The following is a 64,380-nucleotide window of genomic DNA, read 5'->3' as shown; positions in this document are numbered from 1 at the left end:
AGATGGGACTCGAACCCACAATCCCTGGCTTAGGAGGCCAATGCCTTATCCATTAGGCCACTGGGGCTGCCGCGAAAAGCTGTCTTCTGGGTAGGCACTTCTCTTCTGTCCCCGCCCCTCTGCCTTTTATGGAAAGGGTGGAACGCTTCTGACTGGGCAGCGCCCTCCCGCGCGTGGCTCGCGGGCCGGAAGCCGTGTGGCCCGCTGGGGGCACGGGGCGGGGTTACGCGTGGTTTCCCTGAGCCCCGGCGCTGGCTGTGCCTTGGGGGCACCCGCCACCGAGGGGAGTGTTTCCTTACTACTCGTGTGGTAGCTTTCAGCCGGTGCCTTTGTGGCTGCCCAAACTGAATAAAGCTGGCACCTACCCCCGAAGAAAACCCAGCACTGAAAAACCCAACACAAAAGCCCCGAGGACAACCCTCCAAGTGAAACCTTTTTATGTCACTTTTGTTATCAGAAATCAGAGAGACAGGGCTAATATGTACATTCCTCTTTATTTAATACAGCACAGACACATGACATTTAAAAAAGGAAAATAAAAAGTACACTCATGAAAAAAGCCTGTCGCAGTCAGGGACAGGGAACAGCAACGCCGAATTGGGTAAGGCTCCTCCTGCAGAACAGGCGTCTGCCGGCAAGGTTGGATCCCAGAGCTAAGTCTGCTGCCGAAAAATAAAAATACTAATAAATCCTAATAAATCTTTGCACTCCCTTCAGGAAAGCACAAAATACACGGGCAAGTCCCTTTTAGAACAGGTGGAGGCGGCATCGCAGATACAAACCCTATTTCTGTGTCTGGACCAAAGCATTGGTAAAATGAGAAATGCTCTCCAGCTATTCTTGCAGAGGTCCTATAGTCCTGACCTCCGAAAACGCCAGACTTCTCAGGGATAGCAGACCTGAGTATCTGGAAGGAGTGAAAACATGAAGTAGTCACACAGAAGAGAGTTAAAATTAAGTCTCTCTGATAGGGCTCCACTAGCCACGACTGGGAACGTGCAGGGGAACAAACCAGCTTCCCAAGTAACAAAAGACTTAACAGCCATTAAACTGACCAGAACAATATACACATTTGGAACTGATGCGGGCTTTTCTGTGGCAGCAGCTTCTTCCTTTTCCTGCTTCAGTTCAGGATGGAAATTAAGCAGGCACCAGTTCCTCTGGCAAAGAGCCTTACACACTTTTAAAAAATCAAAATACAAAAAAGGGAGACAGGTGTATTTACAAAATCCATGGCTGGTACAGTACATCATTTTTAAGACACACTAAATGCTACAATCTTTCAGGTCCTGAGATTATTACAAAAAAAAAAAAAAAAAAAAAAAAAAACACAAACCAAAAAAACCCAAACAAAACAAAAAAAAAACCCCAAAACAAAACCAACAACTCAAAACTTGTGTCCAGGTCCAGTTTTATGAGGAGAGGAAAGAAATCACACATTTCAAACACAGTATCGCATGAAGTTACTGGAACACACCTCCCTAAAAATCCAAATGAAGTGGATTTCAACCCAAATGTAGCTGCATTTGGTTGCTCAGGCTTGTTGTCACAAGAGGGGAGCATTTCACAGGAGAGTTGCCCTGGAGAGCTCATCAGGTAAGCAGCACACGGCTGTTTGGATTCTTTAAGCCCCATGATCCAAAATACGTGAACACTAAGAGGAGGAAGGTGACCTTGTACAAATCTATGCTGGACTGAATAAAGCATCACAGGAATCACCAACTCAAACAGGTTTGCCATCTCGTAGTAACTGTGCACTCCTTTGTTTGAAGCTGAGGAATGCAAAGAATTCTAGCTGTGATTTAACATTAGTTTAGAACAAAACACTTGGCCAGCTGCGCTCCCCAGTGAAAGACAGGGCAACACTTTGTCCATCTGTTTCCCAGCCTTTCATTGTCTTGGGGACCACAGCAAGTCAGGTAGTGAAGCTAGCAGTGACCAAACTTGCTAAAACATATACATATATATACACACACTAAAATGACACCAAACAAAGGATATTGAGGCCAAACCTCTGTTGAGAAGATGATCCCCACTACCATTAGTTGTGTAGGCAGGTATTTGGACACACTGTTCTTCACAGGGCCTCTATCAGGCAGAACTAGAGGGACTTGCACCCACACCTGGGTTGGTTTTTTTCCCAATGAAATATTCTGAACACAGTGCTTTTGTATCATCAGAAGTTATCATCACGGATGCCCTTTTATTATAAGCACCTGACTTCAAGCTAGAGAACGCCAACATTTTAAGGATTACTCATGAAATGCTTCTAACTCTCAGTAAAAGAAGACTACAAGAGACAAATCACATAACAAGGGTACTAGTTTAACTGCTAAAATATAATGCTGCTCAGTAGACTCTTCAGGGTAAAAAGTAGTAATTTTGCAATTTATTTTTTTTTTAACAGTAGTCCAAAAATAAGATTTCTCCATCTATTTCCAGTATGGATCTTGAGAACTATGCAAGAACATGGAACTAATTGCTACATGATGGGATCACCAGCAATAAAACACACACTACAGTTCTCACCTCTGAGCTAAATTGTTATTTGTAACTACATACAAGACTAAAAGATCAGTGAGAAATACCCGGGGATCGCAATTTAGCTTGTCTTTACAGATCCAGCTACTGCGTAGCCAGTAACTCCCCTTGTTTAGAAGCAACTTCATTTAAGTGAGAAATTAATTTAATTCACTTCTGATACTGGAAGGAAACCTGGGATGTCACATTAGTTTCTCCCCAAATCCAATCTGTACATTTAACAGTGCTGTAGCTTCTTAAACCAATTTTGAGAGCTGAATATCCTAAAAAACTCTCAGACTAAAACCTGTCACAAGAGGCGATTTTAGCTTCCCTCTTAAAGCAACTTCATGACACATGACACTAGGTGCTGCACCAGTGAAAGGGTTTCTTTTTTAAAATACAAATTTCTTTCTTCACGTTAGCAAAAAAAGACTTCTGCAGTACAGACATTCAAAAAAATACTCAATTTTCTTTGGGTAAAACTTCAACATGTGTTAAGAGGGGTAGCTGGGGGAAGGAATGCATGTAACACTGAAACACGTAAATACTTATCTGCATAGTTGATATTAGTGACTACTAATCAAACTAAGGCCTTATCTGGAAAAAGCTGAGAACACAAAGTTTCTTCCCCCACTTCTCTGGTGAAATCTGTTAAGTCTCAAGCTCTGGCTGCCTCAGCAGCTACTTGTTTCGGCCTGCAATGGTGGTATCTCTTGACTGGTTTTGGTTGATTCTCCGTCCCTTCTTCTCTTGGTACTAGACAGTAATAAACGTAACTATCTATTGATAAAATACATCTGCACACACTGCTGGGCAAAAAGAAAAAACCGCAACCAAACCAAAACCCCTTAGTATTGCGCATGACAGGAGTCAAAGTGTATACCGCTTGCTTTGGGTTACTTCACCATAAAGGAAAAACTTACTAGTTAATGGTTATTACTTAAGGAGGAGATGACAGCAAGGGAAGAGACTGAAATTCACTTCTAGATACAAAACATGGGTTTGTTTTTTCTAGAGTTGCTCTGTAGAATTACAGCTGTCAAAATTGCTACAAAATACAGACCTATACCATTGACTAGTGACAAGATTAGCAGTTTTATTTATGAGGAGTGTGCAAAAACAGCTGTAGGGAATCTCTGTACTTCCCCAGTTTTGGGCCAGTTCCAGGCCTTGCTGATCTCTCAGCATAACTCATAGCAGCAGCAGGGCTTTCTATGGCCCCAAAAGGCTATTACAGCAGCAAGGGATCACCGGGTCATAGAAAAAGGATGATGAAGCCGCACCAGAAGTTTCCACAAACAAAGCATTCCCCTACGCAACAGTTATCTTTCCAGTGGCCCAGTAAAGCATACTTCTGGCTGCTTATTTTGGCAGTGATTTCTTAAGCAGTAGACACAGATTTTTCACAGCAGCTGCATTTGTTAAAAAAGACTGTAACAGTCAAGCATCACCAGCTGTAGATTCCCCATCTCACAGATCAGCCTAGGATAAAGAGCACATGTGCCCAAAGCAAATTAAACAGCAACACAAGAGCCAGGTTAGCTCAGTTTACTGCCACGGGTGGATGTGGCAAACTCCACTGAAGTAACTCCACTGATGCACTAAGGCAGACTAAGAAGCACTCTCACTATCACTGCAACTAGCTGACCTATCAGCAACAGGCCTATCTTTGACTGACACCATCAGATTGGTAGAAGTAATCTGCCTATGGCCTAGTTTACATAAACAGGCTCACTCAAACACGTGAAGACAAGCTAAGAACTGAAACAGCAGATAGGCTATTCTCTGCCACAGGATATTCAGTATCTTATTTTCTGCTCTCTAGGTAGATTCTCCACTTACAAAGGACTCTTCGTTCCATTCCCATTCTGGAAAGCAAATGCTTCCTTTTCATATTGCAACTCAAAAGCAGATCTTATCAGGAAAACACATCACAGAAATAGCACAGTCTAGTGATGTGTACATATGCTACCTTAAGTTTAGCACTTGGTCAACAAGTGAACTGATAATTTCGGGTACACATTTATAATAATTATAAATTAAGATAGATTCTTGGCACAGAATTGTTAATAAATCACTAGATGATCTATTGCAGATTTGCTAATTTTGTCAGAGAACAAGGAAACAAGCACAGACACTATTATGAGGGTTCACTTGCAGCTAACAACACAGAAACTTACTGTTCATTATATTAAGAGAACAAACCATTGATGAAATCTCAAACAGAGAAAAAGTACAACATGAAACATACTTCGTGGTGAATATTTTAGGCAGCACGAGAAGCACAGCCAGCTCTAACTTCAATTAGCAGCTGCACTCTTGCAGGTTTTACCAAATTCCTTCTTACATATGATGTGCAGTAGAAAGCGTCAACTTTGATAAATGTGTGAATCCCTGCAGTAACTAGTGTCAAACAGATGCGACACACAAGATTCTTTGCGGTTCATCTCAACTCAAACTTGTTGCAAGCTTCTATTTTAACCTTCTTTCTTTCCCCCCTCCTTGGGCTTGCTAGCCACACGTCTTTGCCTCAGCAATTGTGTGAAGTGGTCCGGTATTTAATAATGTTGCCAGACAGGGCCCATAATGTTTTACTTGTGACCTAATTAAGATCCTTAAAAAAAAAAACCTTCAGAAAACAATGCAAGAAGTTTCATTCCCATTAGCCACTTCTTTTCTCTCATGCACATATATGCACTCACACACACTCTTTTATTGTACTGCCATCTTTGCACAAACGTTCACCTTTCAAGTGTTTAATAGAGCCAGCAGGATGCAGAAGGATGAACAGGTTTCTCAGGAATATTGCTGTATATATGTGCGTGTGTGCATACGTGTGAGTGCGAGAGAGAAAGAATGCACAAGCACATAGAACCAACGCCATGGTACAGCAGCTATGAAGTTACACACGTTACACACGTTTTTTGTTTTCTTTACAAAAGGGAAAAATAGTTTAACAGCATAAAGCCATTTTGGCAAGCTTAAGATTTTCCTCCAAAATGCCTTCCAGCACTTCAGGATCTCTGAGAACAGTTTAAAGAGGGCAGGGAAATAAAATTAAAAAATAATATAAAAAAAAAAAAAAAAAAAGGCACTTAAACAAAGGACAAAGGCCTGAATCAAGTCAGTCATGGAGGGTAACAGCCATTACACCAGAGCGAGGATCAGTCAAAATCTACCAACCTTTTTTAATGTCTATAAAATTAAAATTGCATAAAGTGTTAATTAATAACTCATTTACCTACTGCTTTCACCTTCCGGTTCATTTTATGGTAAAAAAATAAAAAAATTACAAACCCAAATGAAAACCAAGTGTCCCTTTAATGATTCCCCCTCCCTGATTCAGCAAAAGATGAAAGTTAGGTGTGGGAGGAAGCCTTCCACAGCTTGGCTACAGATTTTCCCTGCAACACCATCTTCAAACACATCCAAAACACAAGCAGAAGAGGGACCACTGCGCCTTCACCAAGTCACTCCAAAAAAACAACCCCCAAAAAAACAATAATAAAAAAACCAAAACAAAAACCAAACCCCAAACCAAAACCAACCCAAACACCCCAACACTTCTAATCCACCTGTGGGCAAAAACTACTCAAAACAAAAAACTGTAAACTAGATTAAAATTTGCTAATAAATACACCCAAAAGTTCATTTTACGAATGTAGCAGCAAATGTGATAAAGTTAGTTGGAGTCTAAGATGACTCCCAGAGGGTTAATGGTTCACACAACTGATGACAGCTTGGGAGAGTTGCAGGATTTCTCTGTTTTCATGTCCTCAGGGGTCTTGCACCAAGTGGAGAAGGAGTGTGGAGGAAGGGTCAGGTGATGGGACTGCAGGAAGGAAACAGGCTCTTGGCACCTGTCCAACCCCCAAATCTGTGCATCAGACAACTTTGATCGGATTCAAACAAGAAGCAGAACCCAGGTAATTAAAAGTTACTTCTGATTAGCAGAAAACAGATGTGAAACCCACAGCATCCACACTTGTGACTTAGTTGATCAGTATTAGTCATGTTTCTCATATCAACAGAGAAGGCCAGACAAAGTGATTTAGGCCATTTGCATCTTGGAGTGGGAGAACACTGCAGTTACAGTCCAAGGTATTAGGAAGCTTTGCAGCCTGTTTTTCATCTAGCCTGCCTTCTTTCTCTGCAAGTGTCTTGAAAGGATTTAAAATAGGTACTATGACTTTTGGGACTTTGGATCATGTAGCAGAAAGTATTACCCAGACGGTTTTAACATCTAAAACCTGTGTTTGAAATTATTGCTTGCATTTGTTTGGAGCTTTCAGTGAGCTTAGTGTGTTAGCTCATACACAGTCCCCAAACCAAGTTCAGCCCTGCTGCCTGGAAAAGGCAGCTCTACGTGGCTTTCTTATTGCTTGTGAATACTGAGGGTTATTTAGTATGTACAACTACAGTTTATTTATTAACAAAGGCCCTTAAAAAGTAGTAAAAACTTTGGGGAAAATGTCTTTAGAAGAGCTGCTGTGCAGAAAATAGTAAAACATTAACCTAATTTTGCATTTGGATGTTGCAGAGATCTTTCACTTCCCCACCCTGTTTATGCTACCCACAAAGGTCTCTAGGAGCCACTCTGTTATTTCCTTTAACTTGGCCTTGCTAGGTTTAACCAGGGAAAACAGGGAACAGGGGATATAGACCCTTTCAGTGCTATGTTGCCGATTCCAAAGCAGCTCAGGAGCATAATGACTGAACACAGTTACCCCCTGGGGGGCTGTTTGAACTAGCTTCATGAAGAACATGTGGTCATCCTTATTCTCATCATCCTACTGCTTATTTCCACAGTAAGCATTAGTTTACTTGTTTCCAAAGACTGAGCAGCTCAATAGGCCGCACAGACATGACTACTGTTACCCTTCTTAAAATTTAGAGAGAATACTCCCTAACTGAAGATGAGGCATACTTCCAGGAAGGGACGGATGCTAAAAGGAAATCTGCGCTGTATAAAGGGCTCCAAGTCTCCCAGTCTAAAATTTCCTAAAATATGAAGACAAAAGGCAGCAATTTGAATGAGATGCCTTGATGAAGAAAACATAGAAGAGGTAGAACTCTCTTAGGACAGGGTCTTTAAATATATTGCTGTCTGATGTTCACTGCTGCAACACCCTCAGCCACATACATTGTTAAGAAGTATGCGGTTTGACACAGTTCTGAGAATCAGCATCTTGCCAGAACTGTTAGGTCTCAAAACCTGAAAGTTATCTTCCTTCAACTCTTCCTGGAGAAAAAGGGTGTGTAGGGGGGAAATCAGATAAAGCTTGCCTTCTGAATATATGATATTCTGACAGAATTTGCACAGTATTAAGAATATCAGGGTCTACGGAGCTGTATGTTTCAACTCAAAATTAACCTTGATGATGGAGATGCAAGCTTATCTAATTACCATGCCACATACAAAACATTAGCACTAGCTAAAAAGCATTTAATTGGCAGATGCTGTGGAGTGAAATTAATGAACTAATGCATCTTATTTTAATTCAATCTGTCTTTCACAGAAGTGTTGTGCAAAAACATTTATTGCTGAGCTCAACCCAACATTTTATACTAAATACACAATATATATTATTTTAAATTCACGTATATATATTTATATAAAATTAAAATGAGCTCTAAATAGAAAAGAAATTGTTGTCTGGTCTAAGAAAAATAAATCACATGTAAAAGAAGCCTGAAAGCTATAAGTTAATCTAGAAAAAAACATTGAAGATTTGTTATCCAAGGGTCAGAGTCTCTCCAGAAGGTGTGAGATAAAAAGTAGTCACTGGTTCATTCTCAAATTGAACTACTGGAAAGACTAGTTACTAGGAATTTCAGCATCTCTGATCAAGGGAATGTTTCGGAGTTCAAGGAGAAGGGCATCATACGACCTTATTTGCTCCTTTCCCCTATGACTTATTTCACTTTCTGCCATTCTCGCCTTTCATCTGACAGCACAAGGGATTCAACAGTGAAGTTCTGTCCTAGTGTCGAAAGTGCAACATATGCTGGATACCTCCTAACCTTACAAATAAACCAGTTGATGTATTGCTATTAAAAAAAATAAGAAACTGAAACAAAAAAGCCAGCTTTGCAGTCTTGTGCTACCATGCAAGAAAGAATTCAGGTCAAGAACTCCCCAGGCCAGCAGGGGCTGGACATGCTGGAGACAACCCATTCAGCCCCCAGAAGAGAAGGCACCTCTGGTCGCTTTTGAACGACTCCTCTTTGGCTAATGCCTGAAGCATTATTAACCTGGCTCTGGAATAGGTCACAAACAGCTTTCTTTATCTACCAAATCAGTATAATGCATGGCTTTTGGGAGGAGTTAGATGAAAGATGAGGAAGATCTAGAATGAGTAAAGAACTGGTTGTTTTATAAAAAATAAATGAGTAGAACATTACTTAATTTCAGTAGCAGATAAGCACAAGGCAAAGGAAAACAAAGCTTAACAAACAGAAGGACTGAAAATTCAGTGTGCCTTTAAAAAAAATGATGTGGGCAAGAAATGCTAGTCTGACCAATAAAATGTGGGTTTCCTTTTTATGTAAATGGAAAAATTTCCAACCCTTTCCTCCCCTAAATATTCATATTTAAAAAAAAAAAAATCAATAAGGAGCAAGAAATTTTCCCACATCTTGATATGCCAAGAGATCTGTTTTTGAAGACAACTCTCTAATTAGACTGCATCCATCTGTAGGCTCCCTAAAGCCAAAACAGCCTTGTAACGCTGGAAAACATGCCCGTATGGGAAACTGCATTTGTGTAAGGGTTTTATTATAATGCAGAGTATCCCAGCACCACCCCTATTCTAGACAACTTTTGGTCCACAACCGTATAGTACACTCAGGACTCATTGTATACTGGGCACTTTGAGCACTAATGAAGGGGATGATTCCACCTTACACAATGGATGGAGAAACCAATTCCAGCTCCTCTCACGCTTTCAACTCTTCATTGGACGTCACCCAGAAAGAAAGACCAAAACAAAACACGTTTGTGCTGCTGTGGGTTTGACGATCAATTTCTTTTAAAAGCCAATCAGAACAGGTAAAAAAGCTTGTTTCTTTAGGCAAGATCAAACTATGACCAGTCTGCATGACCAGGAGGACCAGTCCTCCTTTTCCTTCTCTCTTTGATCAAGTATTGTTTTCTTTTTCTTCTTCCTCTCACCACAGTGCTTGGGATCAAAATATGTAAACATCGACAGAAACAGCAGCCCTGTGACAATAAGCACTTTCCCAACTGGGCAGATTCTGTCAGCCAACCAGAACTGCTTCAGCTCCCTTGCTTGTCCAGAAGTCACTGGTTTTTTCGCTGTAACTTAGTGTCCCCTTTACTTTGGCCTCCATCTGTAGTTAGAGATAGGAAAAGGGAAGAATAAAAGCATGAGTGACCTTTTATTTTTATAACTTACAGCAAAAGAGACAGGAATTTAGCACATTCAGCTTTAGCATTACCAAAATGTACATTACAGGGTGGAAGGCTGCATCTTCTCTATTGTTCATTTATTAGAAATAGCACTGTTGAAACCTGAGGTATCATGCTTCAGATGAAAAGATACCATCTTTCTAAAGATTAGGTTGCAACTTGGGATACAAAAAAAAAAATAATTAAAAAAAAAATCAAGCCTTTCTTTGGAAGCCTTTACATTTTAATAAAGCATTTTTAGTATTTTAGTATTCAACCCATGGCACTTACTGTGACGAAAAAATTATGGTTGTACCCAATAAAGCCAACTGGTTTGTTTCCACAGCCTCTTAGAGCAACACTGCTCAGTTTTTTGGTACTGAGAACAGGATGAAGAACTCCCACCTAAGCCACTGCCACCCTTCCTGTTCCTTCTGGAAAAAAAAAAAACAACCCAAAACCCAACAAACACACCCAAACAAAACACCTACAGATGGCAAGGAAAAGAGTCAAGTCTAAATAAACTGCACTTTCTAAAGCTTTTTGATAGTTTTCAGCATCAAGCGTTACAAACAGAAAAAAAAGATACAGACTTTATGCAGCCTGTAAATAATCATGTTAAGGTCCAGTAAGTAGTGTTCCTTTTTCCTCCCACTAACTGAATTTATACACTTTGGTTTCTAGAAGTGCTATGATAATTGATGGTTTTGAGCTTTTTTTTTTTGCTCCTGACATTGAAGATAAGTAAGAAAGAAAAACAGAAAGTTCAGGTTCCTTAAATACTACTGTGATAGAATGTGTACTGTGAGCTGCCACTAAAGCTTGTTCCTCTGCTGTGCCTCTTTTAAACCAATTTCAGTTCTGGTGCACATTTCAGTCTAGGTCAGAAATCTAACTTCTACGTCAAAAATAAGTAATAAGAAAAACACAGTGTCTTTACCTGTGTAAGCTTGCTGCAAGTGAGCAGGCAGAGGTGAATGAGACAGTGTTGCTGCGTGCTGAGCACCTGGCTGTAAACCCTTCAGTAAGTCTGGGGGAAAAAGGAGAGCAACAAAGATAAACCTTAAAAACAAGAGGTAGCCTTTACGAAATAGGAAGTTTTTATTTTTAGGGTATATTTATTTTTAGGGTTTATAGTAGCTATAGTAGCATGCTAATTTGCACTGATTTCTGAAGACGTATCTCAACAACAAAGAATAAGTACCTGATAACATTCCAATGGCTGGAGTAAGTCAACAGAAACAGACCTATTCAGATATAGTTAATCAAAAGTCAGAGCAAGGACCATGTGCCTTGCTATTGGGATGCAACTCTTCATGTCATTTCCTTCAGCAGAAAGGCCAAGAATTAATATAGCTTAAAACCCCAAAGAATTTCTTTTCAAGCAACACGGGAAAAAAAAAAAAAAAACAAACAAGTGCCATCTGGGTTGATACTTCCTCTTAAGAGAACTGTTTGATATCCAAGATTACTAAGCTAAGGATATTTTAAGGACTCACCATATTAAGTCTTATTTGTGTCATGGCACTCGGAGATTTTTAAGCTCTATTCTTTTCTAAAGATAGAGGATTAAAAGTTCATCCAAAAAAGCATGTTCAAAACTAAACATATACTGTAAATGTAACAATGAAGTTAAGCTTGTATCAAAGATGGTTCATGGTTATCTTAATTTAGATAATAAAGTTTTACCAGTGAAGAAATCACATTTACTCTCCTGTAGGGATTTTCATAAACCAAATGGGAGTCTCCCAGAACTTTTATGCTTCTTTTCTTAAATTCCATTTGCAGGATGTATCTTTCCTTATAGCACAGTGTGGTAACCGATTCCACTCACTCTGAGTTAGGCTGTGGTGGAAAGCCGCTGAGGTAGATCCCGAGGTGGTTGTCACTCCAGCTGTGTCCGTCCCAAAGCCAAGCAGCTCCAAGGGAAACTGGAAGGGCACGGTCACAGGTACAAGGCCGCCCAGCATCCCAAAAGGAGTTAATGGTGCAGATGTCACGTTCTGACTGGTTACAGACAGGGGTGATGCCATAAGAGTCAGAGGTGAGGCGTTGGCCAGTAATGATGCTCCTGCTGTTGACTGTACAAAGAAAAGGAGTACTTCAAGATTTTAAAGCTTTGAGTTGCATTCTTTAAGGAGAGATAAGAATCAACTATCTTCTGTTAACTGTGGCCCTATTAAGAAGAGTATTAAACTATTAATAAATATCCACTTATCTACCCAGGAGGTCTTCCCACTGTTCATCTATTAAAATAGTACAATTATATCTTGAATTCAGACATGACAGTATGGTTCATCTCTCATGTTTTTCTCAGGTCATTTCCTCTATCTCGTTTCTAATTATGCACTGGGACTACAGTCAGAATCTAATGCAGCATCTTCTATAGATTAATAATATGAAATCGTCAGATGTAGACCTGAAGTTCTTTAGAAGCACAGTATTACTCTCCCCTCTCCAAATCTGGGTCTTAACAGAACACTCTTTCTAAAGTGGCTGCTTAGAAGCAATGATTTTTGAAAATTAAGATGCATATATAAGAACCCCACACTTAAAGAGAAGTCAGGTTACCAAAATAGACACATATGTAGGTATACATGTGTATACACGTCAAAGCAAAAGGCAAAGGAAAATAATCTCTGCACTCTACATAGGTCACAATGAAGTTAAATTCACTGTAGTTTATAAATTAAAATGTTGATATTAGCCAGAATATTTTAGCTACAACAACGCCCAGATTGCATTAATTCCTCTAACATTACATCAGCTTATTCTTGTTTAACAATTGTTTTTCACTATGCAATAGTAATTTTATAGGTTAATATATAGTTATATATTATATATATTAATATATAATTAATTATATATTAATATTGTCTAATCATCTACTATGAAACAGTACAGAAAGCATTCTAAATCAGACTCAAGCTCAGATATTTCAGATACCCGAGTTAAAAAGATTCATGCTGAATAAGACTTCAAACCTGTGTATTTATACATGTAAGCCCTAACTAAACCCAAAACTTAGAATTATTTTAATGATTCACATTGAAATGAAATGGAAGTCTCTGTGACTTCTCTAATATCAATTTACAGAAGCAGCAAAGTGATTAAAACTCCTAGAAGCAATAGAGTTTCTATTACCAGTTTTTGGTCTTCAGGTGTTCAGATGAAAGCAACTAAAAAAAGTTGCTGCTTAAAAGAAAACATCCTGTAAGTGTAAACAACTACAGATGTGATGTTAGTAGCAAGTGTTTGTATTGGTCATCTTAGGAGTGACAGCTTCTAAGACTTACTCCATCCCACAAGTAGGATATTAAAGTATGTTGAAGGTTTTCATCCCTGATTATTCTCTTTTGCCTTCAAAAGTACTAACTGCACAATAAGCCTATGTACAAAAAATGCAACCATTCATTGTTTATGTGATCTTTACTGTGCAGCAAAATAAAAAGCCATACAGTAATCCTCTTGTAATTGTGGTTTTGTAAAATGCCTGAAAAGACAAAGCAGCTTTGTAATATGCTCTGCCAAGACATAGCTTACTCCATCAAAAAGGGGAGAGAAGTTCAGTGATGGAAAGGGCTACGGAGAATGCCCTAAGAGAGACACAGTTCAGATGTTTCTATTTATTTCACCTATATTAGCACTTCATAAAAGGGTTCATCCTGGTCACGTAAATCTGAGTCACTAAGATCCTTAAAAGTCTAAGCCAGATTCTGCTAAGGAGTACTAATGGTAGGTAGAAGCTTTTTAAGGAAATCACACTATAATCGCTGAAATTTAGATTACTTTGGCTTTGTATTATTAAGATGTAACTTAACAGAGTATTCCAGAGTAAGATTTCTGTGGAGCTACAGCACATGTATGCTTATATTCTGGTAAATATATGTGTCAATCAAAAGGGGAAAGGAGGGAAACTCTTATTGGAAATTCTTCCTAGTTAGGAACATCTTTTTTATCACATGAAATCATCTAGTCTGATCTTCAGTGTAAGAAGACATTGAAGATGTCAACACTATATTCTAATAAGCAACTCAAGTACCATTCTCATCATCTGACTGATTATCACAGATAGGAATTAAATCCCTAAAGCTTTAATGGAAAGGAGATTCACTTTCAGCCTTACGCAAAGTTTCAAGAGGTCCATCGCAGTTTGCAGTACTTCGTATCTTGGTACATTGTACCTAACAACTACTCTGAAATTAAGTTCAGCAGCTATTGGATCTTTAAAGCTAAATATAAATCCCTCTTATCACCGATCTCTTCCCCTTCATTGTACTTGGACTGGGAGGTCATTTGATTCTAATATTCTCTTGAACATAACTCCACTGACCACGCTTCAGTCTGCACAGCAGCAACAACCCTATTCCATGGTTTATCTGCCTTGCACCATTCTTCAGAACCATTTCAAGATTACCAAAGTAACTTCTGAAGCATCAAAAACACCCACATATAAAAGTCACAATAATAACTTTAGTGATACTATATGCTGCTCAGTACCTCTAGCTGATTTCCCCCTCCTATATACCAACACATCTTGTTTTGCTATATTACAGTACGCACTCATGTTACTTGATTATCCACCACACCTCCCCCAAGTACTCTTCATCATCAGTGTCTGCCAAAATACATTTAATTTCCCAGATCATCAGTAAAACAAAACAAAACAAAACAAAAAAAATCACTTGCCTTTAACTACAGGAAGGTTTGCCAGAATTCATCTCATCATCCAACACAATACTACTGATTTCCCTCATCCTTCATCTTTAAGCACTACCTTCATTTTCACATTTTCTTCTACATCACAGCAATTGTATCCACTGGATTCTGTTGACTGCACCAGGAAGAAACAACTCCATTCCCAGTCCATTCACTGTTGCTTTTTTCGTCTCCACTTGGCACCTTCCAAAGTACCCAAACTGGACTGTATCTGGCTCACCTTTTCTCTAGACTCACAGTGGCCCTTGCACAGCATGTGGGTTAGTTGAGGTTTTTTTCCATCCAAAGTACCCAAAATAATGAGAAGGCTCTGTCAGAGCCTGCCAGACATTTCTTGTTTACTGTAACAGACTTATGGTACAGTAGGATGAAAGACCATAAAAACATCCTATAAAAAAATAAAAATCTTCCTCCTGTCATTCAGCTGCATTAAGAAAAATTTGCTAACAAGCTAAAATATTACAAACAATTGCTAAAAGCTGAGCATACATCACTTCCATACAACAGCCATGTCCACTGTTCAGAAAAATACAAAGCTTTCCATTTGCTGTACACCAAGACCCTGATTTACAGTGATAATGCCTAAGTTTACTTAAGTAGTGAAGACCTCAGAATAGAGAAAGCAATAAAGAGAGAGCAAAACCTCAAATCAGCTCAGTAATTAAATAGTTCCCAGTAAGAAGACCACACAACTTGGGAAAGCGAGTTGTCTTCTGAGTAAACCATAGGTTTGCATGGGGTTTAGGACAACAGTATTTTCAAAGTATTTGTTTTGTACGACTTTTATCTCCAGTGCTAAAGTTCTGCATAGCTCTCAAACAATTTCTAGGATATTTATATATTAGAGATGTCTCCTGCAGTTTGACTAGACCCTAAGATATAAAATACATATTTAATCACAAATACTAAATAAAAGCCCTGCATGTGTTAACTTTAAATACAAGTCTTGCTTTATACTCAAACCACAAGCAACTGAACTCTAGTTTTGCAAATTATTCATGAGGCTTGGCAACAAATGTACCAATACACCTTTTCACGGGACCAGCACCATTACAAATAGGCAAATATGTAATACACAAACCTAATAATGCAAGAAAATACCACATCCCCTGGAAACAGGGCCACAGAAGGCTTGCTTACCTCTTCTAGTGTTCTTAACAGAAACAAACAAAACTGTATTCTGTTTTACAGAATAGATCAACATTTTACAGTGAGGATTCATTCCACACTGATCCCTGAATTTCACATTAGCTGGAAATACCTATTCACTAGTGAGAAACAGTTTCATCACTATTAACGTTTATGCTTAGTAAAGTATAAACATCAAATTTATGACACATTTGCAAATCGAGATACTGTAAGAAAGAATGTTTACAAAATAAGTGTGATAAATATTAATGCAAGGTTTAAATGTAAACTTGTTAGATGCATACCTGCACACTGGCTGCTACAACTGGAGACCCTGAGGCAGAAGATGGTCTGTGTGGAGTTGACAATTGTTTAGTAGCACCCTGTGTTCCACTTCCTGCTCCCCCAGACAGACTAGTCCTACTAGCTCCACTTGAGTTAAGGTTACTGCCTCTGCTGGCAGGTACATTCATTCCAACTCCACCCAGATTATTTTTACCAACAGTTCCAGAAGGAGAAGAGTTGGGCAATTTTGAAGAAGCCTGAGGGTTCTTTGCAGGCTGAAGGCCTGAGGTGCGATTAGAGGGCAGCAAATTCACTGTGGGAGACTGCCTGCTGATATTTACACCACCGGACTGTTTATGAAGGGGGTTGTTGCTGGAGTGACTACTCTGGGAAACTAGTGCACTTGAACTGGAAGAACTGGGTGTTGTTGCAGGCCTGGGGGATGAGGTGGACTTGGATGAAAATTTAGGTGATGCATTGGGCTTGGGTGTGACAGAGGGTTTAGATGCAGTGGGCTTGGGAGAGGCAGCAGGTTTAGGAGAGGCAGCCATGGAGAAGGGAGGCTTGAAACCCTGGGAAGAAACTTGTGACACCATAGCCTTGGCTAAATAGTTACTAGAGGTAGAGGTGCTGGATGTTGTCCGAGAAACCAGTGGGTGAGACACTTGAGAGCCACTTCCAGATGAGGGATTAGACAAAGGCAGGCGATATACTACAGATTTATCTTGAGCCTTGATGACTGGTGATGAACAAGACAGTTTGGGATTACTACTCAATTTCACCACTGGATTGGTCTGTGATTTACTAATAGTTGCTTGTAAAGGAGATACATATTTCTGCTGTACAGCTGAATGCTGGTGCACCTTTGTCACTTGTGATGTTGAGGAAGAACCACCTTGAGCCTCAGAAGATGATCCCAAGATATTAGCATCCTTGGTTCTCTGAGAGGTGGAAATAGCTGCTTGGGTCTTAGAGGAAGAAACGTGAGTCTGTGAAGAGGAAGAAGCGGCTTGGATCTGGCTTGACCTCTGCAGTCCTTGCTGAAGTAGTTTGGCTGGCAAAGGCTCTAAGGAAACCTTAGGATTTTGAATTGAAGATCCAGCAATAAGGCCTGAAGAGATACCAGTGTGAATTAGGTCCTGGGGTTTCTTTGGTACTGGCCCTGTGTGACCAGCAATAAGACTCGATGAATGGGGTGTCTGAGTGGGCTCTACTTTCTTCGAAGTTGCCAGGGGCAACTTACTCATAATGCTTGCTAGTTTCTCTTCCCTCAGTCCAGGACGAGGTCTGGATGTTGGTGTGTCTATGGTGGACCCAAGAGGTGATCCCTTGGCACCGTTATTAATAACTGCCAGAGCATCAGAAATAGAGTCCAGCGAAGGTGGGTGGAACGAGAGGTCTTCATCCAGTGAGTCGTCCAAACAGATGGTCTCTGGAGCTGGTGTGCAGCTAGAGCTGGCTGGGGTGCAGACAGGTGTGCTGGAACTCAGTACAGTAGCACAACTTGAACTGACTGAAGACATACAGGTTTTCTGTTCTTTCTTTGGACTGGAGTCCTGAGAATAAAGAGAGAACATAGGTTTTAATAGCCTTTCTGAAGTAGATCTAAAGTCTTCTTCAGTGCAATTCTGTTATTCTGTGTATTCAGATGAAGAAGGTCTACTATTCAAACTTTGTATTACCTATGATATCTAGGTCTTTCAGTCCTCCATGCTAATTCAATATTTGTGTTTTTAAACCTATTTGTGTTTAAAACCTGTTGCTCCACGTAACTAAGAGCGCCCCAACACAGTTAAGAATAATCTGTGAAGAACAGGGTAGCTAACCTGACTGCTAGGTAAAATTGCTACTGAACTAAGACAACACCTAGTCATGTCTAACAAGAACCTCTATCAACTTACGCTATTCTCCCAACCACATATTTTTCCAGTCTTACCAAATTTAATACAGCTGACAAAGAACACAAAGTGCACTAAAAAAAAAATGTGCAATTTTACTGGAACTAGTACCTCTTAATAGTAATTTTCAAAGAACTAATATAGCCTAAAGTTACAAAGCTATACAGAAGCCTTTTGAACTACTTTTTTTGAAGTACTACAGCACCAAGTCAATAAGCTCTTACAGCACTTCCTGATGGAATCCTTCTGCCAGAATTTTTGTGGATCAGAGGCAGGAAACAGCTTGTATCAAGTGGTCATATAAAATTCAGATATCTAAATAGGCATTTACCTTCACTTTGGGTTTAGGGGCCAGAATCACCTTCTTCTTTGCCCTAAAACAGAGGATACACATGTGCATCAGAAGACAACAGAAAGGCAAGTCACTTTAGTTTTAACTGTTACCTCGTCTAAATATGACAGAAAGATGACTATTGTAATCCAGCTTTAATAATAAAACATCCTGAAAATGAGTTAAAATATAGAGAGGGAGAGAACAAGCACACCTTTAATCCATTTCTTGGGTCACGTATCTCTAGTAATTTAGATACAAAATTCACTGAATTGCTGATATAATCTGATATGTATCAAGAGAGCCATTTTCTACTTGTCCAATTCAGAGAAACTCCAAAAAAAAAATCAAGTAATTTCACTTTACATTGATGGGTTTGTCACTGAGGAGTATACTTTGTGTTCTCATTTATATTTCAAATGACATAAAATCAGTTGCTTCCTCCCTCCCCCAAGAAAAAAAGGGTTCTGTTGCTTAAAAACTGTTTCACTGTTGTATCTAACTTCTGTTTGTTGCAAGAAGCCATTTAACAAGCTTCCAGTTTCTTTTGCAGTGTAAATGAACACCATAGCACCAACTGCAGTTATGCAATCAAGGACAGCATTAAGGATTATGAGTCATTAGCTTCAATTTTTAAGTTAGGCATTTCACACGTTTTTTTTCATTTCTATTTCTTCAAAAGGATCAATAGATTTACATTTTATAGGTAATTTTTTCTCCTTTCCCACACAACTAGGAATATGCCTGGTTAAAAGACAACCTTACTGTAGGTGGACCATGACTCAGTTTTGTTAAGTATAAAAATATCCTATATCAATCATTTATCACAGAGATTGCAATTTGTGTGTTATTCAGAGTCATAATTGTTTATCTGAATTCTGGCTGAATGCGGACAGGTCCCCAGAGGGACACAGTGTCGTTGAAAATCAAGGTAAAATTCCACTAAGATACACAGACTTAGTGTTGTTACAGAGATATTTATGAAGAAAAGAGCAGGAAGTACTGCAGCCTCTAAGTTCAATTTAATATGCTGTACAGCAAAATTCAGACAGCATATAGCACTTTGAAATACTCTGAGTTAAAGGCATTAATCCAAGAATGAATATCCTCTTGATCTATCTGGCCACTTCATAAATGAATTAAAATACCATGCTACAAGAACATTACTTATTATTAACATCGTAAGTTTCTTCAAAGAAATCCCAAGATCTCTCCCTTTCCCCTCTGTCAAAAAAAAAAAAAAAAAAAAAAAAAAAAAAAAGAAAAGAAAAAAAAAGGGTAGTAAGAAGATGGATAAAGATACTATGAACAACCTAAAGATAGTAGTTGTAAATGTTATACTCACGGAGCAGAAGTGAGGTGATTGTGAACACTTCGGCTTTCTTTAAAAAGCATCCTAAAAGAGTGACAAGTAAAGAAACATAAGGTGGTTCTTCAGGGACAATCAGCATATGATCACCAAATATGCAAATATCCTTGAATTTTCAGAAGAACACTTTGATCATCTGTCCCCAAAGCAGCTAGTAGGTAGTTTGCCTGTATTGCTAACATGATATAGCTCCAGGCAGCCATAAATAGAAAAATGCCAAAAAAAACCAAAACAAAAAACCACAACCAAATAAAACAACCAACCAAAGCAACAACAAAAAAACCAAACAAAAAACACCCCACAGTCAACAAACAAAAAAATAAACCAACAAAAAAAAAAAAAACCGCAAACCCCTAAATTCAAGTTTACATTCAAAATACCTCAGTGAATGGCCAAACAGAAGTCAATGTAACAGAATTTTGAATTCTCTCTCCTCAAATACCAATGAGACATTTTGAATATTAAATTAAGGATTATAACAAACTCTTCACACTATGTAGTCAGACACTGACCACAGTTTGAGTTTTGAGGTTAGTCTGCTGTGCTTTGGTGTTATTCTTGTTTCTGGTTTTTTATCTTTGTTTTTTAAAACAGAGGAAAAAAGTCAGAATACAGTAGCCATGCCAGCTTTTAATTTTCTTCAGTATTTTACACAGGCCACTGAGTACCATTTCTGTGACTTCAGTTACACTGGACTTACACATATATTTTACTACAGAGCCAATGAATGGCAAGAGTTGGTATGACAAATCTCAACAGTTCACATGCTTTTATTTCCTTGTTATCAACCCCTGAGCTGACAAGTGGGAAGTGAAAATGATTCTCGATCTGTACCTATCTTGCAGCTTGCTACCCAAATGCAGCTATACATAGACAACTAATGAAAACTTGGTCGTCTTCCCTGTTTCCAAGGTAGGCAAACGAGAACAGACAAGATTTTCCTACACCACTGCTATCACACTAACAGTGATCACATCATAAACAGCTGTCTAAACAAGAGCTTTTCATTGATAACACATCCTTAGAGCTGCAATAGTTAACAAAAAATCCATGTATCCAAAATCTCATAATCTGGCAAGAAAAGATTGACATCTTCTTGCTACATTTCAGTGCCTTAATTCTCAGATTCCACTTTGTCCCATTTTCTTCACCATACTAGCCTCCAAATCTGCATTACATTGCTCCCCATCAGGAACTAATGAATGCCATGAAGAACATAATGTAATGAGATGCTCCTTTTGCTACAAGTTCCATGTGCCACTTTCTGTCCTACCCAGAAATTTCTCCAGAATTTTTCTCTCACACCTCCTTCCTGGTCCTTTGTCTATTTCTTAAACATTTTAATTTGGGAATGAAAATCCAAAACTAATCCAGGCCCCAGTAATTTGTAGTATCATCCTTACGGGTTCAAGACAAAAGTTTACTACTACAGGAACAGAAGTTAAAGATATAGTACAAAGAAAAGACAGTGCAGTGTATGCTCCAAAGCAAGAACACACTTGGAAGATAACCCCACCATTGCATAAATATATTCAGATTTAAAAGCTGATGAGAGATCAGTATGAGATTGTTTCTCTCTGATCACAATTTCAAGTCAAGCATGCTGCTTGACCTGCACAAAATTAATGTGCTCCAAGCGTACATGCATGGTGACCTCCAACGATTATTAAACTCTTGGAATTAAAGGAAACAGACTTCCTGTTCCTTACACTTCATCTTTGAACATACATACAATTACATTGCAGGCTTTTTTCTGACACATATGAAATTAATATGCAACCCAGTTACATAAAAAAATGGGTTACATTATTTGAAAGGCTTTGGGATCCTTTAAGACAAAAATATTTCTCTAAATGCATGGATATTAATAAAATAATCTCCTGGGGCAGAGTATGGAAGTTATATACATTGAAAATTCATTACAAAGGTAGTTGCGATACCCACGGACAAATGAACACGGTGCAGTTTTAAATTATGGTTGATACCTATTCTCATGTTTCTATACTGACCTATGACAAACAGTAAATGCAGTTAACTTTGACAGAGCAAAGATTTTTCCTCTAGGCTGAACCCACAAAGGTCTGGTACCACAGACCTACTCCAATTAGTAAGTATTTCTTGCGAAATGCAGTCAGCAGCCCATTTTTAACATTAAAAGCCTTCATTTTTTCAGCTTACATAGCTCCTTCTCACTTGAGACCATGTATAAAGGTAAATCCTTCAGCTTGATAATCCCTACTCTAACTTCTCAACAACACTGAGCATCCAGCATATGAATAAAGTGTACTGTATTAGGAGCTACCACTATCAGACTCCCTGAAATTATTGCTTTTTCTCTTTCCATGTGTAACTGTTTGTCTACAAATTACAATACATCACTTCCTAAAGAGAATGCAGTGAAGTCCCTTCCTATAAACACAGAACAACTTCCATGGTACCAAAACTGCCTAGTTGGTAAAAGAAGTCTTGCTGGTCCACAGAAAGTTATGCTGAGGCAGCTCCTGGTGTTTATTTGGTTTGTGGGTGGGTAGAGGTTTTTTTGTTTGCTTGAAGTTTTTTGGTTTGGGTGGAAAAGTCATTTTGGGGTTTTTAGGTTTGTTTGATTTTTGTCCTTTTGTGTTGAAATCCCTTTTATAGGTAGTTTAAAAGCTTATGGAACGTTTTCAGCATGTTTATCGTATGGAAGGGAAAGAACCATACGTTATATGGCTTTCGAATGCAAAGTTTTAACATGCTTCACTTGTATGTATTCTTGGATGACCTCACATTATCACTTGACTGTTTTGCCACTATCAGTGATCTCCGTAAATGTTTTTAAGCTAAACTGGGATTCCTCATCTTGTTTACTTCAATAAAATCTTCATATGAGATAACCTCTCACTCATCAGCATACTCATGATACAAAACTAGATCCTTGAACAGAAATAAGTCAAGCTGTATGCCAAGAAGTGTAAAGCTTCATTTGTTCCTTTCATTACTGTTTCACAAACAGCTTATTACAACCTCATTTTCTACACTGACTATTCTAGGAAACAATCAGTACAGTTATCTTTACAGCTTGATACAGATTTGACTAATCTACAGTCAAGGCAATCTCACTGATTAGTATTAATGTATCATAGAATAGTTAGGGTTGGAAAGGACCTTAAGATCACCTCACACTAGGCCATGTAACCCAAGACTCCATCCAACCTGGCCTTGAACGCTGCCAGGGATGGCACATTTACCACTTCTTTGGACAGCCTGTTCCGGTGCCTCACTACCCTCACACTAGACCATGTAATCCAAGACTCCGTTCAACCTAGCCTTGAACACTGCCAGGAATGGAGCATTTATTATGTATCATTAAGCTTTTACAGTCAAGATTTGATGGGAAATTGTCTTTTGCAGCAGATGTACAGAAGGAAAGAACACCTGTATTTGCTTCTCTTCTTCTACTTAGAACTGTTTGAAAACTGTCAAATTTGTATTTCACAATGATTACTATTGCTCTCATTTTCCCTCCTTTGTGCGGTTGTTTCCACCTAAGTCAGTAGGAAGCAAGTGTAAGTCTTCATCAAGAAACTGGTGCATTTTTAACTGCAGCATCATAGAGCACCTTAGTGTTTTGTGAACTCTGGTGTTGAAATTCCAGTTTATAATCTTACAGTTTATGTCACACTGCATTATCAGACTGCTTACAAGTTATACAGGCATGGCTGCTTTCTATATCACTATCACTTTCTATATCACAGAAAGAACTTCCCAAGCAGTTACCTCCCCCCCATACCTCTCTCTCAAATGAAGCATCACACACTGTGTTATGAACTGTCATAAATTCAGTCTCCAGCAGATCACAACAGCAGATAGTTCTCCAAAGAAAACACTGGGCTTTTACCTCTCAGGGTTGCAATCAAGCCTGAATGTTTTTCAGAAGTTGATTTTCTATCTTCTAAATTATTTCAGTTCCACTGACATATTTTGAAGTTTTAACCAAAATTAATAGTATGTATTTCAGTCAAATGTATGACAATAAAGAAGATCTAAGAAATACTTAGTACCAAGATTAATAGATATACAAAGCAGGTACCTTACCTTGCTTGCATCCAGCCTTTAGGCCAAAGTGGCTTCACTTCTGTTTCCATAAAGGTTTTGAGGTAATCTTCAGCAGACTGACTTCTATTTGGCTCTAGCTCATAGCATCCCAGCTTGATCTTGACAAGATTACACAACAGAGACCTGCAAAAAGACACACAATAAGTATACTGAAAGAAACAATACTTTCAAAAGCTCAGCAGAAAAAGGCTGAGAAATGGGAGGACTGATACCATTATACAGCTGCTGTCCATCACCATCAGCAGGAAGAGCTCAGTTCCAATTGCAATTTTTGGAAGCTTGCTACTACAACTGGTATGATTTGTCACTACCACTTTTCCTCCATTTCCAGCAGACTGTATGTCTCACTTTTTGCCATCCTTACTATAATGTTGTACTTGGTTTTACTTTCTTTTTTTCCTGGCTTCCTCATAGCTGAAACATCTCATGTTGCTCACAGTGACCTCTATTTCATTTAAGATGGAGAATGTCTAAAAGCAAGTGAAATCCATTTTATACTCAATATTTCAACAGAAGATTCTTCCTGACAGGGATGTTGTCTTTTACTGTCCTCAAAAATAAAAGAAGTGCACACAGTTAAGTAACACTGGTCTTTCAGAGCCTCTTCAATGAAGACCACATTTAAATATCTCTCGTTAAATATGGCTCCCTCCAGGTCAGTCTAAGGTATACTAGTTTTATGTATTCTGTGAAGCTTGCTTCCCTTTTGTCTTAACATACTAAAAAAGACTCACTGCGAGAAGTCCATCAGCCCTTTTTAATAATACATACATTTGTATTAAAATTAGCTTATATCTTGCATGGGAAATGTCTGATTTAGAAGGATTTGCTTGCTTAAAAACCTACCTAGATTATTTAAATAACAGTAATCTCAGTTTTCAGTAAAAATCTATTCTAGGAAAAAGAAAAGTGAGACTTCATAATTTCAGATAAGAATCTGTGTTGCTCTTGAGAGATAACATAGAATTTGTGTTCAAAGAGGATGGGAGGGGTTAGATTAAGATTCATGCATTCTGGATGTTGGCTTGCCCAAAGACTGGGAGGCTTGCCAAACCAGCATCACCAATTTTGAAAGTCTACCCTATTGTGGCAGAAATCTTTACTGCTCATTGGTTGACAGCATTTTGTAACCTATTCTTAGAATGGTGGGAAGCAGGTGTAACTCTGCTTACATGTGTTCTTTGCTTAAAGAAGCTTAAAGTCCTAGGAGCAGGAAAATATTCATGTATTTGGGTAATACAGATAAACAAGCAGCAAAAAAAGGTTCGGACATAGGATGGTATTGCCCTTCATGTTAAAGAAGGGCAACATTCTAGCTTGCCTGCTTAGCCCCAGCACTCTCCAAAAATTTCTCAGAGGTGTATTTCTGAAAAGCATTGCATAACATCCCCTCAGAGATCCCTTTATGAAGTCAGTGATAATTCTCGGTGGAAAAGGTGGTTTTGTCTTACCTCACTGTGTCATCCCAATGAAACTTCTTTCTGGGTCCCACAACCCGCTTTCCAGGTTTCTCATCATCATCTTCCTCTGATCCATTTTTCTCTCGTTCATCTTCCGCTTGTAACCTACAGATAGAATAATTATTTTCTGTATAGGTATACAACAGAGACAAAATGTTTCCTTGAGTAAGGAGTGTAGGTTTAGGTGCTAGGGAAAAAAAAAAACAACAACAACAACAAAAAAGAGACCCATCTTCAGATTCTCATTACACCTCTCCTGAAAGTTCATCTCCCCACCGCTTCATGGTCCTCAGAGACAAGTGAAAAGGACACACTGTATGGATCCTATCAAGGTTGCTAGCTATAAACTTCATACAGTGCCTCTACTGAGAAATGGCAGGAAGCTTATCAATTTATTAATGCTTCTCCAAGTCTAAAATTAGTCAACTACGAGTGAAACTATTACAAAGAACAAGGGCAAAATACATCAAGACCCTGAACACACCATCCTCCTCCACTAATCTGGCATTTTGAGAATCTCCAGCATACTTCTCAGTTTACAATTTCTTTCTCTTAAGACCTCAGTTAATGGAATTTCTTTCTAGAGCCAGGTGTGATAACATCACCTATCCAAAACTAAGTATTTTTTTACAGTTCAAAATTTATAGACACCTGTAAACTGAAGCCAAGTACTCTGCTGAGCTCAGGGAATGAACAATGTGGAGACAGACTTTCAGCTGGACTCTAGAACGGGCATGCACAGACTCCAAAAATACCTACTTGGCATTCTTGGCTTGATTGCGGGCCTGGCAGTCCTCTTGATACTTGCATAACTGTTCAGGCATGACGTTACTGACAGCCAGTTTCAGCTTTTGCAGTGGTTCTCTCAAGCGGTCATCCTGTAAAAAGAGAAACACCAAATCAGTCCTATTAGATGCAATGTAAAAAGTGTTTCAGATAGTCTCACAAAAATTACTTCCCGCTCCTCCTAAGGCAATATTCCCAGCACTAACTACTGACCGCAACAGCCATTTCCTAGATGGCACTTGAATCCTGTTAGGTGCAACAGCATTATAGAAATGCATATACTTGAAATTTTTCATACAATTTTTTTTTTTTAAGTCTTGAGACTAGAAACAATGAAAGATAGCCACAAGGAAAATTATCATGAATATCCCAAAACATTATGGCATGATCTCATTAGACAGCTATTAAAACCAAACTACGGAAGAAAACCTGAGGGGAAGAGCAAGATGACACTTGCAAATAAACATGCAATTAACTCAAGTTTCCCAAAAAATGCTGTAGTATAAAAACATCCTAGCTAATGAACAATATATATGTATCAGATTATCTGAATATTAATTATTATATGTAATTCATGTACTTAAAAGGTAAAGAATATGTATTTAGAATCACCTCCAAATTAAGAACTTCAACCATTAAAGTAATACAGTATATACTTCCCTACATGTTTTAAATTCTCTTCCTACATCTGACTTCACAGTGTTAATCATAACTGCTTACTGAGAAGAACTAGAAAACTATATGCTATTATGTCTTACTGTGTTAAAATAGCATATGAATCTGTTTGTCTCCTTAGCAAGTTTGAGACTCTGCATTCATGATCCTCAGCTCATTTTTAAGATTTAGTCCTAGATTTCATCTAAAGAATCAGGTCAGGATACTTCAGATCACAGATAACTTTTTTATTCAATAGGAAAACATACTCTAAGAGAAAAGCAACTGCGAATGACATACACAAAGTATTTGTAAGACCGAGCCACAAAGGCTGTTTTGCACAAACAGCACAGTCTTGGTCATCTATTATCCTTTCTTTTTTCTTGACACAAAGGTGCATGTAATAGTTACGGGTATTTTTTTTAGCCTATCATAACCATGATTACTCTGGCTTTCTAGTTCTCCTACTTTGATATGTACCTTGTACCTAGCTTTCAAGATGAAAGCACTTCATTCTCAAATAAAGGGCCTGAAATACTTAGCGTATTTGTACCTAAAGTAGTGACAATAGCAAGTACACATACACACACACAAAAAAAAGGCACTTTTAAGCCCATCTAGCAACTGATCCAAAATCTTTTGCTTTACTGGAGACTGTGTGGCTGCTGCACTACTCTCCTGTGTTCTGTCCTCATCGTCATTACATAACCGATCCATGCTGGAGCTAATCTCCCTATCCTTACCTGGACATTGAGGTGTAACTTTTTCAGACGCTTTATCAGTGTGTCCTTATTGCATGGCACAAAAGCCTCAAGGTGAGAGTACACTCCATTGCGGACGGCAGGATTTATCTCCTGTAACTGTAGCTCAATACTGACAAACAAACAAGAGACAGTCAACCACTGAGGCACCCCAAGATGAAAATGACAGCTAAAAAAAAAAAAACCTAAGGAAGCTTTGTATAATATATTCTAGCTATGCACACCAAAAATATCATCTTGGAACATTTTCAGATAAACTTTTCTTACAAAAAGAGGATGTCTTCATCAATGGCAAGAAACCATTCAAATGCACACTTTGCCAGCAATGTTGAACATTATTCAAATTTCATTTACTTCCACCACTGCACATCAATCTTGATAAAATTTTGACTACTTCAATCTTCTAGAGATTATTTTTTGTTTCTTAGAATACAAACATAGAACTTTCTATATTAAATACTTAGTTGAAGCATTACAGAGTAAAAAGAGCTGGAATTTTCCTTCATGAAAGCTGAAGGTGTTTTGAGTTATGAAAGTGGGGGACAGAAAGATAATGGCAGTTTTGTTGAATTTTACACAAGAAGTCAAGGAACACAGGGCACTACAAAACACTTTACACTGGATAAAGACAGACAGTCATGACAGGAATCATATTCATATATAAATCTCTTTAGCTAATAACTAGCTTAGACTGATCTACCTTCATTGACTTTTTAGGGCTTTGTTGGAATAACCTCAATAATATTTCCTCTTCTGTACTTTTGCTTTCACCCCCTTTCCAAAAAGGGAAGGTTGTACAGATAAGCACTTACTCCAGCAGAATATTATTCATGTCTTGCGTGAAAAACTTCTTCCTGCCTTCTTCATCAAACATCTTGGCGGCCTGGTAACACAGCAATAAAGAATATCCAGAAGTTCATAGAGCATTTAATCCCCACAACCTTTTTATCTTTACTTTTACAGCTGTATTATATTCTTATTTCCCAGAAAACAGCATTACTTTGGGAAGAAGGGAAGAAAAAAAAAAAAACAAACCACCAAATACTGAACTATTTAGAAAAAAGGTTACGGTTGTTATTATTATACTCAAATAAAACCATCCTGCTCTAGGGCAAATAATCATTACATTTATAATCTGCCTGGATCACTGATGTTAACACATTCATCTTTTCAATAGCTATGAAGAAAGAAATCGGTAGACATGTTTTATTACCTCACCACCAGCTACATTCCACTACCACTGTTTGCTTTAAAAAGAGGACAAGTCAAGCAGGCAACAGCATCAACACATTTCTACATTCAATCTGTGAAAGGCTCCTTTCCTACCTTCTTAGATACGCCTTAATCCTTCACTGGTGTTTCTACAAAGGGATTACGTATGCTAGAGGAATACCTCGTTCCTCTTTTCTGGTGCTGTGCAGCATTCTCATCATCTTTAGAATATACCTCTAGTATTTTTGGTCTCTTCCTAAGCCTGTCTGGGGGTAGGAAAAAATCTCAGTCTTATTCCTATACATACTTCCTTTTATTAGAAGGTTTTACTGATCTCAAAAGGATTCTACATGGGAATTACTGTATCTTTATTCCTATCACCTAGATTCTTCTTTTCACAAATAACAAACAAATCCAAGTCCCTGCACCATTCTACAAAAATCAGTAAGGTCTCCTCTCTAGTGCCCATCCACTCTGCAGATTTATAGAAATCAAGAATAAAAAAAAGCCCTACTTTTACAGGCTTATTGTCATCTTCTATTTTGGCACTGGGACGAGATAGCAAGCTAATAAAGAATATGAATGCAGAAATGTAAGCATGTATGGTATCATCATACTGACTGACAAATACCAGAGGTAGCCAACAGGCTACAAGGCTGAATATTCAAATAATCAAAAATCTCCAATACTGCCTTTTAAAAAGTTTCAATGACTTGTAACAACTTAGGTAAAAACTAAATAAATGCAAGTGTTAGCTTGATAAAATTCCTTTGTTACTATGAAATACTTCCTGTTCTTGCTATTTGTAAACTGACACATTTAAGTTCAGAAGAAAAATATTTATTGGAATTGTAAACTCTATGCTGCACAGGAAACCAGAAGTCTGATACTCTATCAGAAAACATAAGGTAATCCACTGTCTGAATGCTTTACCACTTCAGTCATGAACACTGATAGCAGAGTTTAATTTCCTATAATGACCGTGTTCTGCTCACTACTTTCTACTGTAAATTCAGCTGCTGAAGGGATGACTATTGAAGCATTTGTCCTGCTAAAAAAAATTTAGAAAGGTGTTTGCTAGTAATTGTTTTACTGCAGGTGTCTGAAAGTAATAGGATACCAGAAAGACAAGTTTGAAAGTCTCAAATCCAGTATCTTTAAGCATAATTAATACAAGGATTGTTATCATCTTCTGGTTTATATGAAGTGGAAGGAAAGATATGTTTTGACATTTTGGTCCCAGGCAGAAATAATTTCAGCATTATACTATCACACTGGACAGTGTTTCTGGCTGAATTTCCAGGTTCAAAAACTGCATCACTATCACTGAACTGTGCTTGGGTTTAGTTTTGTTGGTTTGGGGTGTTTTTGTTGGGGTTTTTTTGTGTGGGGTTTGGGTTTTTTTTATTGGTTGGTTGTTTTTTGTGGATTTTGGTTTTTTCTTTTCCCCACAGATTATCTTGATAGTTACCTTCACAATAGAGAAAAAGCCATTTTATTAATTTTCCTGCATGTGTACAATATTGTCTTCTGTCATGGTAGTTCAGAATTGCCCACTTAGGGAACTAGAACGCATTCATTTACAAAAGGAGGTCAGGAAATTTTTGTTGTATTTAGTCAGTGGCTTTTTTTTTTTTAATTATTGTTCTTAATCTAGAAACATCGTATTCCCGCAACATAGGCTTTTTCTTACAGCTCTATAAACTTTTTAGCTTTCTTTGCACTCAAGAGCACTAAAGCTGTGAGTATGTGAAGTTATCTGACAAGACCCACTTCTTTTTTCCTGCCTTTTAGAAGATGTTTTCCCCCCACTGACTATGTGTCAGTTGATTTTGATTTACAGAAGGTGAGAAAGTTGGAATCTTTACTTCAACAGTCTAAGTTTTCCACAAGTGTATGGATAAACTTGTTCTGCCAGCACCAAACTTCCAGAAGACATTATCAAAAGCAGAGGATGGAAAAGTTAGGTTTTTCCAAGATCCACAGCTTTCTTCCAGCTGTGTGGAGCTTGTTATACTGTGAAGCAGCATGAATTTGGAGTAGGCCACTAACACTTCCTGACTTTTGGCCTAATACAGTTCTTCTGCAGTTTTGATAAAAGCTTATTATTACTTCATAGCAAAATTAATCTGAGTATTCAAGGACAGGCAACATAATCTCTCTCACTTTAATAAATATTAACCTCTTGGCTGTAGTTAGCTTGGTACATTTAAAAATGACTAAGAACATTATAAGCCATTTACATACAGGTGAGAAACATCATGTTTTATCATTATCTGCAGCGAAGCAAGCTCTGCTACTGTTCAAATTATATTTTTCCAAAAAGGTAGCAACTTGGGCTGCTTTTTCAAAATTTGCTCCAAATAAGGAAAAGCTGCACTTTGTTCTAAATAAGGAAAAATTTTAATATCAGAATCTGGATCATCAAAACAACAAATTTATTCTCAACTTATAACATCCACAACTGAAACAAGGAGCCTATCATACCTTAATAGCTCTGATCGCTTTCAGTAAGCTATTGAGATATTTTTAACTTGTAGATTTAATACTTTTCATTAATATTTTAAACAAGTTTGGACTGCATGCTAACTTTCCAAAAGAAAATACTCAGTTTTGTGGTTGTTTTGGTATTTGTTCTTCTTGTAGCTGGGTGGTGGGTTTTGTGGGTTTTTTGGGTTGTGGTGTGGGGTTTGTTTGTTAGGTTCATTGGGGTGTTGTTTTAAACTGGCAAGTTAACTCTTATGTTACAAAGTAAAAAATTCAAGACATCTGTAAGCTGCTGTCATATTTCAGTTTTCTTCCTCCAAAAAAAGAAAACACCCATCAATTGGACTAGATGATCTTTTGAGGTCCCTTCCAATCTCTAACATACTGTGATACTGTGATACTGTGTAATTTCACCAACATTCAAATTAAAGTAACACTGATATTTCCATTATGGAAAAAAACTCAAACAGTAAAAGTTATTATACACATAAGCTTTAGAAAACCTTGTCTCCACTATGAAACAAGCACTGCTTTAACAACTGACCTGCGTTGGCACTGTGTCTGTTTCATTTGAGTATAAATACAGATTGACATTAAGATCAATTCTAGATTTTTTAGAGTTTCAGCCAGTAATTCAAGGATGACAACTTGGGCCCTAATTATTCTTCCTTGTTCTCTCAGATTCCTGAATGTAATCCTTTACCAGTGAATTCATACTCACTGTTCGAAGGTCTCCAATGCGCTTCTCAAGTAGCATAGGCAGACCTTCTGGGAGGGCAGGCACCTGCTTGGGTGTCATGACCTGAGAGGTGTAGGTTGCCTGAGTGACATTTCCATTTTCTCCTGACAGCTCAGATACTGGGCTGCCATCAGAAGTGCCATCAAGCAACTTGTCAAAGTCAATGTCTCCCAACATCTCCAGGGCACTTTCAGCTTCTTGCATGAGCTCACGTTCATTTGTGCTACCAAAAATGGAGAGGACAGGATCATTGATCCTAAGATTCAAGTCAGAAATATCGTTTCCTGCACTGAGAGAGGAAGAAGGAATTTTACTAGGGGTAGAAGCTGCAACAGTCACTGGCGGTTTTGGACTAGATTCCTTCTTCCTCATGGCTTCCTTCTCCTTTTGAAATTTACGGATCATGGCAGCCAGAGAGAGAGAGTCTTTATACAGTTTCTTTTTCTTCTTTTCAGACTTGTGTGAATTTAAGGCCATTACTCTGCAGAGGAAAGAAATCTTTAATTAGAATGCATGTGACTTCTGAGGCCTTAGTAACTTTTACAAAAGCCTGGGAGTTTAGTACAATCAAAAAATGATTGGGGTAATGAAGCAAGTGGTTTGTGCTTCCCTCTTCAGACTATTCTATCAACTATCATAAAACTTTGCTGGTCATGTGATTTCATAATCTCCAGCTGATTTCCTTTGTTAGGTTACGTACACATTCAGGCAAAGGTTATTTACTTTTGACTTCTCAATTTAATTATGGAGAAGTTGGCACAGTTGTTAAACTCATGGCTGATCTACCAAAATCCTTAAACTTGCCTCTTGAGGCTTGTGAATGGTGACAGGTTGCTTTAAGACTAGGCACACCACATACATAAAAAAAATTTCTCTTTGCTACACATTTTGACATGCAGGCTCAACATCTATGTGCTACTTAAACAAAGCACTTTTTGCCAATTCATCACCTTGATAAATAAAGAAAAAAACCAACTATCAATAAATTTACAATGCCAACTTGAATATTCATAATAAAATAACTTTCACTCAGCAACAATTTTCTAGAAGCCAATTTAAAACACAACTTTAATCCTTCCATGCTAGCCTCAGATCTCAGGAAAGCACATAAAGTTGCTAAAAAATATGTAGAATTCAGCTATGTTTGTACTTTTCCAGATTAGAAACCGAGGGATGTGGAGGAAATTATTTTTCATTAGAAGATGTAATTCTTAGTGCTATATAAGACTGGGTAGAACAGTGACAGATAATGCTATTCACAAACTTAAAACCTCTTTTCCCTAATGCTTTTTGCCCTTGTTTTGTTATTGGTAGTTCAGAATTTAGGAGGACAAAAAAATTAGTTTGTAGAAATTATTTATGAAAAAAACCCACATGAATTCCAAACCCAAAATCTACCTGCTATTAATTATAGTTTAAAAATATTATGAACAGCTGTGATAATCTTGCTATGGCACACAAACTTAAAACCAAACCTCACATACAATTCAAGGGTTATCTAAGGAAAGAAACCTACCCTAACGGTTTAGGAGGTTTCATTTTCCGAGGCTTCTTCTCCTTTTCTGTCACTTCATCTTTCCGCTTGCGCTTCTTCATTCCACGATCTTCAGTTTCTTTTAACTTTGCTATCTAGAATGAGATCAAATACAGTCCAATGATTCTTGCACCCTAAAGGACTTCTACAGCAAGAAACATTTAGTTTTTCTTACACTTTCCAATTCAGAGCCAGGAAAAATACCTCAATGTGTGTAAAAGCAAACAGTACCACTGGATTCCTAGCAGCAGTGCAGTTGCTGACAAGTCTCAATTACTGATTTTTAAACAGTCACTGGATTCAGAGAGTTTTCAACAAGAAAAATACTGAAAAGCACGCACAGACTGATGCCCGTAAGCAATGGCCAAATAGCCTTGGAAGACTGAATCTCCCCACCTTCTTCTGCTACCAGTTTCATTGCTGAGTATGAAGTTACACAGTATGGAACATCTTTTTGGCCAATTCAGATCAGCTGTCTCCCTTCCCTAGTTCTTGCTGATCCCCAGCTTACCTGCTGGTGCAGAGGGGAAAAAGAAAGCCCTCACATTATGCAAACATTATTCAACACAGAGTTTTGTCTGTTGTCATCAATGCTATTTTAGTCATAAATCCAAATCATAGCACCGTAACGGCTGCTATGAAAAAAAAAAAAAGTTAACTCCATCCCAATCAGATCCAATATAAGAACCGTAAGATTATGTTAAACTTATAGAATTATAGAGCAGGAAAGGACATCAGAAAGCAGGAAGCTCTTGGAATGGCATGGAACTTGTGAATGTACTATGCAAACAATTATGTTCACATTGATCGTAACTTTGTCAACGTACACAGAGCAACACATTGTTTGGGAAATACTTTATATGTGCTTTTTAGTATAGCTGTTCTTATGCGCCAAGTTTATTTTAACAGATATTTTAAGTGTTATTTTGAATATTAGGAACACTTTCAAATCATGCAAGAGTTGTGCAAAATCATAAAAGCAGTACTGGAAAATTTCTCATCTCATAATAAAATCCCAATAAAATTACAGAATCATCTGTCACTTCAGGATGGATGGACACTTCTTAGCTTGCCTAACTGTTAGTCTTACAAGACTGGACATCCCAAATTACTTCCTGAAAGCTAGTACCTGAGACACAAACCAGAAAACACAATAAAACAGTGCTGTGCATCATTCTGGTTTCAACCTCTTCATCTGAGCCATTCTACACATATCAAGTATTTCTCAGTGTCCACCTAGCATAAGCTGTGTATAAAAAGCATTAGTACGATCACTCACTTTAGGTGGCCTATGCTTTTTGTCTTCTGCAAAGTCTTCATCCTCTGAGTCAGATGCCTGGCGGAACTGCAGTGTACCAGTGTTGATATAAAACCCTCCGTATTTGGTTGTGAGGGATGCAGGAACTAATTCATCATACTGGGCAGGAGAAAAGATGAGTTTATCAGCATTTCTCAATAAAATAAACATACAGTTAATTTACCAGTCCCTATGCATAAAAAAAAAAAAAAAAATCTACACAAGTACACATCACAGCTTGTTGGAATAGAAACAGGATAGTAATGTTCTTGAAAAGTTACTGGCCAAAGCACAGGAAGCTGACATCACAGAATAACTTTTCTACTTTCAAATAATGCCCTTTTTTGGAAAAAGACAGGATTATGGCATTAAAAGTACTGCTTTCTGAAGGAAATTAGGATGGGCACAGAGGCCTTCCCCCCCCATCCCAAAACAAACAAACAAAAAACACCAAAACAAAAAGAACCCGAACACACAAACTTTCAACCTTTTTTCCCCCCAATACTCTGTCTCTGAGGGCATGTTACATTATGTTGAATGTTAAATCTCAAGATATGTAAATCATATGAACAAATATATACCACCTGCCTACCAGCAAGTTCACTTGACTGTTCACTGGTTGCTTTTGTCCAGAAAATAGGCAGGCACATAGTGAATTATTAATTTTCATCTAGGACAGCCTTACAGGCATACCAGCAACACCACTGGCTGGAATAAATTTTGTAAAACCAACCAACCAAACAAAAAACCCACCCCACAACCCTGCCTCTACCGATTTTAAATTTGAAGTTTAATACTTCTACTGAATGCCCTTCAATTTTATGAGACAATGTGTGGTTCAAATGACTTTGCTAGTCATACACTTTCATCACAGGCCCTTTAAGTTATCTGTGATAGCTACAGTTATTTCCAGAACCTAATTCTTCCGTATTTTCAGAAAAGATGACAGTCTGAACACTGCCCTAGAAGAAAACTAATCTGTATCGGAATTTTACAGAATTGGATGTTATATCCAGGAACAGGACTGAAGATCGTAGAGATGCTTCTGTAAATTAAGCATAAGAACTTGTCAAGATTATATGCTGTTTCATTAAGATCGGACAGAATTTTCATTAATACCAGTCTCTGCAGTGCACGTCATGTTCAGACGTTTCAACACATGCTACATTTAGTACCAACTCTAACTACAGTGCTCTGCTCAAAATCCTACTTCTCTTACAAAAGTACCCTGAGATTTTCTTTTATTAAAAATCCTATCCCAGCCATGATAAATTTCAGTACAGTATCTGTTAGCTTATTTCTAATTTTGTGTTGAATATTACATTGCCTCTAATACAAATATCACATTATAATAATACAAATTATAATCACATTATAATAATACAAACACCTGACTTCCAATGTAACAAGTTCTGGCAAACTCTCACTCTGTTTAGAGAGTTTTAAAACCACAAAGTTTCAAACTCTTATACATGTTTATTTTGAAAAGTACTTAGTATTTATGAAGGAATTTCCCATTTAGAAGTACAAAGCTGTATCTGAAAAATATTGAAATCCAAAGACTTAGGAAAAGTGGTCAATACTGAAGTACAGGTTAGGACATGAATTCTATTATTTCATGACCAGCAGCCTCCTCAGAATCACATTCTTCCCCCAAGCATTACCAGGAAACTCTAGAAAATATCTTGTTAATAGCAAATTCTTAGAAAGGCTGGGAGGATGAGTAGATTCATTCTAGCTCTTATGTGTAAGTAGCAAAGCAAGTCATGGAAGTGTTTTGCAAGAGAACTTTAGGAGAGTTGCCTTGACAATGCTGTCACTGCTGCGCAGAAAGACAACGTTGTCCTGAATGACTCCAAATTCAAACTACCAGTTTTAGTTTTCAAATTTGGAAAATTTTAGGATGGTGCATGTTAGCAACAAATATTAATTCTGGAAGCTACAGTCTGCCTGGAAGCATTAAAATAGAATGCCTGAGACACACACCTGCCAACAAAGATAAGGAGGAAGCATTTCCAGGACCTAGAAAGTGTTACAAAAGTACCAGTTACCAGTAAGTACCAGAAAGTGTTCATAAAAGACCTCAGTGTTTAACAGACTAAGAATCAATTTCTGCCTATCTGAAAGGGTAGTATTTTGACATACCTCAGAGGTGTGCACTGCGGTAAAGGAAAAAGAAGATTTCGAGTTATACCTGCAAGCTATAAACGTTTAGTAGCTTAGCCAAATGATTAAGATACTTGAGAAGGAAACAATGTGCTTGTTATTTTGAAGTCTGAATCAGCAGGCTTTCCATTGCATGTCTTAAGACAGAAATCAACAGGCTGAATAAATTAGTAAGCCGTTTTAACTGCCACAACATTAACTAAAGACTTGAGATCACCTACATGAAGGGAACACACAGAGTGCAAAGTAGAATGTCAGCTACCAACTTATTTCCCCCTCTATATCATGAAGATAAAATGGTTTAAGAACCAAGAAGTCTGGGCTACCAGAAGCATTGAGACAAGAAGAACTAACTAGAAGAGGAAAACACAAAATGTATACTTTGACAAGAAAGCTGGTGAAAGAGCCTGAACTGGAGACCTATGTGGATTTAATCTGAGTAAGTAGTCAGAAATTTCAATGAGTCATCACCTTTTATCTTCCTGAAATGGAAGGCTTAACAAGCAGTACAGAAAGGCAGAAAGGGAAAGAAAAAAGTGGTGACAAGACCTATGAAATACCCTAAGATCATATGAAAGACTAGCGCAAGAAAGCAAGAGAATCTATTAATTGGACAAAATGAAAGTAAAGTGGGCTTGTCATTAATCTTAAGAGACCAGGACGACCATGCAAAGTAGGAGGTGCAAAGTAAACTTGAGTGGAGGCTGGGTAAGAACTTCAGAGAAATCTGATGTTTTTCCACAGCTCTCAGAACCAGCTTTATTATGCACAAGGAAGATAAAAGGAAAAGAAAATAAATTACTATCCACAGTGCTTAATGGACAGAGCAGGCATTTCCTTTTTGAGCTGACAGGGTGTGAACTGTATTGGTGAAGTGGGGGCAGAACGGGATCAAAACAGAAGAATACAGTGTACACAGTTAAAGCTGGGACCATTAGCATAATAAGTGAATAACAAGTAAAGGAAAACACAGTAAAGACTTAGCTGCAGAGCAGTAAGGAAGCTCTGGAGAACACACAAGAAAAAGTAAGGAATAAAGACGTTCCACAACCAAGGAAGCCCTGAATCACAGCAGATTAATAGAATGATCAACATGCTATGTGGCACAGATCCATCAGAACAAGGCAACCAGAGAGGCAGAATTCATTCAATACACAGATGAACAAACTACCTACCCCATAACAGCCATCAGGGAAACAAGATCAGCAACACTTCAAAGTATAACTTAACAACTGAGATTTCGACAGCTTCTGCTGAGGACTATGAATTCAGTCAAACTTTTGAAGAGCCTTTGAAAATCAGTTCTCCTAACCCTTGAGTTTACTTTTCCCTACCAAAATTGGTTTTTCTTCAACCTACTGAACAAGGTATAACTTACAACTAAATGTTTAATTTTATTTTCAACTTAGCTAAAACTGGGGCATGCAGACCACAATTTACTTAGCATCCTCTCCTTTGAGGTAAACTTACTCTCTTCTAGCACCTCAACTGAACAGAGAATTTGAATATAGTTGTACAAGATGCTGGTAATAGCTAGATTAAACTTCATTTTAAAGTTTCTTCAGGACTCTCAGTTAAAGGGAACATGGCTCTTGCAAATTCTAAATCTTCTGATTAATTGGTTTCAAGACTTTTGCTTTGCACTAGCTTTTCTGCATATGAAATCACAGCACTGATCCTATTAAGGAAAACAGCTAAAAGACCTTTAGTGTTCTGCTCTTCCTTACACATTCCAAGATTGAGAATAAATATTCTCAGACCTCCAAATACACAGGATTTCATGTATGACAGACTTCTGGGAACAGAGATTTGCCCAACAAAAGACTATGGAATCATTCTGCAGAAAACAAAGGAAGACTGATGTATCATCTGATCATCTAAAAGCAGATCAGCATGTAAGTTACTTTCAACTACGGTCCTTGAGCTACATTGCTATGTTTCTAGGGCCATTAATCTAATTAAATGTTTAGGTGTGAAAGAAATTTAGTCAGGTTTATGGATTATATCCGTTTAGTTCTGAAATCCAAGCCCACAGTATATAGCAGTATCACATTAATACTGGCAGCTCCTGTGTGCAGATATTTTGACCATGATCCTCAGATATTTTGACCGTGAGCTCATGCAGCTCTCTTCCAGGCAACAACCTACATTATAAAAATACATGTGAAAAGGCTTTGTAACACTTCTGTATTAAATTCTGGAAATGAGATCTGGAAATGAGTTTTGCTGCAAACATGTCCAAGTATTTTTGAAGACATGCACCCCGTGCAATATTTGTTGTGAAACTAGCATTATTCAGATAGAAGATAAGCAGGGATCACTTTTATTCCTTGTTCAGTTTATTTTTGAGATTACTTTAACCAGCTGGGAGGGGCTGTTTAGTTTTCATCAATAGCCTACTGAATAAAGTCAAACTACTGAAGTTACTCTGAATATGGTTGCTTCAGTCAAATGGATTTAACATCCATACACTGTGTTCGGTGCACGCTTGAAGGCACTTCAAATATACATACTTGATAGATCTCTATGCTTCTTACAGACACAAATAACTGAAATGCAGTCTTTGGCTTTGCTTCCTTTAAGGAGAGGTGTTCAAACAAACAAAACTTTCTGAAAAACAGCATAATTAAATACACAATGAAATCCTGGACAAGGCTAAGGGGGAACAATACATTGCGTTTCTAATTCAAGATTACATTAAAAAACAAGCAGAAAGGGCTTTCCCATGGGTAAAGAAGGTTCCTCTTCCAAATTTCATAGGAATGTTGTTTTGTGGTGTGTTGTGTCTTTTAACCCTGAGGCAGAGGACAGTTACCAAACAAAGCACGACAGAAAGAAGTGTAACAGACTACTAAATAAAGATACAATACCTGACTCAGGGTAATCTAGACTAGGATAGGATAGTCTCCTAGGAGAACCCTCGTTTAGTAGTCAGGATATTGTAATTAGTCAGCCTACAAGAGCACCTTGAGAGAAATACCAGTACATATATGTTGCCCTGTTTTGTCCTCACCATGACTACCATCTTTTATACCCCTCCACCAGTCAGACTATTAGCTTAAGTGACCTTCAGTGCAACACGATGACATTCTTACAGCCTTGAAAATATTTCAGTCAAGGATGCAACATGTATGACCACTCATGTGACCACCTTTATCTGTTCAACTCAATTCGTTCGAAGACGGAGCTCTGACCTACACTGAAAATAGATTTCAGGGGGTTTATGACAAATAAATATGCCATGTATTACTTAACCTCTCCAGGCTACCTGTTACAGTACTACTAGAAGATTCTGTAGAAAATAAAGTTACACTTTCGTTTTCTAGTCATTTAAAGTGAAGAGCAGACTTAGCGTATGACACTTGAGACAAATGCTCTTATGAAAGATATCTTCTTTTGGCATGTTAGAACCCCCCTTTCTATTATATTAATAATCATAGTGTTTTAAAAAAAAAAAAAAAAAAAAAAAACCACCAAAAAACAGAGAAGCAAGTTCCTTCTGCTGCTTAAATAAATTCATCTAGTTGTGAAGAACAGTTGATCCTAGGCCATGATCTCCCCCTCTCCTAGCTCAGATGACTCTGAAAAGTGATTTAGTGTTCTTCAAAATTTAAATTTAGCAAAAAACAAGAAGTTGCTACACACATGATTATTTCTTACTCCTACATTCCTGATGTACGCAAATTTAAATAATGGTATTACAAAAGCCAGATGTCTCAGGTTTTTTCAAGTTCCTATGCAGAAGTTGAGGTTTCAGTTTTCCTAGTTGTCCCACTGATTTTATTAAACACATGAGCAGTCCTAAACTACCTGGTTGAAACCGACACCAGAAGATGGAACTTAAAAAAAAAAAAAAAAAAACCACCCCAAAACAGCACCCCCCCCCCAAAAAAAAAAACCCACAACAAAATTAGCAAAGAATTTAAGAAATTATTTATTCCTTCCTAACAAAATATATATTTTACAGAAGGAGCAAGAGAACATTACTGTTGCAGACTTGTTCTGCTAATTCAACTACTTTTGTCCCTCTAGTCATAATGGCTCTTGATTAGGGGACTGCTGGGTATATAGTTTAAACATACTATTCTGCTTAATGCAGAACAGACACCTGTTTTATTTGCTTGGTACTCCATTTCACACCTTTATTTATCTTGGGGTGAGGAGGGATAAAAAGCAATGGAATAATCTCCTAATTGAAATTTGCCCTGGTATTCACACAAACACATATGACATGTCAGGTGCCAGCTGGCAGATCTACTCCGAAGACACCTAGGAAGCACGCAAGACTTCTGTTGTTAAAGGTGACATGGTGCACTCAGCTAAGTAAGCGCTATTTTCCAACCACAGAATTTCCAAGACTGGGCAAAGTGACAATGAACAAGACAGACCACTAATATAAACAGAGAAATCCAGAGCCAACAAAACAGCTAATAAGCCGAATCTCAAAAAAGCTTTAACGTACCGTCATGTATTGAGAATGGATGAAGTTTTGTGATACAGTTCTATAAAGTAAGCTCTTTCCATATAGAAAATGCAGCAATGTTAAATTTATCTCTCAAACATGAAAGTATGTTTAACGGAGCCCATGTAGCATTTTCCTGCATATGCTTCTAACACTGGTGGGGTTTTTCATTTTGTTTGAGACATTTAATCTCTCTCAAGCAACAACACTGCCCTCCATAGCTGCGCATAAAACAAGCTCCTTTGAGTAGGAAGGATGAGAGAACAACTGCCCCAGAATCTCACAAAACAAACAAAAAACCCCACAAAAAATATAGAAGGTAAAAATTACCATCAGCTGAGCTCTGCCACTCTCCAGGTAGATACCATTCATGACCACTGGCACACTGAGCTCTGACATTTCCCAGATGGATATCGCTCTCATTGGGAATAAGCATCTCAGATATTCACAAGTCTTAGGCAAGATGCTCTTACTGGCAACCCATCAGCTTAAAGTTTTAGATCACACCACCACGAATACTTAAGGGGAAGCCAGGATGGGAGAGAAGAAGATATTAAAATCAATCACACCTTTAATAAGCCTGGAGATAACAAGATGAAGCAAACCAAATTTATCCTGAAAAACAGTGAAAACTGTGTATCATGACACAGAATTTTTGTGAAGACTAAGCCCTTATATTATGGAAAGTATTCTAGGGAACTCAGAAAGAAAAATAGCAACTTTGTTACCAGTGTGTTTAGAATTACTAAAATCAACATACAATCTTTGAAAGACTGTCTTTTAGAAGGTCTGACCTCTTGAGGCAAGATACAGCCAAAGAAAAACATGTTTTCCTATTAAGTTTAAGTACCTGTTCTGGAGAAAATTTCCATGTATGAGAAACAAGTGGCAGGCTAGTTTTCTCTACCCAGCATCACAGGATTCTTACACTAGTGTTTAAAAGGCTGCTGTGCAACCATGAATATAGTTGACTGGGTTAAATATTGTCATATTGCCGTTAGTATCCAAAGTACTGAAGTGTATGCTTCCCATTGCTCTTGTTGTTCATATCAGCATTGCTACCTGGTACTGCTGCTTCAAAAGACAGCTTTTGCTGGTTACAGATTTCTAGGTAGATGCTTCTTCCTCTGCATGGGAAGAAGTGGAGCTACGGCATGCATGGGTGAAGGTGCTAGCTGGTATTTGGTTTGGATGTGCAAGTCTTACTACCTCTGATTAAGAGAAAATTGCACACTTTTTCATCTTTTTTTTTTTTTGGATCCTTTATTTCAGATCCTTGTTCTGTATTACATAGCAGAAGGCTCACAGAGCACTGTATTCCCCTGGAATCTCTATCTATGTGAAGCTTACATTGTCCAGAAGGTATTCAACTAAGTGAATATTCAGAGGTCATCACAAGACCAAGGAGTCCAGCCAAATGAGGCTGATGTGTATGCATGTGTGCAGGCAGGTAGAATAAAGGGGAAGCAGAAATCTACAGGAATATCATTCCACAAAGAACACAGTTCTCGTCAGTTTACACTATAGTAAAACCTACTTTCAACATCAAAGCAGTGGAAAGACTGAGGAGGGACAGCTTGCTTTACCAGTTATGAACACTTTGTATAGTAACAGGGGTCCTTTAAGATAAGCAAAGATTAGGACTTGCCATTAGAATAACTGCTACATGTTAGCAACAGTAAGATGGCCTTGATTTACATTTTTTTCAAATGAAGAGTTCACAACCCACTGGCTACAGTCAAACACTCAACCCAAAAATATCTACTGATACAGACTGAAGCATGGATTTCCCACTTGCCTGCAATTGCAACCAGAGACGAAAAGAAACTTCTTCCAAAAAGGACCAGCTAAAAATTTTCCAAGGAGGAGAGCAAGGTGAAAGACCTAAGCAGCATATGTATCAGATTCATCCAAAGCAAGCAGCAACCTGTAACTATGCACTTACTTCTGTAAGAGGAGACACACCTGAAGGAAGATGGGAGGCAGAAACTGACTGCATCACTTAGGGTAATACGTACCCAAAAACCTTTCATTCAGTTGGCAATATGTCTGTGCCCACTGAAGGGAGCCCACTGAAGGGCTCCGTCCAGGAGCCCTTACTTTTCTGTGTTTAGTTGCCACCAGGACATTGAGGGTCTTAATGCAGCCATGCCCCTAACGTCTTTACTGCACTGTAGGAAAGTACTGATTCTTTGCAGAGTAAACAATGAAAGCAAATCTTTAAGAAGCTTGTGCATAGTTTGCATTTAGATAGAAGACAATGTAAACAATGGTAACCTAGCCTACTAAGCACACCAAAATTTACCCTACTTCATCAGGGCAGGTACCAGTGACCTTTGAGGAGCTTGACAGGAAAAGTCTGCTCACTTAGGAAAAGCTCCCTTTTGTCAGTGCTTTCCACAAACCTTATTCCAGACAGGCATGTCCTGCACCTCTCTGCATTTCAGCCCCATTAAAATCTGTTACCTGAGAATCATGCCATTAGCAAATTCCCTGCACTTGACCCCGATCCCTGCCCCCAAGAAAACAAGCAGAACAGTTGCCTTCCTGGATCCTTGAAGGACCCAAATGCTGTTTGTTACATATGCTATTTGTCATATATACATCCATGTTACATGTACGAAATAGCTTAACTGGATCCAAAGCAAGCGGAATTTCTTAACTCAAATACAATGCCTACTAAAAACATGCTTAGAATTTTATTGGTTTGATTTCTTGAATAATACTTCATGGCATTACTTCAAAATCTGGTTCTAGAAGGAAACTGTCTCTAAAGCTATGGAATATATCTCTTTCAGTGCCAAAGAGCTCAGTATTCCTTTAACACCTGTGACAAGAAAAAGGTCTAAAATTCTAAAGAAGTTTTCAATTATTTTTTTCTGGGATACAGAGGGAGATAACAGGACGCCAATCCTGGAGCAATTCAAGAGGCACTCATACTCATTTTTCAAGTGTTTGTATCCAGGATATTACAGCTTTTTATGCATAAGAAAGTGCATCTTCCAAAATGAAGCAAGTCCAGGCTGGGCCTGGCTCTGACATTTCTCAGGGTACACCGTGATTTAATAGCTGGCCACTCAGAAGATGAGCAAGCCAGACACGTAGATCTTTCTGAACACTTCCTATTTGCATCTGAGATGGAATGAGAGGTTTTGTTGAACTTAACTCCTACATTACAGGATCCTTAAGCTTTGCACCAGCAACTTAAACTGCAGCTGGCACACAGTGCATTTTTTTTTTTTTCTTCTTTTCTATATAGAAATGGGGATGAAAGCAAAACAGAGATGGCCTCTCTCTAGTCTGTATTTGTAACGCAGACACAAGGCATAATGATTTGTTCAGGAGAGCAGTCTTTAGAGAATACACCATTCTCCACAGTAGCTTCCACAGCTACCACATGATGCAACCATCTGGTCCCCTAACAACTGCCTTTTGTATGTTCCTGCAAGGAGTCTGGCAAAAGATATCAGAAATAAATGCTTCCACAAATCTAATGGATCTGCTGCTGGTAACAGCAGCAGCACTGGAAGCAGGTACAGCATGAGAAATACTAATACACTTGTGTTCCACCCTGCTAAACTCACACACTTCTTTGATAGACACCTGTACTGTTGAGTACTGAAAGTTATCCAGATCATGTATCAGATCTGTGGTAGGTCACAATAAATCCAGAAAAAACAAGCTACAACTTAGGTCCTGTATGATAAAATTTCAAAACCGAGGATGGTTAACTTAAGCAATAGTGACACCCAGTAAGCCTATAGGCTCAAGCTGTTTCTCAGCAGGAGTGAAGAACCTTCGTTCATACTGAGGTGAAGATCAGAATCTGATCTTAGGAAAGGACATACAAAGGCTTATGCCCCAACACTGTTCCAGCAGCACAAAAGAATTTGAGGAATAACAATAGGACAGCTTTAATATTGGCAAGTTCAACTAAAATTTAGTGCAGACGAAGAAAAATGACAAATTAATACAAGCTACAATAAGCATGTACAGCAAACCCACTTTTCATTAAACTTGTTCACATGCCTTCAAGACCTACTTCAAAAACTAACACAGAGACAAGCTCAGCCTGCTACCCACTGTGTAACTTTTTTTGCTAAGAAGTTATGAGTTCTGCAGCACGCCTTCTGTGCACCACCCACAGCTCTGAAAAGCAATATTCATTGCTACATCTATATGCTGGATACCTCACAGCTCAGTGTTCACAGAAGCTCTTTATAAACTTTTATAATTTCCTAAGTCTACTATCACATCCAAGTGGAGGTGCAACACAATGTATGCTAAGCAATGCACTTCACTTCTGTGCTTTTCTTCCTGTTTTCTCACAACTCCTTTTCATCATCTTTCCATTCGCATTCATACTTTCACCCTCCTCCTCTTCAGAGCAGCAGATCACTGCTGTTTTGTCCAGTGTAACTCATATCTGCAAGCAATGGAGGAAACTGAAAGCTGGGTAAAGTATCAGATGTTTTTTTCTAGGGGGTTTTGTTTGTTTTTACTTGACTAAACAGCATACCTTCTTCCTGGTATCCAATAAAGGAGAATTATAGGAGGTCACCAAGATTTTAAATCATCCATTCTCTCTTCTAAGCTTCTTCCTCATTCTCAAAATTTCATATGCTACCCCTAACATATCTTCAAATGCCTCCTCTAAACCTCCTGATATCCCTGATACTGCCTGAACCCAGTATCTTTTTCTTTTACCTCGAGACATACTTTCATTTCTGCAAAATATTCAGACAAAATAAACTGTAGTGTTGTGCTGTTTAACCAAGCTGTTTTATCTCAAATTTTTCAGACACTCAGTGAGTGTTTAGAATAACCATCCTGTTCTTAGTCAGTTTTAAGAGCAGAATACCCTCCTGATCTAATGCAGGAAATCTAACACCGGTAATCTACTAACAATCCAGATAGCTGGTACAAGAAACTAAACAGAGCCAGTGTAATTTCAGACAAGGGTAAATGAAGGGCACAAATAAAAATAATTTCTAAAGTTGGAAAATTATGCAGCCTAGCAATAGCTTTCTTTATTCTTGCAGTGCATAATGATAGTTGAATGAGACTACAAATACAATCACTCGTTGGATCCCCAAATAGGGTGCCTTTTGGATCTACTAGTTATACACAGGCACAAATTTTTCCCATACCTTTCCTTATTAAAAAGAATAAAGCATTGTCTTATTTCTTCTGGCTGCTTTGATGAGACTTACTTACCGCTTCAGAATTATCAATGAAAGGGTCTGTTTCATCATAACCATAACCTATATCAATTAGATCCTGCAGGCGATCCTTCCGATGTTTGTGGGGCTTTCCACCCTGAAAACAAAACAAGAGTTAGATCATTTGGGAAACACAGGAACAGCATACTAAAGTCTACAGAACATAAAACATTTGAGGGATGGTCAGAGAATATAAGTTTTGCTTTCTTGAAGATGGTCTGTATGACTTAATAAAAACTTTCACACAGGAATAAGTTCTGGTAAATGTGCTTCATCAGAATCATATCTGAAAGGTATTCACTAGCCACCTGATTTCTGCACTACTGAAATTTTCCTAACATTTCCTATTTAGAGGTGTTTCACTGTTTTATGTTTTTAAAGCATAGTGATAGGCCTGTGAGTGACAGAATCATAGAAAGTGTTAACAGAGTTGCTACAAAGGAAAATACTAATAGCCTAGCATTCAGTAAAGTGTTTCCCCACACAAAATAAACTGCTTCTCTACAGGGAAGTGAAGTCCAAGTCAAAAATAAAACAACATTGATCTGGTACTTGCAGATATGGTGTCTATGAGTTTTCAAGAAATTACAGCAATCATATGACATAACTGAAGAAAAACGTATTAAGATAAAATCCTGAAATGCGAGAGCCATCACCTCAGTTGATAGGACTGGACATGAAACGGTTACTTGAGTAACTCAAAGCCAGAAGGTACATCACAGACTGTGGGCTCACTCACCTCTGGGACACAATAAACTTCAATTTAACATATAAGTACCTTTCTCATGTGAAAGTTTTATTGTTACATCAAGTAAAAACTCACACCCAGCTCAAACATTCAGGGAATCTAAACTTAGTTATACAAATGGCAATCTACTTAGGATATAAGACCTACATTTCTGACTCCCACATATTGTTAGAACTGTCAATGTTAAAGTCTTAAAAGATAAAAATTCTCCAAAAGGCACCACCTTTACTAAAATGTTAACCACTTATCTTCAATAAATTCAAAAAGACTGCTCCTGAAGCTTCTCTGTCTGTACGCTACAGTTAAGCACATTTAAAATCCTAGTCTTTTCAGTTGTGACATCCAAATATCATAACCCGCTTGTTACTATGTGTATGCAGACACCGTTCAAAGAAGGTTTCATCCTGGGTCGCATGAGAAGCCTAAGTATCTGAACACCTCCATTTTAACAATATTTTGCAAGAATTCAAGTTTGTAACTAAGTAGAGCACGTGCTCTTGCAAGCAAACAGAAATCTCTCAGGTATAATTAAACAAATAAACACAACAGCCCTGAGAGGAGTGGAAGGGGAAAATCAAAACTAAGTGCTATTTTTAATTCAGGTTTCCAAGCTATATTTCAAGCCTCAGATTTCCAAGCTAAGTATACCTAACTTCCTATCATCCCCCTACAGTCACTCATGTCACAGCTGAATGTCTGTATGTTCCCAAAACATGCCATAGAAAACAGTTCGAATGAGAGAAGAAAAAAAAATCTTAGGAAAAATAAAGGTAGCACTTAAGAATTCTGTTTAACCCATGCCAAAGCTTACATAATTCTCATGATTCTAACCGAGGTGCTAGCAGGTTGTCTGAAGAATGCTACATAAACTATACTTTACTGATATCACCAACATGTAATGCAATCCACCTTCATACCACATCTCTTGTTAAGACCAAGTAACCACCAATATCCTTGTTTGCCAGTCCAAAATCCTGTTGCAGCAACAGCTATCCAATTATTTCAGTGTATGGCCATTACAAAAAATATTAAAAAGCTCTCAATACATTCTGACTGCCTGTTACTCATAAAAACATAGTGTGGATATGGAACAAAGTTAATAAAAAAGAAGTCCATAATAGCTGAATGAAGAAAAGCAGGATTAAAATAGTAACCTATATTCAGACATATGAAAATATCTGAACCATTTTATGTATAGGTAGAGAATTTTCTTCAGGCCTGGTTCGCTTATTTTTAAGGAAGAATTTTGAAAGTCCGTGTGACCAAGATGTTAAGGATGCAAGACTACAGCAGAACTATACCATCAACTGCATCAGTGTTTACTATGCAGCAGTTCAGGGATGTTTTACCACTGAAGCTTTTCACGTTCCTCAATACAGTTCCTCCAACGTTGTCCCACAACATAAGCAGTCATGATATTAGAGCGAATCAAGATGTCTAGCTCCTGAGGCTGCAAACAGTACTCACGCAAGTTTTCAAAAGACTCAATATGACTTCAATAAATTAATCTGCGGCATGCAACCTAAAGGCTAAACAACCTTTGCCCAACAGGACTAGAAGGTGGCAAATACAACGTCAATTTTTGAGGAATCTCCGAAGGACAAAAACCAGTCTATAAACCAGTAAACCTGATCTCTACATTGGGCAAGTCAATAGAAGTTATAAAGAACAAAGCCAGCAAGCACAAGAAATATACATTCCAGAGCAGGAAAGAATTTTGGTAGAAGAAAGCAGTACTTCAAATACTTTAAAAAAGGTGCAAATATCTGTAAAGTCAAGAAACTATCAAGTGGTAAGAGGGAAGGTCCACTCAAATTAATGTCTAGTTTAAGGCTGAGTAAGAAAGGGTATGAATAAGTATTTCATTTTGGCAAAGAAAGTAATCAGTCATGTCACCAAGGGATGTGTATTCATTCATCTTTAGAAGCAACAGAGAGGGCTAAGAGTTGGAGAAATCACAGAATGGTTTGGGCATGAGATGCCAAAATTGCTGACGATAGTAAATATAAGAAGACAACTAAATAATCACAGAAAGAATGCACAGTTGTTCTGAACTTAATATGATAAATCATCAACTGAATTCAGTATCAATAAAAGCAAAGTCATTGACACGAAAGAACTACAACCCAAACAAGAATAAATACAGTATGCTCCCAATTTCTTATTCTGCTCAGGAAGCACTGGAGTTGTTACACACAGTTCTGTGACATTTGCTCAACAATCAACAGTGGTCAAAAAAAAAAAAAAAGGGACTTACAAAGAAAGGGACAGAGAAAAAAAAAACAAAACAGAAGTCACCATTATATCACCGATAAATCAGGGCATCCTATCATTAATATTCTTTAATTTAGAAACAGAAATTGGAACAAAAAAAGGGAACAGTAAAACAATAAGGATGTTTAAAGGTAGAAAACAGTGCTTCTGTACAATAATGTTAAAGACACTTCAGCTGGGCAATGAAAGGACTGAGTTTAGATGATAGCATCAGAACCACATGCAGCTTCTGGAAGAACAGGAAATATTTCACTGTTTCTTACAATACAGAAACTATGGAACACCAAGCAAAGTCATCATGTTTAAATAACAAAGTACCTTTTCACACAACAATCATCATTGTAATCAGTGCCACAGAACACAAATTCAGTGAACTCAAAATGATCTGGCAAATTTATGGCAGAAAGCTGTAAGGTAGTTAAACATGCAACCTTTGACTTTGGGAGAAATTAAGCCACAGACTGCCAGACAGGCACAGTGAAGTAACATCAATTTCTCTGTTAAGTGTAATAACACTTCCTCTGTTACACTTTCAAGTATGGGATGCCACTAGTGTCTGGGGATTATTCTACTATGCATTACATGGACCTTTGTTTTGACCCAATAAAAATTCTTATATTATGTACAATATTGTCTGAGATTCAACATACTGTTTTTACAACAGTGTTCGATTTAGTCTAGGAAGCAACAGTCATCAAAAGAACGAAAACTGGAACCATTCCGAACAGAGTTTTATGCTGATGTTTAAAACATGCAGCAATTGCAAAAAAGTTCTCAACAATCAAGTAAATAAATGGTACATTAAATTTACTGCATCTTACTTTATGAAAATATATTTATTCACAGGCTTTTAGTGCCTGCAAGACATATCAAATACTGTACCGATTTGATTATAAGTACAGGAATTTATCTGAAAAGAAAGAAAAAGTCTTCAAAGAATACTGTTCTTCATGCATCAAATTTTTCAGAAGTACTGCCACATGTGTTGAGATTTTTTTACTCCATTTTAATATGGATATAGATAAGCAATACCTAATTAGTCTAAGTAGGATATAGTAATTCTTGCAAAGCTGATAAAAAAACCAAAAAAAACCACAACCCAATAACAACCACCAAAAAAAACCAGAAACAAAAAAATCCAAAACAAAACCAAAAAAACTCTACTTCTCTTTCATACAACTAGTGGTTATTTTTACACTAAAACACTATTAACAAGAGAGAAAGGGTATTTAATTTGTTCTAGTTTAAGCTAAGGTGTGAACGTCTCACCACAAGAACGAGAAGATGGCTGGATGCTGTCAGAACATGAGCAATTGTACTGGGTCAGTGTACAAAGATGCAATTCCTTCGAGCATGGATGGTAAAAAGATTGATGGTTCTCTTATTCGAAGAGAAAAAGCGCAGGGAGTATCTCACACAAGAACTATTAATCACTCACCACCCTCCACGCTTAGTGGCCCTAACATAAGTAGTTCTTTCTGTATAAGACATTCCCCCTTCCAGGAATTTTATGGGGCTGAGGGGGGCATGGCAGAGAATGAGAGAAGGTATGGCAGAGAATGAGAGAAATGCAAGAAATCAGAAGTGCAAATAGTAATCAAGATACAAGAGCATTGTGAACTTAAAAATCTAATCTTTTAAGTTTGTTACCTACTGCTTTCTAAAAGTTAAAAGTATCTATTTGCCCCTTTTTATAACTATGGAGCATTTAGCTCTGTTTTTTCTAAGCATAACAACATGTTTTGTCCATAAATGTACATGTTTAGCTTTGATGTATGCATAAATGCATATGTAAAATTAAATTGCTTCCACTACCACTCCCTCCTACTTATATTGCTTTACATGCTCTACACTAACTTTAATCTGCTGTAGTTAAGCAACTTGTTTTAGGACATTATAAAATCTCTAACTTGTATTATGGAAATGAGTCTTCTAGAAAAGTACAGTTGAAACATTTTTTTCTCACATTCAAAAAACTAATTTATCTTTCAAATGAAAAGCAGAGTATTCTGGAACTGCCTTCTCAATTCACTGGGTATAGTGGGTTCCACCAATCCCTCCAGAAGATTAAAATGATTCCTTTCAGTTTAAGCGTTTCTTTTGTTATGTATCACAGTAATTACTTCTACAGAATGCATAGACTGGGCACCCAGAGAAATCTGCCTTTGCCAGGAAAAAAAAAAAAAAAAAAAATCCAAAAAAACCTTGAATAAATCAGACAAGAAAGATTTTAATATGTATATTAATAGCAAAAGATACAAATGACTGCTCTTGTTTCCCTTCTTTACCATTGAGGTACTCTATTAGTAATCCAGAATATCAACATGCCTAAGCATGATGATGAGTTTTGATTGCCAGCTCAGAATTAATCACCCAACCCTACCCATATGAATTCTTAAAGACCTGTCTGGGTGTGGTTTCAGTCAACATTTTCTGATTTCTGCCTTCATTTATTACTGAAAGCCTCTTTATGTTACTACCTAGTGTTGTTCGAGTCATTCATGCTACACTTTCAGGAGTCAGCAGAGTATCTTTAGGCAGCTGGAAGCTACAAGATAAACTCATCAAGCAATGACTTACTATTCAACGATAACTTCCTATGGAAGCATTCCAAACTAGTCAGAAATTCATCAAGATCCATCAGTATTCTGCCCAAACAGAAGAGCTGTTCAAGAATGCACAACAGCATTACATAAAATTTATTTCCTTCAGCACAGTATTTATCATTAATATCGACCTGCATCTATTACTCAGTTGTGTTTACATAGGAAGCTCTTCCAAGAATAGCTTCTCAAGCTATAACATCCTATAGACAAATATATTTAGCAGACTTGTCTAATAAGCTTGTAGCAGGTTCAAGCTGCTTAACTGAAATATCATGAGACTGTCAGCTCTGAAGTATAGAGAAGTTATCTGACACAACATTAGCAACTCTACTCAGAAAAAAAAAAAAAAAGGAAAAAAAAGTGTTAACATCTCTACAGCATCATAAGTTATCACTATTAAATATCTGCACATTTTAATTCAGGTAAATAACTCACATATTTTGCCTCAAACTTCTTGGCTAGCATTTCTACTTCATGCCGCTCACGCTGTTCATCATTAAATGGATCTTCCAAGTGAACAGATTTCTTCTGAAAAAAAGCAGAAGTTAAATATCATTCCATAAGAAACACTTTTAGTAGGGTTTTTATTAGAGGCATTCTATGTCAATAAACAACGCCCTGGTAACTAAATAGCTGGATTTTATACTGAGTCCAAATGCTTATTTTATTCTCTAAAAATTAGTTTGACCCATTCAGTTATCATTCAGTTACTTTGCTTCTAATGAGAACACAAACAGAAAAGTTAACAGAAAGACAAGACTTACATTTTCCCAAGCATTCCACTACAACCTCAATTTTAAGTGTAAGCATAAAAGAACTACGGCCATTTGATGTTTAAGAGAAAGAACTCTCTCTAAATAGAACTACTTTTTGCTTCTGCTTTCACCGGTGCCTCTTTATTGGTGCTGTGATCCTTCCAGATACAATATGCAAGATGCACCTGGTACACTAATCAGCAGAGAAGCAGCCAGAAGACTATAAAGCTCAGTAAGTTGCAACCATAATTAATTCCTTTAATTCTTGAATTGCTATTTTTTCTTCATATAATTTCACTAATCATAGCACGACTTCTACTGATACTATGGCAGCTACGACAAGAGAGATTTAATATTCCAGCTGTACAAATAAGCAGGAAATACATCCCCCCTCCCTTTTTTTTCTTTGAGGAAGAGGTTTTCATTAACATGAAATCAATATACAGCGATCAAGGATATACATAGTGTTTCGGGTATTTTTTAATAAATAAGGTATAGCAGAAAAACAGGCTGCTGTCTTCAATTTAAGAGTTCACATAACATGTAGTAATTGTTGGAAGGGGAGCTGGGAGAGGTACTAAGATGCTAAAAGACAATGGAATGGAGTTCCATTTTACAGAGCTTTAGGGATGGCAATTGTAATGCACATGGACCACTCAACAGTGAATAAACGAAACTTTATGGCAGACTAAGAACAAAAAAGCAGCACCAAGTTCAGAAAAGCAAGATCCTTCTTCCACAGTATCAAAAGCCAATATATTGACTAAATGGTGACCAAATAACAGCAAACTAGCCCAACAGTATTGAGACAAATGTAATGAGGAAGGTAAGCTAAGCAAAACTGAAAACACCACATAATTATCTTACATTTTCTAAATTAATAACTTAAAGAGAAAAATCAGTAGGTTAATCCTGAAACATAAGTTGAAGTTATATACATATTTCCTGCAGGCATACTTAAATACAAAACACCACTCAATACATGCAGCACTGCTTTCTCTACCTCTATTTGGGAATACTACTAGGCAAATGTTTGATTTTGTTTAATTGTGAAATAAGACAAGTTTGAGGACAGAGGTAAAGCAAAATCTGGTACTTAAGTGTTAACTTGCCTCTCCACCACACTCTCAAAGTCATAACTGACTACCACTTGGATTAATTAAACACTACTGAAATCTCAAATTCAAGGAAGTTTTAGTTTTGACAGTTTCTGCAGGATGAATGACTCTGACTTTGCAGTAACTTTATGACATTACTTCAGTGCCTTCATACCTTACTTGACAGAAGCCATCTTGAGTTTCTGGCTCACCTGCTTTAAGTTTTACAAACCAAGCTTCTATTGCACCAACAGAAAAGGCAGCACACTTTCACTTCTGTCAGTTTTTAAAGAGACAAATAAACTCTTCAACCACACCAACTTATTACTCACATGCAAAAACTTTACACACATAATTCCAACCGAAAGATGAACTCTACCAACAACCCTATCAAAAGACAGTCTCTTGATTAAGGCAAAAAAGCAGGACAAAGACAGCATGAGATTCTAACAAACATTTCCACTTGCTTCTGATTCAGGCTAGGAACCCAAATTTGTAATTAAACAAAAAAGGGAAAAAAAAAAAAAAAGTTGCACTCCTCCTGTCAAGTGAGTTTTGGGATTCTTTACCATTTATTAAAAGACCTATTAAAGCCATGTTTGAAGTTATTCCTGTGCACCAGCCTCTGCCTTCCCAGAACTGCCTGCCTATAGAAAAACTTTCTTGGCTGTTCCAGTTCCAAGCAACACAAGATAGAAAGACAAGTTCCCAATTTTGTAACATTGAACTCTAACGGGAATAGATATAAGCAAGTCAAGCAACTTTTTCAAGGGATAAGAAGCCTGCAATAGCTCTCTGAAAAGCCAGTCAATCTTCACCTTACAAAACCAGTCTGCATAGCTAAGTTTGTATAAACTGTTCATTTTAAACTAAATCATTACTAAAAACAACAAAAAAAATTTTGAAATCTAACACTCCACTTAGAGCCACAGCATTAACTGCCCATTAGTTACTACATACTTAGAAAGAGCAAATCTTACAGATTCTGCAGAAAAGTGTAAAAGACAGGCACTTCTTGGTCAAGCTTCATTTTAACAAAGTAGTTTTCTCTGCTGCATTAACTGGTATAAGTTACCATAGCTATCCTACTCCACAAGCAGGATCAGTTTTCCTTTCACAATTTTTTTCTATTTTAGGACTTTGAACAATTAACATACCAGGGTAGAAGACAGACTTCTGTCATGCTAAGTCTCCTGCACTGTGCAGAGCAAATTCTCCTCTTGTATTTGCTCTAACTGTGAAGGAACCAGCATGCACTAATTTTATTTCTGGATAAAATGTGCTTCCCCTCACTTTTCATGCTGATTAAGACAAGATTTTAAGTCCTTCCTACCATATCAGAGTAGCTTTTCCAGCTCCTACCATATAGCAAGCAAAAATGTACACTGACAGGCCAAATACACATCAGTTTTTGTACAAGAACGCAAGTCCAGAATCTCTTTAAGAGGATCACAACTTACAACACTGTTTTACATAATCAACTGATTGTTCCACATAGGCAAGCAAGACAGACCATTTCGATCTATTCATTTCAATCTGGACTCTAGAGAGAGCTGGAAAACAGACACAACTTCTTATAAAGCACTTCTACCACTGTTTCTACCTTAAAAGAAGTCTCCAATCCTATATATTCTCTGGTCCCAACTGTACCAAAAATCCCATAAATCAGTCCTTGCCCCCAGAAGACACAGAATTTACATCCAAAACAACATTCAAAAGCCGTTTTTTCCACGACTATGTGTGATTAACACATTACCAACCTACAGGAAAAAGAAAAAAGGCAGTTACAGAACTGGGAACTGCCAAAAGGAAAAGTCAGCCTCCACACACTGAACCACTTCAAAACACTAACACGATTTTTCATAAGCAAACTGCTTTGAAAGATGGCACTTGACAAGGCAGCATGCTTATGCCACACCAATTCAGAGGAGTCAGTTTGCCCACAATAGCTGTAGGACAGGATGAACAGAAGGAACCTTCTAACTTGCATTAGATCTCAGAGGGATTAAAAATCACAATCATCAACTTTTCCATTTTTCACATCTGAACACAATCCAGTGCATACACCCCTCCAACTAACAAACCAAAAGCAAGCAGGCTGCTAAGTACAGTTATACGGCATCATCACCTAGAAACACTTTGGTTTGGTAAATTAGAAGTTTCAGCCATTCTCAACTTTGTGCTGGATGCAAAAATAGAGTGGCGATATCAGTACTCGTATTTGAGGTTTGCTTTTATCACCAGAGCGGTCAAAGCTTCCATAATAGTAATTACTTCCTTGTCCGTGAAACCTCCTCTGAAATCATGTACTGGAATTAAAAGGGACTACAACTATTTGAATCGAGTGCAACTTCACTGGTATCCTCAACTCACTAAAAAAGAGTGATTTAAGTGTGACTAGCTTAAGGACACGTGTCTCCTTCCTACTTGAACAGCGGGTCCTGTTGACTGGCTAATGCTGCTTACTTCTTGAAGTTATCTACACAAGATCTTCTGAAAAACTAAAGTAGTTCGAGTACCAAACATTTTCTGGTTGGGAGGAATAGTAAAAGTGAAAGTACATTTTTCTTGAAGTTCTTAAGAGTTACAGGTGAAGTTAGTTTCAACATTAACTCTCATTCACCACCACCACCCCTCTCAAAAAACCACCCTGCAGAAACTCATCTCCAAGTCTGCTAACGCTCACTTCATTGCTTCTGAGCGCTTATAGCAGAGCCGGGCTTATAACTCTCAATTTACCTGCACACAGCTTATAGACAGCCCTGAAAACAGACCAGCATGCTAAAAAGTTTCGCCCAGCTGCCGGAAAAGGCTCCCAGAAAGGGAAGATGCAACACTACCGCTCTCCGGGCAGGCAAGGGGATGGAAGGAGAGCTGGGGAAAGCCGGGCGCAAGGCACTGGCGCTTCCTCGGTACTGGCGTTTCCCCGCCCCTGCTCACAGCCAAAGCCAGGACCCCTCGGCCAACTCAGGGACAAGTAGGAAGCCTTCCCTTTCACCCACGGGCACGAGCCCGGGCACAAGCACAGCCTCAGCACCACGAGCTCAGAAAGACTGCGAAGCCGCCGTACTTCCCCCCAGGACACCGCCCCGCCGGGTCGGGACCACCCCCGAGCAGCAAGGGGCGACAGACAGTGTTATCGGCGAGGCCGGGGACGTGGGCAGCCACCCGCCGGGAGGAGGAGGAAGCGCAGCGGGAGGGGAGGGGGAAAGGGAGGGAAATGGGAGGTCCCGTACCCGCGAGTCCCCGCACAGCAGCAGCTCCGGGTAGCTGAACTCCACGCAGCCCTCCTCGGTGGGGTCCTTCAGCACCACCTCCAGGCGGACCGTCTGGCGGAGCGGGAGCGCCTCCTGCGGCGGCGGCGGCTCCTGCCGGCTGCTCTGCCGCGGCGGCGGCGGCGGCGGTAGCTGCGGCGGCGGCAGCGGCGGCGGCGGCTCGGGCCTGGGGGGCTCCCGCTGCGGCTGCTGCTCGGCCCGGCCGGTCTCGCGGGGTGGCTCCAGGCGCGCGGTGCTCTCGCGGGGCGGCGGCAGCGGCTCCGGCCGGGAAAGCTCGTGCGGCGGCTCCAACAGCGGCGCCTCGCGGCCCGCCGACGGCGGCTCCGGCTCGCGGCCCGCCGACGGCGGCTCCAGCGCCGGGTTCTCGCCCTCGCGGCGCCTCACCGGTGACAGACTAATGAACGGCACCCGGCGCGGCTCCGCCATCCTCCGCCACCCCCCCGCCCCCCGCCTGCCGTTCGCCGGCCCCCGCCTCACGCGTTCGGTGACACGGCTCTCCGCGCTCCCTCCCACCGGCCCCGGCTCCTCCTCCCTCTCCCCTCCCCCCTCCGCCGCCCGGTCGGAGCTGCCCCCTACGTTCTCCTCGCCGCCTCCAGCCCCGCCATCTTGGCGCCCCCCCACATAAATAGAAGCAGGCCCGCAGGCCGCGCAGGCGCACTGGGAACGCCGACGCTGCCGCGCCGCCCCGCGTCGCTGTTGTTATTGCTCAGCTTCCCCCCAACGTCAGCGTGGCTGCCGGCGCCCGCCCCCAGTTGCCTTGGCGATGTGCACGCTGCCTGCCGGCCGCGTCTTAAAGGGCCCGCGGCCCGCCGGGCCGACTGCCACCGGCCCGCCCGCCCCGAGCCGCGCGGGGCACCCCCGCCCGCCAGCACACCGTGGCGGAGCAATGGCGCACGCGGCGCCGCCGCCGCCGCCTCACCCCCCGCACCCGCGCCTCGCGGCTGCCCGAGGGTGACCGTTGGCGCCAGGGGAGCGGCCTCGGCGGGGATCCCTCCTCCCCTGAGGCGCGGCGCGGCCCCGTTGGGGCTGGAGGGGAGGAAAGGGCAGCCGCAGGCCGGGCCGCTTCGTGCTGACGGGGCGGCAGGAGCACGCTGCGGGTATTGACAGGGCTGTGCAAAGCTCGTCCTCTCGGGGCAGCGTGGGACGGCTGTGGGGGCCGCGGGCCTGCTCAGGGGAAGGTGCTCTGAGGCCTCTGGAATTGAGCAGCTATAGGTCAGTCACGAGAGAAAAGCAGCCCTAAATCCTGACCAGGATCGAGAGTGAAACTGGGGGGGGGGGGACGGGGGGACGGGACCGTTTCCTGGATGTGAGGGTGATGGTGTGAACACATCTTGTCCCAATGGTGTCAAGACACTCTGTGAAGCATTGCTGGATCCGTTGGGAAGATGAAGGTTTGACAAAATTGCCCCTTTGTAAAGTGCTAAGCCCAGCCAGCTCCTGCAGAGCAGCACAGGCTGCTCTGGCCAGCAGGCCATCTTCAGAGGTCGTGTGTTCTGCGGCCATGCCTGTTCTGCAGGTTACCAGCTCTGCTTGCAAAGAGAAGCTATGGATTGGTGAGGAAGAGTTGTCCTCTAGGCTGAGGACAACGCAAGGAAGGCAGGGTATGAGCAGCAGGAGCTGCGTGCAAACAGTGCAAGTGTTGCAGTCTGTCACCACCTACTTTGACAGGCTGATGGCTGGTACTTCCAGATGGAGGTATTCCACCAAGGCACTGCTAAGTTTCAGGAAGCTATGAACATCTTCATGTGCATTGCATTCTCCAGCTTCATTGGAGCACAGAGAAAGGTGTTATTTCTTGTTCTTTTTTAGCCTCAGAAATACTACATAGGAGGGTTGTTCTGTTTTTCAAAATGTACTCATGCAGAACAAATGTAATTTACTATGTATATTATTTGGGATAATTATAGCAGGTCATTCTGTGCAGCACATTACTGCACTTCCCAAACTGCATTCATTACAGAGCTTGATGTTCTCATTGCATATGAAGTCTTTTGACTTGACTCCTTACTTTCATGTAGACTCCAGAGAAGATCCATGACACTAGAACTGTGTTATTGAAAGTTATGATTTTTCTAACAGGGAATGGAGGACATTCCAGAATACTGCTTACAGCAGGAAGTCAGTGGAATGACTGATCTGAGAATCATAGGCTGTCTCTTTCTGAAGCTTGAAAGGCTTTGTTGAGCTTTATAGTCAAAGGGACTTGTTTTATCTTAAAGCCCTGCATGTTCTAGCATGACTAGCAAGCTTGGTAGAGGTATTCCTCAAATGTATTTTTACTTTCAGCGTCATAATAAAATTATTTGGAAATCCCACTTGTTCTCCTGGCGAAAATTTCATACAGCTATCTGATGATGTGCTTAACAGGCAATGTATTTCTGGATTCAAACTGAGTATCGCTAAGCTCCAGACCTGCAGATCCTGCCAGGAAGATACTAGTTCTCATCAAAGTTTCTGTATAGTCTATGTCATTAAACCCTGTGACAGTAGAAAGAGGCTTTTCCTCAGCAAAAGAGCAATTTATTGCTCAGTGGTCAAAAGTCTTATGTGGAAGTCACGGGCTCTTCTGCAGCTCTGCTAAATGCTTGTTTTCAATTACCAAGTGGGAGACTAGACATTGAAATAAGTACAACAATTTTTGTTTCTGCAGGTAATACTTGGACATATCCATGGAAAGGGATGAAAATAAGCTGTGCATTTTAAGTATCCAACTTAAAACTCCTGTCTTTCAGTCCCCTAAGATATGTATTCAAAAGTAACGAATGTAGAACAGGTTACTGAAAACTAGGATTTTTGAAAATTAAGGAAATTAGGATTGCAAGTATCTGAATTCAGTACTTTAAATTATCTTGGTTGTAGTGTAGATACACTGGGAAGCACAACCCGTTCAGATTTCTAACACACTTCTTAAGTAGGAAAAAAATAAGCTGGATAGGAATAACTCAGCTGACCTATGATAGGGCTGCAGAGAAAACCAGAAGTAGTTCTTGGAAACAGTTGCAGGGGGCCATTTGTTCTAAATTATGAGATTGCAGGCTTTGATAGTAGAAGCAGCCTTTCATATCTAAGGTTTTGTAGATATTTACTGGTTTGTTTATATACACCCTCTACGTCTCTTCTGGGAGCTTAGTTAGACAAACCCTCACATTTATGTTGTCTAACCTCTCAGCATTTTGGAGCACACTTTTTTTTTTTATGAGGCTCAACATTTGTTTTTGCAACTAGGAACACAGTAGTTGCGGATCTTTGAATCTGAAGTTACCAAAGACGGTTTGCTCTGGATCTGAGTAGCTGAACAAAATCAGAAAGAAACCTGGCAGCAGATCCAAGCACAGCAGTTACTGGGATATGTTATTGTTACATTTGGTCCAACATACTAGAAGCGCTCAGGAAAGACTTCCAAGACACAAGCTGAATCCACTAGATCTTCAGTTCTCCAGGAATTTAGTTTTGAATATGCCAGAAGAGTTTCAGGCTTGTGCTGTATCAAAACAGTTTCAAGAGGAGCTAGGTTTGTTTTTTTTTCTTTTTTTTTTTGCTGTTCTGGTACCTGTTAAATTCTTTGGTGTTAAGCTTTGTCTCAGGTGTTGTTTGTGTGTAATATCATGTGCTGCACTTGTCAGTGGAGCATAGAATAATAATAAAAAAAAGTAGATCTGTTTTGCCAGGTATTTTGCTTTTTCTCAGGATACGACAGTGCTAAAATAGTCAAACTAAAGTACACATTCCTTCCTTGTGTATGTTACCTTGAAGGACACTTAATACAAAAACTGTCCTTGAAAGAGGCACATTGAGAGTTTAAAAAAAGCATAACAACTGCAGAAAGACAGTAATTTTGAGGTAAATTTGAAGTTGCTTTTTATTTAATTGGTGAAAGCCAGCGTGAGCAGATCATACAAAGGGGATGCTCAAAACTGCAGGTGCTGCAGCCACACCAGTGAGCAGCAGTTTCTTGACCTAACTTGATTTCAAATTGTGAAAGTGACAGAGATAGCCCAGTAAGCCACCAGAGGCCTCTACCCTGGTGCAGGTGGGATCCTCCTGCTCTGCTTTGGGATGGCTTCTCTGTCTGGGAGACAAACCTCTAGCACTCTTCCTTTTGGGCTGTTAGTATTCGATGTGTTAGAGTGAGAGCTGCGCCCTGTTGTGTTACAGACCAGTGCTAACTGCTCTCTTGGCCCCAGTGGAAGCTGTTGTGACTGTATGGCCTCCTTTGAGCTGGACATCCCACAGCAGCAGGCCTAAGGTCCCACCAGAAGGCAGAGCTGTCCTTATGATCAGTTGCATCCATCTCCAGAGAACTTACTTTCTGTTTCAAAGGCTGAATACTTCCATGAGCTGTGAGGCTGTTGCCCTAGGATGGGAACATGGGGAAAAACATGTGCTGTTTATGTCAGTAGCTAGTTTTAGCACTCAAGCTTAGGTGGCCTGAGATTGCAGTTTGTCTTCTGCTTTGCTTAAGGTGAACACTGGTACCTACTCTGGGATAGGAGCTATATTGGTAGCCAGCTCATGCCTGTGCCAGTCAGCCAGTTGGATCTCAAAATCCTCTCAGAGATACTTCTAGCAGGTTTGGGTTATTTGGGTTTGTTTTTGTTTTGTGAGAATGTGCTTATTTTCCATGGATTGGTTCCTCACTATATCATAGAATGGTTCTGATTGAAAGGAACCTTAAAGATCGTCTAGTTCCAACCCCCTGCCATGGGCAGGGACACCTTCCAGTTAGACCAGGTTGCTCAAAGCTCCATCCTGCCAGGCCTTGAACACTTGGGGGATGGAGCATCTACAGCTTGGAGAAACCTGTTCCAGTGTCTTACCATCCTCACAGTGAAGAGCTTCTTCCTATTATCTCATCTAAATCTTCCCTCTTTCAGTTTAAAGCCATTTCCATTCTCCTATTACTACATTGCCTCAACCCAGGTGCAGGACCTTGCACTTCTCCTTGTTGAACTTCATGAGGTTCACACTGGCCAACCTCTCAAGTCTGTCCAGGTCCCTCTGGATGGCATCCCTTCCCTCCAGCGTGTCAACTGCACCACACAGCTTGGTGTGGTGAGGACTTGCTGAGGGTGCACTCAATCTCACTGTCAATGTCGCTGACAAAGATGTTAAGCAGTGCTGGTCCCAGTGCCAACCCCTGAGGATCACCACTTGTCACTATCTCCACCCCATCGAGCCATTGACCGCAATTCTTTGAGTGCAACCATCCAGACAATTTCTTGTCCAGCAAGCAGTCCATTCATCAAATCCATGCCTTTAGAGTTCAGAGACAAGGATGTTGTGGGGGACAGTATCAAATGCTTTGCACAAGTCCAAGTAGATGACGTCAGTAGCTATTCTCTTATCCACCAATGCTATAACCCTGTCAAAGAAGGCCACCAAATTTAACAGGCATGATTTGCCCTTAGTGAAACCATGTTGGCTGTCACCAATTACCTCCTTGTTTTCCATGGGCCTTAGCATAGTTTCCAGGAGGATCTGCTCTATGATCTTGCTGGCACTGAGGTGAAACTGACTGACCTGTAGTTCCCTGGGTATTCTTTTTTTTCCTTTTTTTTTTATAAATTTGGCTTATATTTCCCCTTTTCCAGTTAGTGGGAACTGACTGGTGTATCCCTCTGGTATCTTGGTTTCTTATGGTCCAACCAGGCATCATGTTGATCTTCTTTGTCCTTTCACTGAAGCTGCTGCCACAGCAGCTGCGACTTTCATTGCTGTATCAGGAGATGATACAGCTGCAGGTAGGGTAGTGTTTGTGTAGCTTTTCTAGAACTGCTGCTGTATCACAAGAATCCACTGCACCAACAGCATGGATGGCATTGCTGGTTTTCTATTTAATGAGGCTCCCTGAATCCAAGTGTGCTTTTTTTCAAACTTGTCTTCCCTCCTGGAGTTTTACTAAGTTTCTTCTTGCTAGATCAAGAATCAGGGAATAACACCCCCCATCTCTTTCCAAAGCCAAACACCAATGCCCTGCAAACCATTTTGAAAACTAATTTCTTTTATCTGCAGGATTTTCCCCCCTCACCTTTATTTTATATTCTTTTAATTAAAAATACTGCTTACTGCAGAACATACCTCCAGCTTTCTCTCCTCAGGCATATGTACTTAGAGCTATTACCAGCTGCTCTACCACAGCTTTAAAAAGTCCAAAGTACTCTATTCAGTGAAGTAAACAGTGGTTTAGAAGGACTGTAGGCAGGTAGAGAAATGCCAGATGTTGGGACTAGAAAGAGTGCATTAGCTTCAAGTAATTAGGATATGCTTTACCAGGGAAGTGATACTCATTTGTCCCAATTTCAGGGCAGAGGAAATGTAACTGTTAACTTTATCTCATGTGTTTGTAAGTTGCTCCCTGTGAACTGGTCAAACCTTACTTCTTGGAGAATGAAAATTTGAGCCTATAAGACACTAGACTCCTTTCAAGAACTTCAAGAAAGGCTCTGAACCAACCTGTTCAAAAGTTCAAGGTTTCAATGGCAATAGGAAGCTTTAAGGGTAACAACAATTTTTATGTGAAAGTTTGTTACTGCTGCTGCAACTGGAAACACTTTTTACCTTTACAAGTGGATTTAGATGCATCTCTTTTTTTTGCTTCCGGAAATGAGGAATAGCCTCCCAATACCGTGTTGTGTGACAGGGCAGCATAAATGGCACTACTAGGTATGTGGTAGATAGCTGATAAAATCAAAATTTTGGCTTTTATTTCACATTAAAAATAAGCTAGAAACCAGGGCAAGCTTTCATGCTAGAAAAGGGATTTACAGGCGTGTATGTCTCATGGCAGTGTGAGATCCTCAATCAAAGGCGGGGGTCTTATCTATCATCTGTATTGTTCATGTGCAATTTCTCAAGGAGAACATCAAGCCTGACACAACTTCTGTGTGACTGGTGATATTTATTCTCTGCAGAACATCGTAACATTCTTTACGCTAATAGGTAGAGTTAGATTGTTAACTTAAAGAAACTTCAGAGGAGATTCTAAGCCTCAAATACTTAATTTGCGTGGAATAGCAGGTTAGGAAGAAACAGGGGTGAGAGAAAATTGAAAGAACTGCATCTTGGCCAAGGAATAGGAACCTGCTC

General features: G+C 39.2%; 1 protein-coding gene across 5 annotated transcripts; it reads right to left on the bottom strand.

The window, feature by feature from the left end:
- Positions 1-9,558: 9,558 nt before the first annotated feature.
- On the bottom strand, positions 9,559-57,994 carry UBN2 (ubinuclein 2). Of its 5 annotated transcripts, none has more exons than XR_013958702.1 (18): positions 57,256-57,753; positions 52,603-52,695; positions 46,535-46,636; positions 34,672-34,809; positions 33,375-33,487; positions 31,841-32,339; positions 28,233-28,303; positions 27,403-27,532; positions 25,979-26,097; positions 25,211-25,324; positions 23,739-23,882; positions 19,641-19,691; positions 18,296-18,338; positions 16,087-17,622; positions 11,769-12,015; positions 10,875-10,964; positions 10,226-10,368; positions 9,559-9,876 (listed from the first exon to the last, which is right to left on the bottom strand). XR_013958702.1 is itself a non-coding variant. In XM_080637122.1 (18 exons), exons 1-18 carry the CDS (start codon positions 57,915-57,917, stop codon positions 9,827-9,829), a joined length of 4,005 nt encoding a protein of 1,334 aa, XP_080493248.1. In that variant the 5' UTR covers positions 57,918-57,994; the 3' UTR covers positions 9,559-9,826. The 5 variants fall into 5 exon arrangements, 3 of the variants coding, with proteins under 3 accessions (XP_080493248.1, XP_080493247.1, XP_080493249.1); XR_013958703.1 differs by having other exon boundaries at positions 10,226-10,365; XM_080637122.1 differs by lacking the exon at positions 10,226-10,368 and adding an exon at positions 57,871-57,994 and having other exon boundaries at positions 57,256-57,673.
- Positions 57,995-64,380: the final 6,386 nt, after the last annotated feature.

This window comes from Psittacula echo (genome assembly GCF_963264785.1).
Source record: "Psittacula echo genome assembly, chromosome: 1".
In the NCBI taxonomy this organism is placed as follows: Eukaryota; Metazoa; Chordata; class Aves; order Psittaciformes; family Psittacidae; genus Psittacula; species Psittacula echo.
This window is presented reverse-complemented; position numbering and strand designations above follow the sequence as displayed.

Excerpts from the sequence above, each read along its gene's own strand:
- UBN2 (XM_080637122.1), bottom strand. The coding sequence starts at position 57,917 with ATGTGGGGGGGCGCCAAGATGGCGGGGCTGGAGGCGGCGAGGAGAAC. Across the intron at positions 33,488-34,671 it reads AAAAGCATAGGCCACCTAAA|ATAGCAAAGTTAAAAGAAAC; the intron begins GTGAGTGATCGT and ends ATCTCATTCTAG. Across the intron at positions 28,304-31,840 it reads GCATTGGAGACCTTCGAACA|GCCGCCAAGATGTTTGATGA; the intron begins GTGAGTATGAAT and ends CTGTGTTACCAG.